Source organism: Raphanus sativus, chromosome 4 (genome assembly GCF_000801105.2).
Source record: "Raphanus sativus cultivar WK10039 chromosome 4, ASM80110v3, whole genome shotgun sequence".
NCBI classification, from domain to species: Eukaryota; Viridiplantae; Streptophyta; class Magnoliopsida; order Brassicales; family Brassicaceae; genus Raphanus; species Raphanus sativus.
In genome coordinates this window covers 11,637,730-11,699,327 of record NC_079514.1, presented here as the reverse complement: position 1 = coordinate 11,699,327, position 61,598 = coordinate 11,637,730, and the positions used below count along the sequence as shown (strand labels likewise).

Below are 61,598 nucleotides of genomic sequence, written 5' to 3'. Positions count from 1 at the left end.
CTCAATCCCTAATTTTTTTTGTTCTTCCCTCTTTTCAAAACCAGATGGTTCAATTGCATCCAATTTTTTCATCCCAACTTTTTTAAAAACGATTCTCTTTCTTAGTCTGCATATTGTTCATCAACAATCACCATTTTCATAATCAATTATCTATCTTGTTCTCTTTTTTTTCTCCATTCATGTTTCTCTCATCTTAAATTAGAATTTAAAAAAAAAAATTCTTCAGATTCTGGGTTCTATCATTCTCATTCCAAATCTATCAACCATAATCATCTTTGGTCAAATCGATCAACCCATCATCCTCTTCAACCAATTTTCTACCATTTTAAACCGAATATTCTCATCAGTGTACAATATTCACGACAATGAAGAACACAGAGTATTACTGCTACAACTAGTATAACTAAAAAGAGTATAACTGATACAACTAGTATAACTACAAAAGAATATAACTGGTACAACTAAAATGTATATAACTGGTACGACTCGAATGCTTATAACTAGTATAACCGATGCAACTCTAACACATATATTTAGTATAAATGGTACATTTAAAATGTGAATAACCAATACAACTTTGCATCTTCAACTTTTTGTTCTCGAGGCCAAATAAATTAAGAGAAACTTTCTGAGTACATACTAATTGAGATATTTGTTGTTTTTTTTCTTATATGGAATATCAAATTGGTTTTTCAATTTATGAAATGTCACAATTATACCAGTAATACTCATCTAATATATAATAAAAAATTATATCAATTGTTTGCATCTCTTGGGTTTAGGGGTTGTACCAATATTTTCACTTTAGAGCTTTGTAAAAATACATTTGATGTTTATTTATCATAATAATATGACTAATATAGTTAACAAACCCCAAAAAGATGTAATTTTTGCATCAGGTACAATTAGGAGATTCGTTTGTTTATTTCATATGTAAAACATGATTTACTAGTTGTGTTAATTATAGTAGCTACATATTATACATAAATGATAACATTTATGCATCTTTAAAATAATACTAAATAAAATAGTAAGTAGTTGTACCAGTTTTTTAGTTATATACCGGCTGTACATAGTTGTATTAGTTTTTTAGTTGTACAAGTTTGTGCATAGTTGTACATTGGCAGTGAAATCGAAAAAAGTAGTTATACCACATAATAAATACAATTACATCAGTTGTACCACTTATTTATGTTTATATGCTTTTGCCCGGTTACAATAAAATCATCAATTTCGTAAAAATACATTTCATGAATGTTTTTCAAAAACCAAATGGACAAATAAGTTAACAAACCTTAAAAGTATAAGGTAGATCATGTAAACTTATGGAGTTGTGTAATATTTTTTGAATTTTTTTTTCAAAAATATAAATAAATTAAGAGAACTTACGAACACATACCAATTAGGATATTTGATTGTTTTTCTCACATGGAATACCAAATTGGTTTTGTCATTTTCTAAAATGTCAAAGTTGTATCAGTTGTACCAGTACTACTCGTCTATATGTTTAGTTGTAGAAGTTAAACCAATATTTTACAGGTTTGTAAAAATATTTTCGATGTTTGTTTATCATAACAATATGGCTACTATAATTAACAACCCTTAAAAGTATAAAGTATATAATGTAAAATTAAGAGTATAATTTAGTAATTTAACAACAATATGAAAATCTTAAAAAATATATATGAAATGTTTGTCATCATCTACCAATTATGATATTTGTTTGTTTATTTGTTATATAAAACATGATATAATAGTTGTGTCTAGTGGTTATATATTATACATAAATTATAATATTTATATATCAATTATATAATTTTTAACATATTTAGTTGTACGAGTTATACTAGTTATACTCAGTCGAATGAGAAAATGAGATAAGAAAATTGTGTGGCTCTGAGTTGTTCACATGGTTGAGATTTTTTTTAAAAAAAAAGATAAATGGTATTCGATGGCCAAGATTAAAACACAGAAATAAGATCTGATGGCTAAGGTTGAACCATCATTAATGGCAAAAACGTCATTTACATAGCCCTTGTCCCATGTAGATTAAAATTGGTGGTGACAGATTTTTTTTCATCCATTTGTCCCATTCTAGATTAAAGTCCGATTTTAGGCAACATTTTGTATTTTTTCTTTTAATGAAAGATACAATATAACTTTTTTAAATTAATAATATATAAATTAATATCTCTATAAATTAATATAATTTCATAATTCCAAATTGAGTTTTGGTTCAATTAGTATCTCGATAAATTAATAATCTCTACAAATTAATAAAAAATTATAGTTTTGGTGTAATCCCAACCTATTAATTTATAGAAGTTTCACCGCAGCAGGAGAATGTTCCAACTGGCTCGATCAGCACACAATAATATTTGATATTCATCTCAGAATTTGCTAGTGGAAAAGGTTGTCTTTCAACTCACGAATATACAAGTAACTAATAGCATAATTAAGAGATAAATGTAAGACCATCATTAACCAGCTCTTAAATAGAGTTCTTAAGTTCGACTAAGAGATAATTTTTAGTTTTTCTTAAATTTTAACTAAAAGAATCTAAAAATCATCTCTTAAATAAGAAATATAAGAAATGTCTCTTATCCGAAAAATATAAAAAAATAAAAATAAAAAGATATCACGTCATGAATTAAGAGCCCCGGATAAGAGACCGGAGTTAATCATGCTCTAACGAACCATCGATACAATCACCTCAAAGCCACCGCACGTTTCATCTCTCAACGTTGGTTTATCCTTCCCCATGGTATTCTCTTAAACTTGTGATGGATTTACTAGATATTTTGCCCATGTTTCCTTAATTAGGTAGCTGGATTTGTTTAACATTAGTAACTAGTAATAAGCTTCTTTTTGTTTGCTTAAATCTACAATTTAAGTGGAAGTCTTTTAGTCAAATCATTTGATTAATAATTTATTAATGGTTTTACACCAAATTTCAATCTATACAAAATATGATTATCATCAAATCCTACTATATATTAAAATAGAAATCATTTAAGTATTTATTTTATGTATCATTCATAGGTAAAACTATAATAAAATTGTTATAGTTTGATTGATTAATAATTTTAATTTTTATTGCTGTTTATAGATATACTGTATACTATGTATAGTTAAAATTGAGAAACAAATTTCAATATTATTGATTAATCATATATATGTATGACAGTGAGTGTTAATGATATATGGAATCTATATTTGTAGTTTGCTTCTTGTTAATCTGTCTTACTAGTCTTTCTTTATTCTTATATTTTATTTTAAAAGTTATTTTATATTTATATAATTGTTTTTTTTGTGGTAATATTTAAGAAGACTATCGATTCATATGAATATTTTTGACAATATGCTATATATATATTTATATAGCAATAAATCTTTCAACAAAAACTATAGATATAAATTTTACATACGATTATAAGTAGTATATATTCATATAATTAATAAATTGTATTAATACCTACACATATTTGTGGTCAATCCACCTAGTAAATAGTGAAATTTAATCAGACGTCTTCAATATGATTTAAGATTAACCAAGTTCGATGTGGTGCAAATAGAACGTATAAAACTACATTTTTATTAAATAAATAAAATAATTATTTATAGAATTTGTATAATAATTTGAATAATTTTTAATCAAAATAATAAGGTAGTGTTAACAAAAAATTTGAAACTCTATAACTGATTTCTACCACTCATAATATAAAGCGTGATTGGTTGACATTTATTTTCTTGCTTTAGCTTTATTTATTTTTAAATCAATAAACTTTACCAACGATGTTGTAATTTTATTTCTAGTAGTTAAAGACTACATCAAATTTCTATAATTTTTTACCAATCGTTTTTAACTTTATTTTTAAAGCTACAACAAAAAAAATTTAAAAAAATTTCTTAAGTATTTTCGGTAAAAAATTTAAAGCTTTCTTTTATATGCTGTAGAATATGTAAAATAAAAAACTATCTATAATATCAAATAAATTAGATAATCATAATTAAAAACATCTTTAAATATTTAATTTAATTTTGGGTGTTTCTAAAATTATTAAAATATTTTAAATAACATAACTATTATTTATATATCACATTTTAAATAACATTAAGCTTTGATAATTTATAAAAAATATTAATATAAATTATTTACTTGATAAAAATTAATTATTTTATATATACGTCATATATTTTATTTTAAAATATCTACGGCTTACAACTTATAGCTAAAAAAAATTTAACTATAACAAAAGTTTCTACAAAAAATCTATAGTAACAATTTTACGGATACAACCAATTTATATACAACTAAACTTTTAGGGGTAAATTTTAAAACCAGAACCAATAATCACCATGGTCATTTTAGTCGATAAATTTTTTTAAAATTGTAACACTCAACTTAGACATTGTCTTAGGAAACACAAAAAAAAAAACGTTCTTTTTGTTTCCTCCCAACCCTAAAACGCTATGTTCTCTGTCTAACGCCGTTGCACCGCCGTTTTGTTGTTTTTGGCCGTGACTCTCTCTCTCTCTCACTGAGACGGTCGCTAATCTCCGTCACACTCATCCCTCTCAAGTAAGCTTCTTCCTCTCTCTCTCACACCAAATACTAATTTCGCATTTCTCCCGTTGTATCTTTCTCGATAGATCCGAATCTCCTTTTAGATCCTTCTTTTGTGTACCCTCAGATTCCTCCACAATGTCTTTCTGCAATCAACTAAGCCGTCTCGTCAACCAACAACGCCCTCTCACCAAACACTCTTTCCGATCTCTCTCCTCGGAAGCGACTCACCACAGGTCCCACCAAGAGACGCACAGTTTCCTCGAGCCGGAGAGCTACATAGGGAGCTGGGAGGCTCCCAAGGACCCCAAAGACGCGGAGAGATTGCTCGCGCGGATCAGGAGAGAGTACGCGAAGAAAGTGAGCCTGTATCGCAGAGACTACGTTCACGAGATCGAGATGCTCAGGGTGGAGAAGCAGCGTAAGGATGAGGCGAGGCTGCTCGCTGAGCGTGCCGCTAATGAGGAGAGACGGCGTTTGAAAGCTGAGGCTGCTAAGGTTAGAGCTGAGGAGCGTAAGGTTTTCGAGGAAGAGTTCAGGAGAACTTTGGTACGATTCGTTTTCTTCTTTCTCTGTGTAGTGGAAACTATGATGGATCTTTGATCAAGTTGGTGCCTGAGATGGTTCTTGAATAAGATAGGGCAAATGGTTTGTATGGTGTGTGAAGAAGAATCAAAGTGTTATTAGCCTCTTGAAAGTTTAAGACTTTTCATAGTTATGCTTCGTAAATAGAAAGGGTATCTTTGACTAAGTAGGTAAGTCTAGTTTGTGAGATGATTCTTGAATAAAATAGGGTAAAACAGTTTGTCTGGATTCACTGTTAAGTAAAAGGGTATTTTTTGCTTTGTTATCAACCAGTTGAAGAGAAATCTTTGAATTAGAGCTGGTGAAGTTATATGGATATGGGATTGGATAAGTGTTGCTTAATCTCAAGTTGAGGTTTTGATGAATCTTATAACCATAGAAAAATCTCTGCATTTTTTAGCTGTTGTTCTGGTATTTAGAGACTTTGACCTCTTTTCTGTTAATCGGACAGAAGATGGATACCTTATTTTTTGAAGGCAGTGAAACTTATTAGTTTAGAGGTAGATGAAACACTGTAGCGCACACACACACTCTTGTCAACTGTGTACTGGGTGATTCATAAAATTCATTTCTGATTCTAGTTTGAGTTCCTTATGTCTCTTAGTCCCAGATTCGAACCAGTAATGGTCTGTTGCTTTTCTTGCAAGTTGTAATCTGATTGACGGGATTCGTGTTTAAAAATTGCAGATGAAAGAAAGAGAGGAAAAGCTGGAGTTCTGGAGAATGACGGGACTGAAAAGGGAAGATAAGAAGAAAGCGAGAAAGAAGCTGTTGCATGAGCAAAGCTCTCTGTGGATCGAGCCAAAGGAACTGGAGAAGAAGATTACGGAAGCCCTGGTTGATTCCACTACTCTCTAAACCCAAATCCCATTTTCTTCTGAATCCTTGTTTGAGAAAACAACCACCTTGGTCATTTTGTTGCAGACATACTCTCTTTACTTCTTAGCACATAAAGAGTGTTGGTGGATGAAGTTTAAAAACTGGTCAATAATAAGAAAACTTTTCTTTTCATTGTTTACCACTTAGTACATGCTTCCTGTGTAAACATTATACCACGAATTTATCCACGCTTGTGGATTTGTGCTTATCGTTGATATTAATGGTAAGCGGGAGAGAGAGGCTGAAGAGTTTCTTGATCCTTCATTTGAGTAATAACCTGAGACTGGGTGGTATGCAGCATATGGTTCCAATTGCTAAATGATTGCCTCTCACCTTTCTCTTGTGGTTTCTTCATTGTCTGTAATTGTTTGTTCAATTATGCTATTTGAGTAATAATAGTACTATTTACCATATGCTTTCATGTTAGGATTACTCAAAAATGTGATTTCTTTTTCCATGCAAGAAAGCATACTGAATGTGTTAATCGACTAGTGCAAGAAAGCACACTCAAAGGTCTATCATGCATGAAAACAATTCAAAATGAACCAAGTCTGGTTATACTCCTGTCCTATGTATAGTTCTACGTTTTTTCTGTAACATTGTGATTAAAGAAATTTGAACAATCTGACGTCGGAAAAGAAGATAGAAACAAAACTGAACTATCATATGAATAAACTATGATGAATGAGCGCAGTTACAAGAAAAAGTCTTTGATGAATGAGTGATAAGCAAAATAAAACATTTGAGGGAAAATATACAGACAAAATGACAGGCTGGCAAATTAGGAGCATGATAGAAGTGGAGCCTATTTAGCATTCAGCCACATGGCTTTGAGTATTCCATTCTTCTCCCAACCACGGTTTCCTTTCATCGTTATAGGCATGGGCATTTTAATCTGGACCCAAAAACCCGACCCGGAATCAATCCGAAAATATCCGACCCGAACTGAAACGAAAATTTACAAGTATTTTTTGGGTTTAAATTTTTTTTACCAGAATAGATTCGGACCCGAAGAAAATCGATCCGAATAAACCCGGACCCGAAAAGAACCAACACGAATAGATCTGATCCGACAAGAACCGATTTATACCCGACTTAAAAATATGTATATCCAAAATTATGATTTTTTTTTGTATTCTGTTTTATATATATTATTTTTTATTTAGTTGAAATATTTTTTGTTAACAATATTTATTATTATTTTGTAATTTTTTAAGAAATATAAAGCTTTAAAATATAAAATTTAGAGTTTAAAAATGTTTTATGTTAATTATTAATAGTTTAATTTAAGTTATTTTGTAAATATTTAGATATATATAACAAATATTAATTAAATTTGAGTGAGTTCGGGTATGTCATGTATTTTTCAGATTCTAAATACCTAAACCCGATCCAGACCCGATTTGGACCTAAAAAATTAAGAATATTTTACAGGTATTAAAATTATAGACCCGAACCGACCAGACCTGATAAGATCCGACCTGAAACTGACCCTAAAAATTACAGTTACTTATATTGATCTAAATTTTCAGAACTCGAAGAATCTGATAGAACCCGACCCGAACCCGACCCGGACCGGTCCGAGGATCCAGATGCCCATGTCTACTTCGTTATATTCCCTCATTTAGTGCCAAATGCTCTTTCTGTATATTTCAAACTTTACTAGTTTTGTTTCTCTTGTTTATAACCGCTCATCCTCTTATTTATTTTTACAATGGGCCTGTTCTTTTGGTGGACACCGAAACCAGCGGCAGCGACTAAAAACTAAAACTACATCACAGCAAAATACGGCCAGCATAGCATTTATGAAGCGACGCCAGCCTGTTTTTCTGGATGCTGCGGTTGATTGCGAGGAGGAAAATGAACGCTGGGTATTTCAGCGACAGCGGTTTTCCCTATTTTGCACTCCCAGCAGTTTACTAGCGTCAATTTTAATTTTCCATACCGTTAAATTTGTTTCCGTCTTCACTGTAATTTTCTGTCGCTGCCGCTGGTTTTGGCGTTCACCAAAAGAACAGGGAAATATATTCAAATTATATATTTAAATTATATTATATTTATAAATGTCGATGCTTTTGACATAATATATTCAAATTATATTATTTTGTCACTATTTCCTCCGTTTCTAATATCGAAAATTTTATTTTGTTTCAAATTATATAACGTTTTTAGTTTTTTTTTATAAAATTTATTAACAATTAATGTTATTTAATCAATGATAATATATATTCTATTTTATTATTAGTTGGAATATAGTTAGATAAATAATTAATAGTATTTTTATTTAGAAAATGTAAGAAATCAATTATTTTCTTAATTTATGTATTTGTGTACAAATATAAAACGACATATATTAAAATATGGTGGGAGTATTAGTTAAGTTCTTGAACATCTTGCCGTCAAAAGAAAAAAGTTCTTGAACATATGTACATTATAAATAAAATCTCCTAGAAATATATAGTCCTCGAAACAAGAAATTACATCATATGTTCATCATCTCTTTGTTTTAGAACTGGATACACTTTATTTGATTATGACAAAAGAGTTAGCGGCAGGTTAACAGAAGAAAAGTTCATGAATAAAGTAAAAAGTAAATGAAATGTAAGTAATGTTGCTCTGGAATTTGCTATCAGTCTAAAAGCATTTTGTATATCTTTTCAAAATTGAGATACCCAAGGAAGACACATCACAGAGATGTTTAGTCTGTGAAGAAGAAACATGAGTAAGATGTTGAATAAAAATACCAGGACTGACTCCTTTTTTTTTTATCAACCAGGACTTGACTCCTCAATGAATAATAGTGTACCACTGACCGCGACTGAACAATGAAAAAGACATAATAAAACCAAAACACTGGAAAGGTCAAATATTTGTTAAAATCATATTTATTCTAGAAAGGAAATAATTACAAGAGAAAAGACCAAACACATACAGTTCTCCAAATAAAACACAAAAAGATTAATTTCAGACGGCCATTTTTGTCTCTTCTTCTTCTTTTTTCTCCCATGTGAGGTGAGAAGAGAGAAGAAAATGTCGCTATCGTATCTCTCTCTGGTGTGTAGAAGATCTGTCGGCGAGAATACGTTACGTTTATTCTTTAAAACTGTTTAGTAGCCAATCAAGCAGGTATTAATTGCAAATTAGTGGATACTAATGATAAAACTAATCTTTTTAAAAATTAAATTTACTTCCTTCTATAGAATTTTATATTTTACCACCTGTCATGTTTCTGTTCTTCTCCATCTTTTCTTCATATCCGCATCAAAAAGGCTGTCATTTTGGCGTTAATCTTTTCCTACCTTATTTGCTTATATATTTTATGGAATTATATTATATAATACTATAAAAATATTAATAATCCCTCTTTTCCACTATATCATTTATACTCTTTGCTCAATCAGAAAAATAAAAGAAAATTCTCTGGTCTCTGTGGTCATAACTCTTCTTCTTCTTCTTGGCTCTCCTTCTCTGTTTCTTTCTCACGATCGAGTGGTTGCATTTGGCGCGTAAAGTTCCTAGCTTTTCCTCTGTTCGTTTTCTGACAGCTTTTTGCTATTACTTAACAAATAAAAGATGCCAGTAAGTACGTTTTCTTATTGTGTTTACTTCTTTTAAGTCACTTGTCCTTTTTTTTGCTAAGAGTCTCTTGTCCTTCTTCCTTGTGACCCTGTCTTGTCCGAGATTGGTTGATTCCGATTGATTCAAATGTTTTTTATTTAGTCAAAGCTTAAAAAAAAGTCTAATCCATCAATTGTTGCCTCCATCAATTCGATGGATCCGATCTGAATTTTGAAATCATGTTATGCTGATTATTTGATGATATACGTTTCTTTTCAAGTGTTGTGTCAGGTGGCACTAGTTTTGCTTCTGGCATTGATCAGTCTGATTCGTAGCCACGGCGCAGGAAACGTATGCGATCTTGGTCGGAGACCGAACTCGAGGCCACACAGCGTCTCGATTCTGGAGTTTGGTGCGGTTGGAGATGGTAAAACGCTGAACACGGTCGCGTTTCAGAATGCTGTCTTCTATCTCAAGTCTTTCGCCGATAAAGGCGGCGCTCAGCTCTACGTTCCTCCCGGACGGTGGCTCACCGGCAGTTTCAATCTCACCAGTCACCTCACTCTCTTCCTCGAGAGAGACGCCGTCATTCTTGCCTCCCAGGTTTGTGTGTTTGTGTGATGGTTTTAGTCGTTGATGGTTTTGAATATCAGAGTCTGTTGTTGCTTCTGTGTATGTAGGATCCATCGCATTGGCAAGTCGTTGATCCGTTACCATCGTACGGACGAGGCATTGATCTACCGGGGAGGAGACACATGAGCTTGATTAACGGATATGAGCTACGTGATGTAGTAGTTACAGGTTTTATACATGATTTGATCCTTTTTTTTATTTCATTTCTTTTTTGTTAACCGCTAGATAAAAAACTCAAACGTTACGTTTCCATGTGTTGTTCGTAGGTGATAACGGTACTATAGATGGTCAAGGCCTGTTTTGGTGGGATAGGTTTAATTCTCATTCTTTAAAGTACAGTCGACCGCATCTCGTCGAGTTTGTCTCTTCAGAAAATGTCATTGTCTCTAATCTTACGTTCTTGAATGCTCCTGCTTATACTATCCATACGGTTTATTGCAGGTAAAGATTGTGTCTGAAAATCCCCCTTTTTCTTATTATTATTATTTTAGAAATGTTGGTAAAATGTTGACTCTGGTCAGTTAATTTGTGCAGTCATGTATACATTCATAGAGTAACAGCTAATACTTCTCCAGAATCTCCTTATACCATAGGCATTGTCCCTGGTTAGTTGTTATGTCTTCTGCCTAGTGAAAATTATATGACTTGGCTTTTATAAATGAAACCTTACTATGTTTTTATTTTTTCTTTTTTCAAGATTCTTCTGATAATGTGTGCATCCAAGACTCTAACATCAACATGGGGTATGACGCAATTTCGCTAAAAAGTGGTTGGGACCAATACGGTATCTCGTACGCAAGAGCTACTGCTAATGTCCAGATACGAGACGTTCACCTCAGAGCAGCTTCTGGTTCCTCTATTTCCTTCGGCAGTGAAATGTCTGGTGGCATATCTGATGTCGTGGTCCGCGGTGCTTACATGCACGACTCGTTGTCCGGGATCGCTTTTAGGACAACAAAAGGAAGAGGCGGTTACATTAAAGAGATTGACGTTTCCAACATCCATATGGTTAACGTTGGGACTGCGTTTCTAGCTAACGGTAGCTTTGGGACTCACCCTGATTCGGGTTTCGATGAAAATGCTTTCCCGCTAGTGAGTCACATAAGGTTACATGGCATTGTTGGAGAGAACATAACCATCGCAGGAGAGCTCTTTGGAACCGAAGAGTCTCCTTTTACTTCGGTTGTGCTGTCGGATATCTCTCTGTCGATGACGAACTCTGGTTCTCCTGATGATGATTCTTGGAGATGCTTGTATGTGGAGGGCTCTTCACAGTCCGTGGTCCCTGAACCCTGCTCCGAGCTGGAGAGTTATGGAAATTCTTATGGCAGAGCTGTGGCTTGATGAAACGGGAACTTAATCGGAGACAAGAAAGAAAGCTCATGGCTCCATGATTCATATTGGTTTTGTTAAGTTAGCAAAAAGGTCAGATTCTTTTTTTGTTTATTCCCAAAAAAAAAAAAACAGTGTGTAGAATATTTGCAGCTTGTGAGATTCATATATCTGTACAGGTTCATTTCTTCATTCATGTGTAACTGATAACATTTTGTGCAGTGGAGATTTATTCACATGACTTAAGAAAAAGATCTTGCATCAACATCAGCTATGCTCTGTTTTCTCTTTCTCTCAAATTCTCTGGTTTTTAGCTAACAAACTCCTAAAGGCATCTCCTATAATAGAGTGAAAAATAGGTTTATTCCAAATATAGAGTAAGTTGTTTTTTTTTGTTCATCACTCTATTTTTTACTCTAAAATAGAGTACCATTGGAGCAAACTCTGTCTCTATTATAGAGTCACTCTATTTTAGAGTAGAAAATATAGTGAACCCTTGGAAATGCTCCAACAACTAGTGAACTATGTTTAATAATGGTTGGTCAAGGTTGTAACTTTGAGAGTATAAATAGTGACCAAAGAACTACAGGAATAATGTATTCTCTAACATTCCTAAAAAAAATCACCATTTACAAAGAATAATTTTTCTTTTTATTTAGATAAAACAACAATTCATTTTTGTTCTTGCAATTTTATTTCTACAATTTTATTCTTTATGTTTTTTTCTATTTGTTTTCTTGATTCCAGAATGGTCACCCGTCGGACTTTTAGTACAAGTTGGAAGATCTTAAGAGAGAGAACAAATAAATTATGTCGGCCTGGTATGAAAGCCTGGCCCAATAGTGAAGAGGTGATTGGGTCAACAACTATTCGCTACCAAACACAAACACCCCTTCACTTCCCACCATCTTCCTCTTTTCGCCACATTTTTCTGCAAATATTAAATTTTCAGCTGTTTCAACTACTATAGTTTTGTTCTTAAATATTATCGAGCGAGTCTATGCCACTATAAAAATTGATAATATAGAGTCCATGATTTTCTTCTATTGTGATTACAAATAATAAAAAATCGAGTTTCTGCATCCATCATCTTGGCAATCTCTAAACCCTAGACTTTCGAACTCAATCAGACAGAACCAAGCACAGTTTATTTACTCGTGTCTTTTTGTTTTTGTTTTAGTGCTTTTTTTTTTGTTAGTTTGGGTTTGTTCGATTTTGTAAAAAACAGCAAAAAAATGTCGGGTTCGGGAGGAGTATCAATCGCAAGGTCAGCGATCCGCGGTGAGAACCGGTTTTACAATCCGCCGGCGATGCGGAGGATGCAGCAGCAGTTGAGGGAGAAGCAGCAACGACAAGAACAAGAAGAAGAAGAAGAAGATAAGGAGCTTTCGTCTGCTTCGATGCCGCCGCCTCGTCTGAGGAAAAGAGCTCAGGCTAGGAGCAAGAATCGGGCGGTGGTTTCCGGGTCGGAAGTATCCGTCGGGTCATCTGAATCTTCCGGGTCGGGTCGGGGTAGGAGCGAGGGGTCAAACTTGGATCGGTTCTTGGACCACACCACTCCCCTTGTTCATCCCCATCCCCTGGTAAGACAAAAAGTTCAACTCTTTTCTGTTAGAGTTAGTTAGAAATGTTAATTGTTGTATAATAATAGAGTTTTGGTCACACCTGGATTTGAATTTAAAACTAACTCTCATTGATGTAATTCGTTTTTACAGAGGAGGAGCAGGTGTGAATCTGAGTGCCGTACATACTTTGTTCTGGAGGATCTGTGGGAGTCTTTTGCGGAATGGAGTGCGTACGGTGCTGGTGTTCCTCTACATATGCATGGGACCGACTCCACCGTCCAGTACTATGTTCCTTACTTATCTGGCATTCAGTTGTATCTACTAGTTGACCCATCTAAGAAAGAAAGGTTAGTTCTTTCTACTGTTTTCTCTTCATTACACGAAATAACTGAACTCTTCTGTTTTTATCTTTAACGCTTCGATTATTGTCTTTTGAAATAGTAATCCAGTTGAAGATAGTGAAGAAATTAGTGAGCTTGATAAGTTACCTAAACATGCTAAGCCTCTAGAGAATGCGGTGGACTTGAGTATCAGCGAACTGAATAGAGTTAGTCTGGGAGATCAATCTGGTACCGGTTCATTGTCAAGTGGAGAGACTGAGATCAGCAGCAACCCTCATGGACGGTTATTGTTTGAGTACTTGGAGTATGAACCTCCTTTTGCCCGTGAACCTCTCGCTAACAAAGTAAAAACTCTCCTTCCTTCCTCCTTAAAGCAAAAAGACAGCTATAGCTTCATTGATTTTAATTTTTTCACATTTTTTAAACAAAAAGTTTTCATAAACATTAGGTATCAGATCTCGCCTCAAGGTTTCCTGAGCTAATGACGTACCGGAGCTGTGATCTTTCTCCCTCAAGTTGGGTCTCTGTCTCATGGTACGTCTCCCTCTTGATTCTTGAGATGGTTTACTTTTGGAATATGTATGGATGGACTTGAAACGGTGACCTTTTAATTTGTTCGGTGTGTAGGTATCCAATATACAGAATACCGGTTGGTCCAACACTACAAAATCTCGATGCATGCTTTTTAACTTTCCACTCTCTCTCAACACCACCTCCTCAAAGTAAGTATAACCTATGCTTTTCATGTGGACAAGATTGTGTTTATTTGTCAAGAACTAGCAGGATCTCTTACTCAGTATTGTGTAAATGTATTGAAAGTAGGTTCAATGGGTTGTAGTGATACTAAGCAATCCGTGAAGGTGGTACCGTTGCCTACTTTTGGACTCGCATCTTATAAGCTTAAAGTATCTGTGTGGAACCAAAACAGAGCTCAAGAGTCCCAAAAGCTCTCGTCTTTGCAACAAGCTGCAGACAAATGGCTTAAGCGTCTGCAAGTTGATCATCCTGACTACATGTTCTTCACCTCCAACGGCCACAAATGAGGTGATAACGAAAAGATGTTTTCTTTGACCATCGACTTGGCTCTGGTTTGATCGACAGACACATTATCTGCTACTCTGTACTTCACATATTATATATAGTCTCCCTTACACTGAAGAGCAAACCAAACTCTTCCATGTTTTTTCAGGCGATTTAAGAGTCTGCTGTTTCATTTCCAGAAGATGGTTTGTGAATTTGTAGCTTGATCTTCCTTCCCAGTGTGCTTTACTGAAACTAGTCTTTTGCTTTTCCCTGAATAAGGATTCTGAGGAGAGCTTAAATAGTCATTTTGTAATGTTGAGATGCTCTACACTTTTTGTGATACATTTTGATTGCTGAACTGAAACACAGCATGCCGTATGTAACGATTTTCAACAGGCTTTAGTAAAGAAAAATTTGTATCTTTGATAAATTTCAGAGTCCTGAATTAGAGGAAAATGTATTTTCATTTCATGAATATGCTTTCGCTACTTACATTGAGACTAGTGTAATCATGATTCCTTGATTCGTTCTTTAGCGAAGGATTAGAACTTGGTGTCAACAAGGTTGACCACGTCAAGTACCCCGCACAAACTCCCTCTTTCTCGCCTTCTTTTAATCTTCCATTCGGAAGTAAAATACTTTTTTTTTTTAAGGGAAGTAAAATACTTGGCGCCAAAATGAACCAGAAATAGATTATCCCGATTAATATAAATCTCAAAATAATAATTACGGGCAAAATTATAAATAATCCTAATTTTAAATTCTCATACTAATCCTAATCTGAACAAGAAAAGCTTCACGCGTTATGATTTTTTTCAGAAATAATAATATAACTTTTGCCCTTAAATTAGCTTTGAACTTAAAACAAGTTATTAAGAACATTCCAAAAATATTAAAAAGTAAGAAAGTAAAAGCAGAACAGAGTGAAAACCCCTAGAAAATATCACACACATATATATATATATATATATATATATAATCCATTATAAAAATATTCAGTTTTATACGAAGTCTCCCTATCAAATATTCGGTTACTAATTCTAAAAAATAAAATAAAAAGGCAATTGTCCTAAATAGATCTTTTCTATTTCTATGTTTTCGTCACAGAAATAGCACACAAATAAGAAAATGACCAAAATATTTCATTTAAGAGGTCAACAAATTTTTATACTCTAAATATATTAAAAAAATGAAAAATAAACATTTTTTATAGTTTCAGATTATATGTTTTCAGATTTAAATTTTTTTATAATTTTTTTACTTTTTGGAAATATTATTTTCGATTTTTTAATTCTTTTTTCAATTTTTTTATAATTCTAAAATACTTTTTGAAACTATTTTCATATTTTATTTTTAAATTTTAGTATATATTTTATAAAATTTTACTAAAATTTTATAAAAAATTATATATATATATATATATATATATATATATATATATATATATATATTCTGTTACTAAAATGTGTTTTGGGGTCCACTTGACGCGTTATTAAATTAGAAATGTTAAATAATAGTTTGAGATAAATATCAGAATTTTGTTGCTTTAAAGGGGGTGAGCATCTTAGGCTAATTTACCGGACTACATCATAAAAACACGCAGCTTTTCCTGCAGCCGTCAATCATCAGAAAAATGGTTGAGAAATGGGGTGGTGACGAAAATGGTGGTCCAGATAGGGATCTACTAAACTCTCCCAATATGTTTTCTGGCAACTTTCCCGAGGGTTTGAGGGTGTTATTGTTTGGTGAAGATCGACAATATCTCCATATATTGGAGAAACATCTCCAAGAGTTTGGCTACGTAGGTAGGTATTTTGATTGACTTTTTTTTTGGAGATTTTAGAACTGATCAAGTGATGATGAAGTTCATAAATAATTTTCAATATGTTTTTGATTAATTTCAGTATTTTTTTAACCTAATTGATGTTATAATCACATAAATCGTGTATTTTTGCAGTGACTACATCCCACGACGAGGAAAGAGCTATGTATCTACTCCGCAACCATTGGGATAAGTTCGACATTGCTATAATGGAAGCACACACTTTAGAGGGGAAAATATTCCGGTTAATCTCGGAAAATGAATCTGAAATAGATATTCCAATTATTAGTAAGCATATAATTTTAAAGTCCGTCTACATTGAATTTTTTGATAAAAAAACATAACAATAAAACACTCTTTTTTGCAGTAACATCCCAAGACGATTCAAGAGAATCTGTGACCAAATGGATGAGGAACGGTGCATGTGACTATCTCATAAAACCGATAAGACCAGAAGATCTACGTTTGATTTACAAATACTTGATAAAGAAGATGAAACTAAGGAGTGTCACGGTTGCCGAAGAGGCAGAAGAGAAAGCAGCAGGTGAGAAGTCATCCTTTGTGGGAGATTCCACCATAAGAAGCCCTAACAGGAGAAAAAGAAACATGTTACAAACCGAGGAGGAGGATCCAGATCATAATCGTGATTCCGCCACCAAGAAAAGGCGAGTGGTGTGGGATGATAATCTTAACGGCAAGTTTTTGGAGGCAGTGAATTACCTTAGCAGAAATGGTCAGTCAGGTACATTAGGGTTCAGAGTTACTCGGGTTTGATTTATTCTATATATATATATATAATTTTTTAAAAATATATATATTTGAACAATGTGAATTCATGCAGATGTTGTACCCAAGAAAATTTTAGAGAGGATGAATGTTAGTGGCCTCACTCGAGAAAACGTAGCCAGCCATCTCCAGGTATCGTTTATTCTTATATTACCACCACAGCAGTGCTTAATTATATTTTCAGAAAGCCAAAAAAATAAAATAACTTATGCAATAATTTACATAAATAAATTGTTGTTATGTATATATGATACCCCAAATTGCATCTTGGATATTAAGATATGGATTCAGACATGAATATAAAGATATCCTAGTGCATGCCCAACTTTAATAATAACTAGATCTTGACCCGCCCAACCGGGCAGGTATTTTATTTTATGTTTTTAGTTTTTTTTTATTTATAAATGATATATTTGTAATATTTAAACATAAATTTAGATTGAAAATTAACATTTGTAGTTATAATAAAAATTAAAAGTTTAAAAAATATTTTGATATAAATTTTAAATTCCTAATTAAAATAATATAGAGATGGGTCATATTTTTTCTAATTCCAAAATCTTAGCATTCTTAATAACAAATAAAATAATTTATAAATACATAAAATATATAAACATATTTGAAATTAAAATAAATTTGTTAAAAAAAAATCTTACGCCATTGTTGTTTATTTCTATAGTTTGATCCGTGGCCGTATAAATATTTGGTTTCACTCAATTTTTTTCTTTGTTCTAATGATAATATATATATATATATATATGTAAATTAATATGTATTACATAATTGTTAGTATAACATTTTAAAACAAAAATTTTATATATTACTTTAAATAATTATATTATATGATTTTAATCGTCTATTATATCACAGTGTATCATATAAAAATCTAATATTTACAACTAATTGGACTTATATTATAAAAGTGTTATACTAACAATTTATAAATAAAATATTTTATATTTTATCTATATGATATATAAATTGATTTTGATGTGTGATTTTTATTTTATTATTTTTATTAATAAATATTGAAAAAAATTAAATGTTAACAAAAAATCTATTAGGAAATTTATTTTGGTTAAGATTTATTCTATTAAAGAAATCTATTATTTAAATTAGGAAAATACACTAAATACTTAAATCTATCATTTAAATAAGGAAAATACAAAATTCTCTACTATTTTTGTTACCAAACAAAATTTAATTTTTAAAGACTCCTATCCCTGTTACCAAACAAAAGCTTAAAGTACTTCTACTTTAATAAGATAGATGTGCTTTCCATAAGTTTTCGAGAATCTCTCCTATACAAACCTTTAATTAGATTTTTTTTTTTTAAATTGTAAACATAAACTATAAATAGCATCGATATCTTCTGTAAACTCTTACCAATCTATAAACTATATATATTAATGTGCATATGTTCCCTAAGAATCTTAAGAATGTATTTTAAATTAAACAACTCGAAACAATTACAGTAGAACCTCTATAAATTAATAATGTTCAAATTTTGAAATTTTATTAATTTATAGAGATATTAATTTACAAAAAAAATTAGATTTTTTCTGTATTAGTATTAGTCGATGACAAAAAAGATTTTTTCTGTTTTGAATATTTTTATTTCTAAAATAAAAAGATATATTTTATTTTACTGTATATACATTATTTAAATTTTTGAAATTTGATTTTCATATTGTTTTATTATCTTATTTGGTGTATATTTTATGTTTCATAGAATTATCATGCAGTTTTCGATATAGTTCTATGAAATAGTATCAGAATATATTGAAATATTAAAAAAATATAGTTATTTTCATTGTGAATATAAACCAACAATATAATATTTAGTTTTTATTTATATAAAAAAATATATAGATAGACTATTAATTTATGATTCTAGTGAGACTTTATATTTACATGAGAGTATTAAAAAAAATTATATTATTATTTTATCGATTTATATCATATTTTACACCGGTCCAAATTGGGACCGACAAAATTTATTAATTTATAGAAATTATTAATCTATCGAGTATTAATTTATAGAGACTCTACTCTATGTAGAAGATAGGCAAAAAAATGAACTCCAAAGAGAAAGTCGATTAAACAACCAGGTTACTGGTCATTCCCAGCAAACCATAGTAATTTGTCTCGAATCGAATTAAGGAGATTTGTAGTCATGTAAACACAAAATTCCTCATATCAAACCTTTCATCTCAGTATCAAGAGACGATAAGTTTTTGTGGATCGTCAGCCATGTTAGTGTGAATTCACATATGACTCCACACTCTGGATTTGGCTATGATACCACTTGTAACATCCATACCGTCCATGACTAATGGATCTCCTATGGCCACTTACTCCAATGTTGGCCTCATTACACGGGATGGGCAACATGTTAATCTTTCGGAGGCTTAAAGATATTTTTTATTGACTATGCAATCACCAAAAATTTCCATTTGTTTTAGTCTCATTCATACGGTATCACAATCACTTTTCGATAGGTCATCCTACACTATTCCAACTCGAGCACAATTAATTTATATTTCTTGATGTGTGATCAAAATGTAAGTATATTTTAGCAATATAGATACACAAATCAATTATATTAAGCCTTTAACCATATACCATAAATCGAGATGTTACAGTTCTATGTGAGACTTTTGTTTGGTTTTGGACTCCACTGGAATTTTGCTGTCACACTCTTTAATTTTTAGTTACCAGAATTTTGCTGTCACCCTCTTTCATATGTACATTGTTTGATAAATTTTCTGGGTTTCTAATTTAAAATCAATTGACAGTAAGTGGAGTAGTCCAAATCCCTTATATATTACTCAAGTCCTATATATATTTACAATGTGGAATCTTCTTTTCAACAACTTTCCTCGAGATAATGGGGCCGAGTGGTTGGATTATAGCTTTAGAAATTTTACTGTAGATATTAGACTTTATAATTTTTTGATGTAGATGTATCTAATGTACAGCTTTGGAAACTAAATAAGATATATGATGAAAAGAAAATATATTCCTACAATAATAATTTTAAAAAGGAAATAGTTTCCTACTACCATATTTTTTGTTTTAGAAAATAAGGTTTCTACAACTATTTTTTATTTATTTTATTGACTTTAACTTTAAAAACTATGTAAAGCACGATTGGTAACTTAAGTGGTTGTAAATAGAAATTAAAGTTAAAGTCACTAGTTACAACCCAACCAATCACCCTCAATGGTGCTTATAACCATTAATCTCACACCATTAATTTCGCATAATCCATCATACCCCTCTTGGGTTGATTGAACCATTGTCCGGACCGGATCAATGGGTCATAGTGTGGACTCTGATACCATGATAAATTTATTGGGCTTCCAACTTAAAACCAATTGGTAGTAATTAGAGTAGCCGAAGTCTCATATATATTTCCAATGTGAGATCTTCTTTCCAACATTGGCTTTCTGGATTTTCAATTTAAAATCAATTGGAAATAAGTGAAATAGTTCAAGTCATTTATATATTTAGATTGAATAGAAATTAATGCAACACATACCAAACTGTTAAAAAAAACAATAAAAAGTAGACCAAAAAAACAATAAAAAGTTAAATCAAACATAAAAACAAAGAGTCTTTATAAACAATATGCATTACCTTGTAGATAGAGTAGACTTGCTATTTGAGTGAGTAAATTATGAAATACTTATTTCTAACTAATTGGGTATTTAAAATATATTATTTTAAAATTTATATTTATTTCTGTATATCATATCAACATTAAACGTTAAATTTGGTATTTGAAATACTTGCTAATATCAAATTTTTCGGATTACCAATTCTGTTTTGATTAATAAAGCTTCAGGTTATGATATGTTCTATACAATCATACAAAATCCATTTAGGTTTTCTACATTTGAATCGAATAGAGAATAAATTTTTCAGTTCGGATTTCGGATTCTAAATTTTATGTCCAGTAGTTAGGCCTGGGACTTATTATCCGAGATTCTGATTCGATCCGCGACTCGGATTCGATCCGCGATTCGGACTCGATCCGCGATTCGGATTCAATCCGAGATTCAGATTCGATCCGAGATTTGGATTCGATTTGAGATCCGATCTGGAACCGCTCTGAAATCCGGATATCCAGAGAGGCCGGATCCGAATCCAGATAGTAAAATGTTGGATATCTTGATTTTTAGTCCAGATATCAGGATCCGTAATTTTTATTGATAATTATTTCAAAAATAGGAATATATATATATATATATATATATATATATATATATAAACTAATTTTATTAGTTATATTTTTATTTTTACACTATTATATATATAAATTTATATAAATTTTGTAATAGTAAACATAATATCATATATAATTTTATTTTTAAATTGTCGTTAATATTTTATATATTTTAATATTATTTTTTATTTATTTTAAGGATCTAAATTTGGATCTGAATATTATTACTTTTGGAAGGATGTCTAATATTTGGATATCAGAGAACTCCAAATTTGGATAAAGATAGTAAAAACATGGTTACAACAAATAAAGATTCGGATCTAGATACTTTAAAATACCTCAAATATCCAATCCGTGCCGGCCGTACCAGTAGTAACTGCCACCATCTTCTATTTCTCTAGCGTTTTCATCAACTTTCCATCTTTGCTTTTTATACTGATAATTACGGGCCGTCTTTATTAGAAGAGTTTTCCCTCTCAAAATGCTGAAATAATTTATTTCCTTAGAATTTTTTTGTTAGTGTGGTATTTTTATCATCTCGAACCAATTAATCTGACTTTTCAGTGGTTCAATCAATTTTGCAGAGCTTGTTGGGTTAGTCTTTTTTCCAAAAAAAAAAGAAAAAGAAATTTGCTCACTTAACTTGGAGGGATAGTAGATGCAAATCAATGACAATGTTGCAAAAATTTACATTTATGGCTAAACAGCCATGGGATGATCAAGAAATGGCTTCGAATTGTTTTATTTATTTTTACCCAATTGGTGGCTTCTTTTGTTGAAACTTTCATTTGTAAATTTAATTAAACTATTAATGTATAATTTATAAATAAAGTATTTATAAAGTATTACAAATAAGAGGTGAAAAGATGTCAAATAAAAATAGTGGTTTTTTGTATACAATATTATACTTGAGAGGCTAATTTGTTTTGTTTTATATTTTAAGTTTTTATATTTTAACTTTTTGTGTCCATTTTTATTTGAAAAGTTTACTTAATTATTTATTTAATTACTTTTAGTAAATACTTCCTCCGTTTCATTATAGATGATATTTTGGAAGAAGTATTTTGTTTCAATATGAAATTTTGAGGTCTCAAAGTTAACTTTAATTTTATTTCAATTTTTTTAGCCAATTAGATTTTATAATTGGTTATCTGATTTTATAATTATATCTTTAAATTGTTTTTGAAAAAGTATAATTTAAAAAAAAATTGGCACTAAAACAAAACATCAAATATTATAAAATTGAAGAATAATAAAAAGTAGTTAAAATGTAGATTTTTTATAGTTAAAGTATACTCAAATCACCAAAAATACTTAACATAATTATTGATTCTCTATCTAAATATTTAAATCAAATCGATTTATAAGTTAAGTTCAGGTATTCTGATAAATGTTATTCAAATTTATATGTAATATATTATTTTTATATATATTTTGAGAAATTTAAAGTACTGTATATAATGAATTTAAATGGGTTATCCGAACCTGAACAAATCCGCAAAGATCTGAATCGAATCCGAACCAAAATTTAGAAATATCCGAATGTAGTTGAAATCTTTGACCACGAAAACCCAAAACCCAAACAAACCTAAATTGAACCCGAATGGGTACCCGTACGTTCACCCTTAATTCACAATATATCTTTTCCCTAAAAACACATCAAACATATAATTTTTCTTTTGACAAATCAAACATATAATTAATAATATTTTATACGTACTATCATATAAATAATCACATATTTTATATTTTCAATAATCACATATATTGAAAACATTTTTTAATAATGGTTATTAGAAATAATTTTAGTAAAAATATTTTTTTGAAATATACGTATATTTTAAATAAATTTTTAATATAAATCAACTTTAAATTATTATTTTGATTTGAAATATGTATATAAATTTTAAATTTTGCTTTATGATTATTTTAGACAAATGATATTTTTAGATAATTAGATTAGCTCATTTCGTAAATTTTAAAGTTGACACAAATAGATAGTTTCTCATAAAATAATAGATTTCCAATTTTTTAATAACATAAATTCATTATTTTCTTAATATAGTGCTATTTATGTTTCCACACAATATAAAATCTTTTTTATACTGTTATTCATGTTTCCAAACAATTTTTTTTTAAAACTGATATTCATATTTTTAAACAAACCTACTTTTTTAAACTGTTATCCGAGTTTTAAAACAAACATCCTTTTAAAATTGTGTAAAGTACCGAATTTGAATACCAAGTGTTTGTTTAATACTGGTTTTGATTCTGCATATGATTGTAATATTGATATGTATAAACTATGATCTTATTATATGACATATATCTGTATCTATCTAATGTTATGGTTTGATTCTGCATTTCTTTATAACTAATCTGATGTGATGAACAGATAGCAGACAATTTAATTCGTTGGTTTGTGAATTATAGTTTTGTAATTTGGTTTTGGTTTGAATTCGATGTTTTGGTTTTCTTCATGTTATCTTGTTCTATTAATTACTAAACCGTAAGTTCAATAAGAGAAGAACGTGTGTGTTAATAAGACTGTGGTTAAATAATGGTTTAGTAATTGAATGGTATAATATAATAATTTATAATTGTGATTGTCGGTTTATTAATATTGTCAAAACGTTGACTTTAATCCAATGGCATATATTGGTAAATTTTGTGTAAAACTAAGGGCTAAGCACTATTTGTTCTTCCCCTTTAATAGTTTAGATTCTAAGAACCGATTCTTAGGACGAGTTCATCTAGTTAGTGAATGCAGTTATATCGGATTAATGGAACTAAACACACCAAAATGACATACTAAGAGAATACTAATAAAAGGAAATAAGTCGAAAATAATCCTTATTGTTTTTTAACATATGTATTTCATTAATAGTTCTTCTAAATTGGGTGTACAGAAATTCCGGATGGGTCTGAAGAAGAAGAATGATCAAAACAAAAGCGACGACAGATCGTTAATAACTCCACAAGAACGAGGAATGTCTAGTGGAGAAAGATCAAACGAGCTCTACAGGGGAAGAAATGTCCAGTTTCCAACACATCATGTTAACAACATTCCTCAACCGTCTTATTTTCAACAGCACAACACAAGCCTTAATCTCATGACGCAACGCGTGTCACCTCCTGGAAATCATTATGATAGACTCTCTGTCGCGTCATCCAGTAGAAATCTAGTGACGACTCACCAAATTCACACTTCTCATCAACAAATCTCAGAGTTCCCATGCAATGATCAGAACATTGAAGAAAGATTGATTTTTAACGAGGACGAGGACGATGGAGTTAGAAACTTGATCACTAACTGGCTCACGCAAAACTTGGAACCTATAAATTTGTTCCCCTTAGAGGAGTCGGTGATAGCGACTACAATGCGTTTCAACGATATTCAGGTGTCGGGCAATCAACAACAGCACGTGCATGCACCATCCATGGTGCACATACCTTTGCTTCCTTCATCTCTCTCACATAATCCCTTTCTTGATAAGGTGAAAACAGCATATATATCTTAGAATTTTCATGATTATCTAATAGACGTTATGCAGATTCATATCTTTAGTGCTCTTTTGTGTGTGTATCATATACAGAAAGAAAATATACAACTGATGGATTTCAATGGACAACAATTATGCCCTGAACAGCAACAGTCTAACCTAGCAAATGAGAATAGGTTTCCTGAAACTAATCCAAGACGGGGATCTCCAAGAAGGGATAAGATGGGTCAAGATCGGGACCAAGCATGAAAACGAGTTACAATTGCTTGTGTTGCTTGCCTTTTTCTAGGGTTTTATATACTTTCTAGGGTTTAGAGTTTTCTTTACATTCTCGTTGATTCGTTTTTTTCTAGGGATTGCTTGTGATGTAAACAACTAGGTTGCTTTATTTACTTTGAATAATAACTTCGATTTTTTTCAGTTGTTACAGTTTTTAACTAACATGTGTCGTTGTAAGCTCATACCTTTTAAATGTACTCAGTACTCACCAACCTCTTTTCTTTTTGATTAAATTTGCCCCTTCCTTTCTTTGCATCCAGATATAAATTAAAGAGAAAACTGTATAAGCAAAGGATAAACGACCAAAACAAACCAAATACGCGATTTTTTTGTGTGACTGATCTTAAAAACACACTCTGTGCGGGATTTTGCCATAAAATGAACAAACAACTCCTAATAAATTATAAAGGCCTGATATATCTCAACCTTTCTTTTTCCTACGCAATCCAAGAACTAACACTCATTCAATCAATGACTCTAAAATTCTGCTACAAATATAACCAAAACAGAAGAGACGTACATATATATTTTGAAAATACCAAACTACGTACTAACAAAAAATAAGGGAAAATGGTACCTATGACATTGTTTGATGCAACGTAAAGAAAAACAAAGGTATCTATTCCACCAATAATAATTAAATTTCCATATTTTCTTTCAGTAAAAAGAGTCTCAAACGTGAACCAAATCTAAATCGACGTAAAGAAGTTTTGACAATAACCCTTCATCGATTATACCATATCAAACATGTCGTGTACACATATGGTCATTGAGTTCCGGCATGTTGCTTTATCCGCTTGCTCATCTCCAAGATTAATCGGACGCTACAGCAACCTACATACTATAATACTAATTAAACCCAAATATAGATTATATGGTCTAAGCAAAGTGGAAAATGATTAATAGTTATTTCAAATGTCCCTGAATATTTTTACAATTTCGTCCATTTAGACCCAAATTTGAAAAGAGAATCAAAGTCTTGAAAAAGAGTAAGTTGGAAAACGAAGTTATTTTCTATATTCAAAAGTAAGGTAGCTAATTACCAACCCGTGCAGTGGTGATTTCATCTTAAAAATCTGCTCACTGAGTTTTGGTTTGTTGCCTTATCCGTGGTGATTTTTTTATCGAAATGTGTTCATGTCCATAATCAGACGCACGCTACAATAAACCCAAATGAGATATTAATAAAATGAAATGGCTTTCTATACCCAACCTTAAAATTGTTCATAAATAACAAATGAAAAATCACAAATGAAGTCACTGAAAATATTTCAGGTTCGTCAACTTCAACTCAAATTGAAATGAGAACTTACCAAACATAAAAAAAAGGCAAAAGAACGCAGAACTGGGATCGAGAAATCCCTTAACCATTTTTAGAAATGGGATAACATTTCTTATACGTTCTTAGCATCAAAAACAAAAGCAAGGTAACTTATTGACGATAGTTTAATGATCAGTAACATGTTGATCAAGGTTACCTATCGATCTATATTGGACCAGTCCTTTTTCTATCATGCGAAATTTACATGAAGACTGAAAATTCCGCAGATTTGTTTCCAATTCGACATGGGACCTTTCGCATACAAAAAACAAAACTAAGCTTTACTAGTAGAAAATCGACTCGAACAAGTGGAGGAAGTGAAAAAGGTTCAAAAGAAAACTGTGTAAAGATTTGAGTTGTCATTGAGGGTTTATATATATACAAATGTTCAAAGGAAGGGATAGGGCTTCAGAAGAAATCCCTGTAAAGATGCTCAAAGAGTTTGAAATTATTCAAAGATTCTCAAGAGATTATTCTACAGATATTTTAGTAATTTATTTGATGGTATTACCACCAAGAAATCTGGCAGCCAAAACAAGATTGACCAGTAAGTACTAATAATGAATGTTAAAGCTGGATTTTCGTACATGAAATCTAATCCATAGCAAGCCCATCAACCACTCTTAAAAATGGTTTGAGTCTATAGAATGCCCCCTAAGAGATAAGTGTAGTGGTTCTAGTCGGTCGGAGCTATAGAAACTAGGATTGCATGCAGTGGCGGAGCCAGCCACACTTTTCATTAGTTCGATCATGTACCAGTTATATAACTGGGTTGGGTCTAGTAATTGATTCGACCATAAACCGGCTATGTAATCGGATTAGATTTCAAAGTTATTGAATGGATAAAGTCATTAAAGCTATCAAAAATCTATAAACCATCCATATAAACATAAAATTAGTTTATATTTATAATGATTTTTGTTTAAAACTTATTTATATTTTAACTTTGTATCACATTTAGAGCATGTTTATAGGTAGTTCTTAACAACATATCTTAGATTAAATAAGATTAAAAAATTAAAGCAAAAGAAGAAAATACAAAGAATGTATCTTAGTTAGGAGAAGCAAGGAAAGGTTCTTAATACACGTGTCGATACAAGAATGAGCAGAGAGAAAATGGAGGGATCATATTGAAAGATCTGGTCACGACGGGGTCCACCGTTAATGATTAAAAAAAATAAGAACCTTCAAGTGGGTTTTGTTGATAAACATGCTCTTATCAACATTATTTTAATTTATATATTAAAATATATATATTAAACCAAATTAGTGAACTAGATTTGACCCAGTCAAACCAAATTGAACTGTGACCCAAAATACTCCAGTTCAGCTTTCGGTCCGGTCTTGAAAAGAGTGGTTCCAACCATATGTTATAACGGTCACATAGCTTACCTTTTGTAAGGTTTCTCGAGAATTTTTCTTTAAAATATAAATAAAGTTTGTCTTCATCAGAATTCATAAGGGCCACATCACCCCCTATCGTAAAGGGAGCTCTGTTTCATACAATTTAAATACTCTTTTTGGGACCATGGCATTAAACACTTCTTTTTGTCAACCGGAACAAAAAAGCGATCCGAATATACATGAATCCAAAAATGCTGATCTAAATAGACTGATCAGATAGGAACCGACTCATACCAACCAAAAATATGAAATCCAAAACTATGACTTTATATATTATATTATATTTTATTTTTAATTTTGTGATTTAATTGTGTTTTTTATTTGTAATCTTCATTGTTATTTTTATAACATTTTTAAGTAATATGAAATTTAAAATGCCGAAATTAAAATGTTTGATTCAATGATTAGTAGTATATTTTGCAAAGTTTTAGATAAAATGATGTATTTCTCTAAATTTTGATAAGGTTCTAATATACTTGAACCGATCCTACCCGCTACATATCCAAAAAATTATAAATATTTAATATATTTTTTAATCATAGATTTTAAAGAAATTAACCCGAACCAGAACCAAAAAGTTTTAAATAACTAACTGGTCTAAATTTCTAGGGCCTGAACTAGAATCCGGAAAAACTAGTCTAAACTCAATCTTAAGAACTAAATGCCCATACAGCTACTTAGCTATGATTTAGCAACAAACAGAAAGGGCTAAAATTAATAACAAAACGTTGCAACATAGTGTAGTCTGTTTGGCCCACAATAGGGGAAAAGGTTGCCAAACATGTCTACCAATTTTTATTTTACAAACCAATTAATCATTGTTATTTTACTCATTACCTTTAAAAAAAAAATACCATTTCATTCATAATTCGTTTTCGTACCTTTACAACAAGTAGAGCAATGAAAAAGAAGATGATGAAATAAGAAACAAGATTTCTTGATAGAGAAAAGAAACTCAAGTGAAGTGAAGGCAATAGACATCAAGTGTTGGGCTACTGGTTCTGAAAGTTTTCAAGCCACAGTGACGTGTTTTTCCACCTCCAAAAAAATATCATTTCCAAATTCAAAGAAAGGAAATTCAAACAAAAGGACGGCTAAGTAACTGAAACACAAGTGAAGCAAGATTTGTTAGGCATCAAAGTATCTGAACCAAAGTTGAAGATATGTCTCAGACTGAGTTGAGAGAAGCTGTGCACGAAGAATACCAGTAGAAGGAACTGCACGATCAAAGACCAAACAGCTTCTCTTTCATTACCCCTTTTACCTCCTTATGTGAAGGTTTGCTAGCTGAATTGTGAAGTTTGGTGTTTCTTTCCTTCTATAAGAAATAATGTAGTTTGAACCTATAAATGACAAGTAGTCTTAACTTTTGCATTATGAGATGGTGAAGAAAGCCAACTGATTATTGCCTCAAAATCTGCTGGAGGGTTAAGCATGTTGTTGCTAAAGAAGAAGGTCCAAAGCTCATGCGAATAAGAACATCTGAAAAATAAGTGATCCCTATCATCAGAGGTACCACAAAGCAAGCAAGTTGAAGCCACATTCATACCTAATGTTGATATCTATCTCTTGTAAGAAGTCTGTTGAAAACAGTAACCTAAGATAAGAACGCATGTTTGGTTCTACGAGCCTTAAACCAAACCACCTTATACCAAGGCACAGGTGGAGGAGCAGAATAGAGAGTCTCTCAAGTTTTCGAGGCCTTAAACTGACCAGGCTCCGAATCCGGATTATTCCTCCACAGAAAGACATCTGAAGTTGCAGGAGTTAAAACATGAGGATTAGTTGGTAAGCAGGCCCGAGTGAATTGAGTAACTCTATGTCGCCCTCTATGTAAGAACCAAGAGTCCCCTAATATCGCATCTGAAACCTTAGAAAAAGTGCTTAAACCCAGAACACGAGAACCGTTGGCGCCTGCGTAGTCAATAAGATTTTTACTAGAATTAATCTGACAATGAACAAAAGGCCGAGCTATTGAACGCAAATTCATAAGCCTATGCCATAGCCAACACTTAGTCTTATCAAAATCTGCTGTCCAAAATATTTTTCCTTCTAAAAGGTGTTCTTTAGTCCATGCAACCCACAAATACCTTGTGGCTGCAAATAGTAACCAGATCAGCTTTAAACGGAAAACGTTGTTATTTGTTAACGACGTATAGTCTGCGCAGACCGGGACCACCGGCGGATTTTGGGGTGCAAACTGACTCTCATGAAACTTTAGCCTCTCTTGCAGAGTCTGGTCCTCCATTGATCTCTGTCTCACTGTTTCAAGAATAGCTTTCTGGTTAATTGCCACGAGCTATACTGTATCTCCCTTTAGGTTGGGTATTCGTATTTTAATGGTCTATGTAGGTTTTACGGCTATTTAATAAGTTCATATATGAAGATCATGTATGTATAAATCTCCCGTCTCACCGAAACAAAGGAGAATATTATAATTTAGAAAACGGATAGATATGTGTTGGAGCCAAGCTGGCCATAATATTTTTATGCATGTGTATTTCGAATTTCCAACGGCGCGATTTCACAATTATTGAAATAATATACTCTGGTTTAACGACAATCACATGTGATATAAAAACTAATACAACGATTAAAAAGATACGAATGGCCGTGAACTTGGCTGATTAATAGGATATCGTTACAGTAATTATTTGACCAGAACTCTATTACTCGTCAAAAAACGACAGGATTAGTTAATTAATGAATAAAATAAATTGTATTTTCAGCGCAAATAAAGCTCGACCGACAAAATAGTGGTAAAGATGAAGTAAATGGAGTGTAAAAACTAAAAAGATAGTGCATAGAAACTAGAAAGTAACAATTATTTTATTTCTGAATAGCGAGTAACTAAAATGTTAAGTAACAAGAAAAATTTAAATGCAAATACAAATTGTCAAGAAAAGAAAAAGGGTTTGACAGATCGAAGAAAGTAAGAGATAATCATTTGATCCAACATATGGTTTCCACGATCAAAGATATCTAATACCTTCAATGACTATTGTAGATCTACCGATCTGCCACATTATTCTGATGTTTCTTCGTAATTTTCCAGCGAACTCCGATGTATTTTTTGTCACACTAAACATAGGAAGATGGCGAAAAGAGCAAACATAATAGAATAAGAACTCATAAACCGATATGAACCAGAACCTGGTGGTGGCGTATGATAGTAAAAGGGGAAATAAGGGACGATCGGGTTCGGCGGAGGCGGCGTAGGATAGTTTCCTGAATACGGCGGAGGGTAGTAGTAACCTTGACCACCGTCACCGTACGGAGGAGGGTATTTACCGCCACCGGACTGTGAAGGAGGTGGGTAATAGTAAGAGCTGCCACCACCACCGCCGGAGCTCGGAGGAGAAGGAGGCGGAGGACATGCGGTGGTGGTTGACGGTGACGGTGGTGGACGAGATGGTGGTGGAGGAGGAGGATATGATTGGACGGGATTGTTGGAGCAAATGGGAGTACGAGAATCAAGGAGGTGATAGAGTTTGGAGTTGGTCATTATCGTTTTGTTTTGGTGTTTATCTTATCGAGTCTTGCGACTCAAGTTTGTGAGTCCTTATCTTATTTTATATCCTGAGTTTTCGGAGTTATCTACTAGAGTTTGTAAGGCTATATAAAGCCATGAGTTTTCTATGAATAAGACGCAGAGGTTTTCAGTTTTAGATACAGAGCATTATACTTTACAAAGTGGTATCAGAGCTCCGTTAAGAAAACCTAAGAAGATGGGAGATGATAAGATGAAACTACCACAGTTCGATGGCCATTGGGATCACTGGAGTGAGGTGATGGAGAACTTCTTCCGAGCCAAGGGGTTGTGGAGTGTAATTGAAACTAGTTATGAGGAACCGACGGACACAACAGTCTTGACAAACGAGCAGAGAGAGGTGCTAGACAACGCCAAGACCAGTGACCACAAGGTGAAGCACTACCTGTATCAATCCATTGATAGGGTAACGTTTGAACAGATCTTGGACAGGAGAACATCCAAGATCATCTGGGATTCAATGAAAAAGAAGTTCGGTGGAAACGACCGTGTGAAGAGGTCGTTGCTTCAAAAGCTCAGAAGAGATTTTGAGTTGCTTGAGATGAAAGATTCTGAGAAGGTGGAAGAGTACTTCACTAGAGTTCTGGCCATAACAAACCAGATGAGAAGTAATGGAGAGGAGATGCCAGACTTAAAAGTGGTGGAGAAAATACTTAGGACGTTAAGTGAGAAGTTTATGTATGTGGTAGTCTCCATAGAAGAGTCTAAGGAGATCGAAAATATCACACTAGAGGAACTGCAGAGTTCGTTGGTAGTACATGAACAGAAGTTCAGAAAACCAGAGAAGGAAGATGATAAGTTGTTGAGTGTGACTCAAGGAAGAGGAACAGGAAGCAGAGGAAGAGGCTTTAATGGAAGAGGTAGGGGAAGAGGACGCGGTAGAGGCTTCACAAATAGAAGCACCGTTGAATGTTACAAGTGTCATAAGCTTGGACACTTCCAATACGAGTGCCCAAAGTGGGAAGAAGAAGCAAACTATGCTGAGGAGAGTGAAGACATGTTGCTAATGGCGTATATTGAAGAAGAAGAGGACGAAGTCACTTCTGATCTGATACTGATGACTCAATCAGAAGCACGAGAATCTACAAAGAAGACAGTATGGTTTATTGACTCAGGATGTTCTAATCATATGAGTGGGAACAGAGAATTATTCTCAACAATGGATGAGAAGTTTAGGCACTCTGTTAAACTCGGAAACAACAAGAAGATGGAGGTAGTTGGAAAAGGAAGTGTGAAGATAGTGCTAAGAAGCACAAACTACACTATTAGCGATGTCTTTCACATTCCGGAACTCAGAAACAATCTACTGAGTTTGGGACAGATGCAAGAGAAGAACATCTCGGTAATCTTTCAGAAGGGCATATGCAAGATCTACCATGATGACAGAGGACTGCTTGTTGAAAGCAAGATGAGTGCAAATCGGCTGTTCACATTGATAGACCAAACCAGTGATGCAGAGAGATCAAAGCAGCACTGTTTTCAGACAGTAGCAGAGGATGTGCCAAAGTTATGGCATGAACGCTACGGTCATCTTAGCCACCGTGGAATGAAGATGTTGCAGAGTAAGAACATGGTACGAGGGCTTCCTGCATTTGATGAACAGAGCTTCACATGCTCTGACTGCTTAGTAGGGAAGCAACCAAGGAACGCTATTCCTAAGAAGAGTATATGGAGAGCTAAAGAAACACTGGAACTGATTCATTCAGATATCTGTGGACCTATAAGTCCCACATCTCCTAGTGGGAAGAGATACATTCTTTGCTTCATCGATGACTACAGTCGAAAGGCATGGGCATATTTTCTAAGTGAGAAGTCAGAAGCATTCACACAATTCAAGATGTTTAAGAGGAAAGTGGAAATCGAAACTGATAAAAACATCAAGTGTCTGCGAACAGATAGAGGAGGAGAGTATACATCACGAGAGTTCTCAGATTTCTGTAAGAAGGAGGGGATCAGAAGACAACTAACTACAGCCTACACGCCACAGCAGAATGGCATTGCAGAGAGAAAGAATCGAACTGTAATGAACATGGTTAGAGCATTACTCTCAGCAAAGAAAGCGCCAAAGTATCTCTGGTCAGAAGCTGCAAATTGGACATTCTATGTTCTAAACCGGTGCCCAACAAGTGCTGTAAAGAATATTACTCCTCAAGAAGCTTGGAATGGAGTCAAGCCTAGTGTTGAACACTTCCGTGTGTGGGGAAGCATTGGACATGTTCATGTGCCAGATGTAAAACGGAGCAAGCTTGATGACAAAAGCATAGAGTGTGTGCTAGTTGGTCTATCTGAAGAGTCAAAAGCGTATAGACTATACAATCCAGTATCGAAGAAGATGATAGTGAGCAGGGATGTGGTATTTCAAGAAAACAAGGGATGGAACTGGGAAGAAGAGAAGGATCATCAAGCAGAGTCTGTTCTTACCTGGAACGATGATAATGAAAGTTGGGAAGAAAGTGAAGAAGAAGGTAGCGATAATGAGACTCCAGTGGCTGCGCCAGAACCAAACATCGAACCAGAACCACCTGTAGAAGAAGCAGCAGAGCCTCACAACGATCCAGTTGTACAAACTAGGGAGGGACGAAACACAAGACGTCCACGTTACTTGAATGATTATGTCACTGAAGGTGCATACATGGATGATGATGATGAAACTCACATGGCAAACATGGTAGAGTTTAACTCCACAGATCCGTCAACATTTGAAGAAGCAGAGAAAAGTCAGAAGTGGAGAGAAGCTATGGATGTAGAGATGAACTCAATTGAGAGAAATCAAACTTGGAAACTGGTGAACCTACCAAACGAAGCTAAGTGCATTGGTGTGAAGTGGTTATATAAAACCAAACTTAATGAGAATGGAGAAGTGAGCAAGTACAAGGCACGTTTGGTGGCGAAAGGATATTCACAAGAACATGGCATAGACTACACGGAGGTATATGCACCAGTTGCTAGGATGGATACCATCAGAACTATTCTTGCAACAGCTGCACACAGATCTTGGGAGGTGCATCAGTTAGACGTAAAGTCTGCTTTTCTTTATGGAGTTCTCTCAGAAGAAGTATTTGTGCAGCAGCCAAAAGGGTACGAAGTTATGGGGCAGGAGAACAAGGTATACAAGCTTCATAAGGCATTGTATGGATTAAAACAAGCGCCAAGGGCTTGGTTTAGTCGTATTGAAGAGTATTTTGTCAAGGATGGATTTACGAAGTCACAAAATGAAGAAACTCTGTTTCTGAAGACAGAGGAAGGCAATACATTGATTGTGAGTGTGTATGTCGATGACCTTATCTACACAGGGAGCAGTCTTAAGATGATGGACGAGTTCAAGAAATCAATGAAAAGAGAATTTGATATGACTGAGCTAGGGAAGATGAGATACTTCTTGGGTTTCGAAGTTCTGCAAACATCAAGTGGCATTCACATTTGTCAATCAAAGTATGCACTTGAGATACTGAGACGGTTTGAGTTGGAGAATTGCAATTCAGTGAGGAATCCAATGGTTCCAGGAAGTAAGATTGATATAGATGATGAAGGAGAACGAGTTGATGAGACGTTCTACAAACAAATCATTGGAAGTCTTATATATATCACCAATACCAGACCTGACCTGCAATTCTCAGTGAGTCTTCTAAGCCGTTTCATGTCAAAACCCACACAACTTCATGTTCAGGCTGCAAAGAGAGTATTAAGATACTTAAAAGGGACTCTGGACTACGGAATCTGGTACAAGAGAGGAGGAAGAGGAGAGCTACAGATATACACTGATAGTGATTTTGCAGGTGATGTTGAGAGTCGAAAGAGCACTTCAGGATATGTGTTTCTTATAGACAACGCAGCAGTTGCTTGGCTTTCTAAGAAACAGCCAATTGTGACTCTCTCAACGACAGAAGCGGAATATGTTGCTGCATCAGTCTGTGCGTGTCAAGCAGTTTGGTTCAAGAGGGTTTTGAAGGAGTTAGGACATCGTGTGGAAGAAGGTACTATCATTTGGTGTGACAACACTTCGACAATCAAACTATCTAAGAACCCAGTGTTTCATGGAAGGTGTAAACACATTGGAGTACGTTTTCACTTCCTGCGAGAACTGGTTAACAATGGAGAGATACGTTTGGAGCATTGCGATTCACAGGAGCAAGTAGCAGACATCTTTACAAAGCCATTGCGACGAGAAGTGTTTGAGGACTTAAGAGACAAGCTTGGAATTTGCTCTGTTACAAGTAAGCTAAGTCTTGTGAACCAAGCTTAGTTTAGGGAGGGTTTGTTGGAGCAAATGGGAGTACGAGAATCAAGGAGGTGATAGAGTTTGGAGTTGGTCATTATCGTTTTGTTTTGGTGTTTATCTTATCGAGTCTTGCGACTCAAGTTTGTGAGTCCTTATCTTATTTTATATCCTGAGTTTTCGGAGTTATCTACTAGAGTTTGTAAGGCTATATAAAGCCATGAGTTTTCTATGAATAAGACGCAGAGGTTTTCAGTTTTAGATACAGAGCATTATACTTTACAGGGATTACAAGGATTGTCGCAGGAAGAACACATTGTACAAGAAACAATCTCGTCCGATGTCACTGTCGAAGTCACTGACAGCAGCAGAACAACAAGTAGAGACAAACCGTATAACTGGTTTGCTTCCATTGTCAGAGATTTGGATTCAGAAACTCGACTTTCAAATACAGAAATCTACAGAGGTAAGAAGATGAGAGAGTGAGAAAGAAAGAAGCACATTCAAGAAGAGGAGTGTTCTTCTTTTTATCGAGTATTTTTAAAATATATATTTTTTGTTACAGCAGAAAAAAGGTGCTTTGAGAAATAAAGAAATGAATAGTGAAAACTGAAGAAAGATGACGCCGACACGTTAACATTTTAACTTGAAGGTCTTGAAATAAATCACCGAAAATACGCGGATGTCGGGGATAAATGCGTCATTTTCATCTTATGAATAGTGAAAAGTGAAAACTACGTTAGTACGCCTGGTCCCGGTTCTTTTGTGAGCCATCTCGTGGCGGCTGCGTCGACGAGCAACGGAGCAAGTAGGTTTGGTGAAATTAATAGAGGTGGCGATCACTATAGTGGGGCTTGACTTTTTTAAGCTTTCACACTTGGGCGTATTTCATTGGGTTTTTGGTTTATGATGTGGTAGCTTTCACAAGAGTAGACGTGAAGATGAGTAGACGGGAGTCCAGAGTGGGAATATTTTTTCTCATTCAACAAACCTTTTGAAATAATTGAATAATTTCGGTGAGTAGCTTGAAATTCAAAAGTGTGTAGAATTTGAAGCCTTTTCTTTTGGTGTGTATGTTGTAGAATCTAACCCTCTACAAATATAAAAAAGATTAAGGGGGGTGTATTGAATTAAGTGTTTTAAGAGATTTGAGGTGTTCTAAATATTGTTTACAATTGAATAACAGTTGATTTGATATAGCCTATAGGTTTTACAAATTGTTAATTGAATAACATAGGATTTCAAGTGAGTTTTAATGATCTTGCATAAATCTCATATTGAATAACACTTTATTTGAAAAGAGTTTTTAAAATCAATGATTCAATAACATTAGATTTTAACTAAATCCCATGACGCAAATGTTTTGTTGTAGATTATCAGTTTTCTTGTAATATTGTATCAGAAGGTTAGGTCCCACTCCAGTTTCTATAAATAGTGAACATAATTCACAAAAAAACTATAACTATACCCCATGATCGGATATTACAATGTTGCGCAACATAAAGTTTGGTGGACAGGTGTTATATGGGAAAAATATATCTAGCATTGCGATAGAAACTCATTTTATCTGCCTTATCATAGTAATTTTAAGTAAAATCATAACTGAAGTGACTGACTGAGTTGATTTTTGTAGACTTTCGATTACACCATGTAGGCATGTACATTGATTTATCTATTAAATACCTTGTTTCTTACTTTTCAATATTTCACATTGTTTTTTCTCACTTATATAAAATCATTTAATACGCATTCAACTTTTATACATTTACAATAATTTTATTTTTTAAAGGATTCAACATTCTATTAATCTACTTTTATTTTATATTAACATGTATTTTAATTTTGGGAAATTATTGTTGTTGATATGAGCCACATTTTTTAAGTTTCAACTTGTTGAAAGATTTAGTACAGATAATCCATGTAATATTTACAACTTTTTCAACAATATTAATGGAACTATTCAACAGTTTTTAAAATTATTCAATATCTTTATTATCAATGCGATCTTATATGGAAGAACTTGCTTAATGTCTACAAGCTAATAGAAATTGAGTATAATGGGAATTTCAAATTTGTATACATATGTTCAATGAATCGGGATTTAAAAACTTTATTTTTTTGTGAACCGACCGAATTCTATTGCAGATATGTTGATTTGAGAGGTATCCATTTGTTTTGGTTAGGTTGTGAGCCATGGAGATAGATGGTGTTGATGAGGTAACTATTTTGTGGGATTACCACACATGTCCTATTCCAAAAATTATGATTACAACCTCTTGAAATCCAAATTTCAGAAGCTCTTCGAATGTATAATCCCTAGGTTTGTTCTTTTAACTTTTTCTTTTTGGTCAAAAGGTTTGTTCTTTTAACTAAAATGATTGTGTGTAGAAACAAAGTGATATGCTTGAATTTTTATATAGTGAATTTTGGTATCTAAAATTCACATTTATGAATCATTTGAATATAAGATTTCTTTGCAGATGTCATAACGCTTCAAGAGACGCAAAGATAAGTTAGTTGATCCTGAGTTGAAATTAAAAATATCATAACACTCCAAGAGACGCAAAGATAAGTTAGTTGCTCTTGAGTTGAAGTTAAAATGCCATATACTAGATCATGCATTCTGTAGCACAAATTTTGTTGAAGACAAGCTTCAACATCACTAAAAACAATCAAATACAAAATGAAGTCATCAATAAAGAATTTAGGATAATTACTAAAACTATTAGTGTTAAGAGGAAGTAAATTCCTAACTCAATATGTAATTCACATGTGGAAAGTGGCGACAATTGGTTGTCCATGTCCAATATATTGGTGGATCCAACATATTGCTTGGTGAGTCGACACCTATTTTGGCGATAACTAGTTGTCCATGTCCAAATACAAATGAGCATTTTTTTGGTGATACCTATATATCCATAGGGTTTATAAATAGACATAAATTATATGACTATTAGATCAATGATTTGTACTATATGAACATGGGTCCACTCAATAATCACAAAAAACTAGAATTTCTAAAATTTTGTCATTTGTTCTTTCACAAAACAAAAAGTGCTTTCGTCAAATGGAGTTTTCTGTCAAAATCTCAAAATCGTTTTTTTCACAAAAATTACAAAATTTCTGTCTAACTTCAAAATCAAATTTTCTATCAAAATCATAAAATCAATTTTTTGTTGAAAATCACAAAATTGAGGCTTCTAGCGAAATCACAAAGTCGAGTTTTCTCACTAAAATAGTAAAATCTAGTTTATCTTTAAAATGAGTTTTCTACCAAAATCGTAAAATCGAGTTTTTTCCCTATATAGAGTTTCTCGCCTAACCAATAATACAAGTTTTTTTTAAAAATCGTAACTTACCTTATATAAACATAAACAATTTTGTTCAATCTGTCATTACATGTCATCATATAACATAAACATAAGATTGTAATAGATTAAAAATTACAATCTCTTTTAATCTATTCACTCTACAGATTACCACGTAGTTACACTTATATCAACAGTTCAACACTATCAACTGGACTTTTTTATATTTACACTTTCACCATCGTGTGACAAAAATCTTCAAAATCTTCATTATTATTTCACAATATTATCAACAGAAGCTAACAACAAACCAAACCAAATACTATAAACAACACCAAAAAAAAATATTTATCCTAATTAACTCCCTTAACACACTCCATAAGCTAATACACAACCTCAAAAGTCAAAACTCACTATAACCAAACAAAACACTAAACTTTACAACCAAAATATCTTTTTGGGTTATACTCAGTCTCATATGCTATCCACTTGCTGTATTTCTCTAAAACCTGAGAGATCCCAGAGAATGAAAAACATACTAGGATATTTCGTGATTTTCGTCACAGAACTATTACCAAAGTTAGCTGAAAGCAAATTAAAGTTACCGTTTACATGATTTACCAAAAAGCGTTGGTATAATTGATATTTGTGTGAAGCACATCATGATCTGATTTACCACATGTCTTTTTAGATATTATTCGAAAAGTCATTTACCACATGTCTTTTTTACAGTCACTTTTATTAAAAAACATGACATAACTACTAAAAATGATGATATGTTTTATGGCTAAATATGACATGGATAATTATATTAATTATTGATTTATATTTTTAAAAGACCTTTTAGAATATAAAAATAGTACTTACATTATATTTAATATTTATTTTTATTTTTGATACTTTTAGAATATGATAATAACTTATGCTTTTTGTCAGTAATAATAACTCATATATCACCATTTAAATAAATATATTCAAATATAATATTATAAATTTCCAATATTTTAAATTTTTATTTTTATAATTATGAAACTTTTAGTAAAATTTTCATTAATAAAATTGCAGCATTTTATTATGTTTAATTGGTGAAAGTTGAATCAGAAACTTACTTAGTATTTTTAAAAGCTTTTCAAAAATTTCAGGGTTGGAATGTTTCAAAAATATTTCTCATAAGATTTGTACCGAGAGTTGTGTTGAAGTTGATCGGGTAATCCGCAAGGGAAATAATAAGAAACTAGATTTTGACCCGCCCTTGAAAGGGCGGGTTTTTTTTTTGTTGTTTTTTCAGTATAAAGATTAACTATTATTCGTTTTAATTATATAAACCGTAACATGATCAAGTTTTAATTATGCGGGTTTGTAATAGTGTGTACAGTATGGCAAAATTTAAAATACGTCATACAACCGTTTTGTGTTTGTAATAAGTTAAACAAAGTTTTATCCGAAATTCTTACTTGGGCTATTATATAATTTTAAAGATTTATAATTATATAAAATATTGCTAAAAAGTGCGGGTTGTTTTCACTTATTAACCAAAAAATAATTTACAAATTACTATTATTTTTGTTTCAAATCATAACAATTGAGTTCTTATATTTTTATTATTTGTTTTTTCTCTTCAAAATAAAAATAAATAGAACAAATATTTGGTCAAGAGTGATTTGAATGAATTTATAATTTTTCTATTAAAGAACATATAATTTAAAAGTTTTTTGAAAATAATTTTGAGTTTTAAGAAGCGTTTTCATATTCGACCTAGATCTGCTGAACTGGTAGACCCGTACCATGTATATAATCTAGTTCGGATTTAATGAAAAAATCGTTAATTAAAAATCCGATAGAACCCGTTAAAACCCAAAAATTCACTATTAACCTGTGATCTAATACCAATGATCAAATAAAACATAAAATATCTTATAGTATTTTGATTTTTTTATTAAATTAATCATATACTTTTTAATACTACATAAACTTGTGGTCTTTAAACTTTGATGATATTTTTATTATGTCATCCAAATAAAAAGATAATATAAAAACTTATTAATATGACAATATTAGTTTATTTTTGTTATTAATAACCTATTATAAGTTTGTATTTTTCTATTTTTTATTTTAGATTTAAAATTAATTTTATGATACATAGATTTAAGAAAATAACATTATAATGTCATTATGTTTTTTTATTAATTTAGTTTTAGAATATATATGTCTAATATCTGAATATAAAATATTTATATTAAATAATAGTAGCATATTTTATAAATATGTGTAAGCCCATTATTTATTGATCCATTTAAATATAGAAATTTCTGCATGCCCAAAATTAAAAGACTCAACTGCCATTAATGAATTTTATCATCCTTTGTAAAATTAAAGATATTTTTGAAAAATTTAAAACATTCATTAAAAGCATAATTTGGAAATGATTCTGATTTAATGGTATTGATTGAGTTACACATTTACACTTGGATATGGCCCATATGGCAAATTATATATGAAATAATTTTTTCAAATAATATTTTTTAAGTTTTTGTTACAAAATAGCCTTCAAAAAATAAAATGACTAAAATAGTTTTTTTTTGAAAATTTTAATTTTAATTTTTTATTTTTTGAAATTTGATTTGAAAACACTCCATAAGCTAATACACAACCTCAAGACCCACTTTAACCAAACAAAACACCTTTACAATCAAAAGATTTTTTCAGGTTATACTCGGTCTCATATGCTATCCACTTGATGCATTTCTCCAAAATCTGAGAGATCCCAGAGATCATCACTTTGACAAGTCAAACCACCTTGAAACTCCCAACCAAGCAACTCATCACCAATCCCAAATCCAACTTCCGAAGAATCACATAGACCAACCCACCAGTCTTTATCACCATTTTCATTTGAATTCGAACTTAAAATACTCTCCTCTCTTTCCTTTTCAGTATTCATGTCTTGATCAACCTGTAGGCTACCAAGCTTTCCCTGTTCTTCATCAAACAAATCCACACAACAACTACTAGTGTCCCCACTCTCACACACCTTGTTCTGATCAGAGTCATCATCATTCACTCTAGTCACAGTCTCTTCACTAGTACATTCCCAGACGAAAGTACTCATGAGCCGCTCTATCTCACCATCCAACCACTCATATGCTCCCAAAGACTTTCCTTCGTAGTTCCCGCTGTTCCCTCCCTCGTTGATATCACTCTCTAGCTCATTCGGTTGTGGGAGACATTGTGAGGCCGTCACCATTTGCTTGTGTTTCTTCATGGACGACCTACTAGTTCTTCCTTTCTTCTTCTTGGTCTTGTTCGTGTTCTTGGCTCCCAAGAAAGAAGAAGGAGGTTTATTCAGGATTAAATCGTCGACCTTAAGACTGTGCTCATCTCCGGTGACGGCAGTGAAGGCGTAGATTTTGCGGCTTAGATGTGAATTCCAATAGTTTTTAATTTCGTTGTCTGTTCTTCCTGGTAGATGTGTTGCAATATGCGACCATCTACACAAATCGAAAAGTTAAGCACAAAGAAGACACGTGCGAATGAAACACTATAATTTTAGACAAACCAATTAAATAATTATTCTCTCGGATTTTCATAAATTCAATACCAACAACTTATATAGATAATAACTTTTCATTAACTGATATATATATATATATATATATATAAAAGGTTGGACCGTTCCAACAATGACTAACCATTGCCAGTGGTAAGAGAGTCAGTAACAATCATGGCCGTCACATGAGACAAGATTAACTTTTTTTTTGTAACACGAGACAAGATTAACTAGAGCAACCAATATAGTTAGACTCTAAAGCAGCGTAATGCCAATGCCTCTTAAGACAAAAATTCAAATTGGTCATATATATATATATATATATATATATATATTATTATATATATGTGTATGTTTTTAGTGGATGGATTTACTTAGAGATTTGACCAAAAAAAAGGATTTACTTAGATTTTTTTATAGATAGGTGGACCGCTCCAAGAGTGGTCTACCGCTGCATTGTTATGATGGTCACAAGATCAGGACAGTAAATTTAATTATCTTGATCACTCAGTTTTTCCCATTTCTCTTTATGAACAGATGAATCGGAACTTGTCAGACCATTTCTATTTGTTTATAAATTGAGACAATACATGAGACAGTGGCAAAATTGTTATAATACACGAAATTCTTAATTACGTATAAGTTGTGCAATATGTAAATCCGTGAACGATGTGACGTGCATTAAAATTGGTTTATTACCTGTTGCCGAGAAGGGAATGCAACTTGACAATGGTTTCTTCTTCCTCGGCTGTAATATTTCCTCTTTTCAAGTCCCTTCTCAAATAGTTTATCCACCTTAGTCTACAGCTTTTTCCACATCTCAACAGTCCTTCACATTTTGTAATTGTTATTTAGACCATGCTAAACTAAAAACAGTTTGTTGTTTCATTTTCTATGTATCGACAACGGACTTCCATTTATAGTATATTTACCAAGTTATAATGCAAGAAACCAGCAAACTGAAAAAAAAACGTCAAGGTAACTAGCTTGTATACCAATTTGAAAACTTTTGTGTTTTAAGAATGTTAACATTTAAACAACTGCTTAACTGCGGTATGTATATATGGATCATGATTACAAGAAGAAAAACTGCATATTAGAAGATAAGCATACCAGCTTTCTTAGGCAGAGACCGCCAAGAACCTTCACCATTGGTTTGGATATAGTTAGTGAGGATCTCATCTTCCTCCGCAGTCCATCTCCCTCTCTTGAGTCCTATCTTCTCACAACAAGGAGCCCTTCCCATCTCTTCTCTCGGAAAAGAGAAAAGAGAAAACACTTTTTGGACCTTGAGTGAGAGAAGGTGAGTGAGTGAATGGGAGAAACCTCCAGGTGATTAATATAGAGAGTAGACAAAAGGGAAAGAGAGAGTTAAGGTTTGACAACGACTTAGGATCGGTGAAGGAATGAACCACGTTGCGGTGGAATTAAAAGTTATGTAATGTGTACACTCAAAATTATCGCACCACGTACCTCTCCTTCCAACCTTTAGTCCCTCTTTCTACCCTTTTCCGTGCTTACAAGATATTTATTACCATGTACACCTTTATACCTACATACGTACTTACATACAAATGTACATGTAATGTAGCTGTATGCATATACCTACTTGTATAAACATTTAATGAATGTGTCTTGAAGCGCTAATGACAAATCTCCTCAAGAGGTCTTACTTCATTTTTGTAAGTTCAATACTTTTCAAGAGTATAATAAATTAGTCTGGTATTTGATTGATGCGGAAAGTACAAATACATGGCCGTGTGTATGTATACAGATTCAAATCAGAAATTGGTAGGACAAACAACATTAGTGCAATACCGCATGCCATCTGAACAAGAGTCAATGGAACGAACACGTCTAATGGCTAGTAAAGTCGGCGACAATGGTTATGTTAATATGAAGACGTCTATGTGGAAGATCTTCGACCATATTCATAAATGGGGATGTATTGATTTGTGGTAGGCCATAATTGTTTCTTGGTTTAATTGTTGAATAATGGTTACATAATGGATCTGTTAATTCCTGTACCATCCAGAAAGTAGGTGGATTCCAACGACTTTCTTGAGCTTTTGGTCCATATGTACTGCTTACACTTTTTCAGATTGGTGTTAATCGTACGTGTTGCTATATTTGCCCGATCTTTTTCTTCTTCCATTAGTTCTTTCTTTAGCAGGTCAACTTACAGACTTTTGGAAACAAACGATAATACATATGATTCTTCCATGACACAGAAAAAAAAGAGATATCAGTGGCAAACTTAATAAATCATGTATTATAAGTTATATGTATATAGTTTTTTTTTTACTAAGAGCATGCATATAGTTTAATCAAATAGTTCATTTGAATTGTGCTTTCATTGTAGTTATCCCATATTCATTTTTTGTCAACTCATCAATGGTTACTTTATTAAAAAAAAACTCAGTACATAACTGTGTGAAGAACAAAACTAATGACGCATCTTGAGTAAAATAAAATTCTATATGGCCGTAGTTTACTAAAAAAAAGATGAATGTAGAAAGAGTGTGGGAAAGGATGACACTATATACGAGCCAGTCACGTAGACATCACGAGTCTCTTTAGTTACAACGAGAAAAAGCTTTGCCATTTAAGGCACTGCTCTAAATTCTTTTTGTCCTCTGTCTCTCACTTTTAGTTCCTATTTCTCTCTCCCCTCTCTCCCTTCACCTCTACATTGTAAGATTAATAAAACAGACCAATCTACTAAATGTTCACCGATTTTCATTTCATTAAAATAATTTTTGATAAAAAACTATATTTACTATTTTACTGGATTATATGCATGTGATATACTTTTTTCTAAGTTCTACAACTTACATCTCATCATTTATTTTGCAGATGACTAAAACAACAATTCTTCTGAATAGTGAATATTATTACATAATTTTCATGAGCATAAATCCTATGAAAAAAAATTCAGACCACTGGGATATCATGGTATAGAGTATGCAGAGGTATTCAAATATTATATATATATATATATATATATATATATATATATTGTTTAATGTTTTTAAGTATATTGATTGGAATTATTGTATATAAATTTAATTTGGGTCCATGTGTAAGGGTCCGTTGGCATAAATAAGATGTGTAAAGAGAGAGGTCATTGTAATAGCCATGCAGATCCATAAGGATCCTGCGATCCTCTCACCAACTTACATAAATCCGAGCTTTGACATAAATACGCTTTGTCTTGCATATGAGCACTTGAGCAATCAATAACCCTACCTATTTAATTCATCGACATGTCCTTCATGTAACCATATATCAGGAAATCGACCAATTCATACATCAATATAGGGTCGCGGTCCCGATCAGTACATATACCAGATATATGTGCTAAATCATACATCAACACAAGTTTTATACAAATTTCATATATCAATCAATAATTTTAAGTCAATTCATATATTGACCGTGTCTCCGTTAGCCAAATGCTAACTGATGTTTACGTGGACTTGACGGTGTTTACGTGGATTTGATGGTGCTTACGTGGATTTTATATTTTAAATAATTAATAAAAAATCAGTTTTCAATAAAGCATGCTCTCGACCAATGTGCCAAACTAGATTATTTGCTACGTTATCTATTAATATATTTATATTTAATATGATCTATTCATATATATTCTACTTATATTCTAGTTCCACCATTGTTGTTGTGTTTTTTAAACAATTATAAAATTATAAAAATCAAAAAGCATTTTCTAAATTTAAAAAGAAAATATGAAATAAAGTCGAAAAACGATATGGAAAAATTATTATAAAATATTTGAATTTAAAAACAGATAATTTTAAATTATTAAAAAAAAACTTTTTTTTTTGTTATTTATTTAAACATTAATTTATATTTATATAATTATATTTATTTAAATAAATAATCATATATTTCTAGTTATGGGATCTCTTTCTATTTATCTAGAATTAGTTCCAAAAATATATAAAATATAAGTAATTGTGTTTATTTAAAATAATTATTGTTATTGTGTTTTTAAATAAAAATCAAAATAAAAAAATAAAAATCAAAATGCATTTTGAAATTTATAAATAAAATATGAAACTTCTTTTTCAAAGTTGAAAAAGTTCGAAAAATTATTATAAGAAGTTTGAATTCGAAAACATATAGTTTGAAACTATTTTAAATATTTTTATTTTATTTATTTTTTGGTAATTTTAAATAATTATTTAAATAAATATAGTTATATTAATATAAATAATCATTTAAATAAATAATAAAAAAATATATATTTAAATATTTCCAATTGATATGTTATCAATTTCAAAAATTATAATATTTATTTCAAAATTGTTTTCAATTGTTTTTCATATTTCTTTTTAAATTTCAAAAATGCTTTTAATTTTTAAAATTGTGATTTTGATTTTTTAGAAACATTAACAATAATTAAGGTAATTAAACACAATTAATTCAAATTTATTTATTTTGTGAAACTAGAATATAAGTAAAAATATATGAATAGATCATATTAACATAAATAAGAGTAATAGATAACATAATCAATAATCTAGTTTGGCATAATGGTTGAGCGCATGCTTCATTACCGTCTGAACCAAGGTTCGGTTTCCCCCACTTTCAGATTAAAATTGTTTTTCTATTAATTATTTAAAATATAAAATTCACGTAAACACCGTCAAATCCACGCAAGTATATGTTAGTATTTGACTAATGGAGGCACGATCAATATATGAATTAACCTAAAATTATTAGTTGATGTATAAAGTTTGAATAAAACTTGTATTGATGTATGATTTAGCACAAGTGTATGGTATATGTATTGATCCGGACTGCGACCCTCTGCAGTGTTGATGTATGAATTTGGGATTGGACAACACAGACTTTTGTCCTTTTTAATAAGAAAGTTGAAACTATATATTATAAAAAGTACTCTTCGATTAGATAGTCAAATAAGCAACATATATAAGATAATAGCTAAACACTAAGACGGCTCTTAAAGAAGCAAGGCAATGGTGAACAACACGGTCCCAAGCAACGGTTCAGACCTTGACTTCATTCTCCCACTTCCGTTTTCTTCTTCATCTTGGATGTGCTCAAGTACGTTGAAAATGCCTGCATATAAATTTTAACTCAACATAATAACAAGAAACAATAGAACTAGTCTAGACTAGATCAAGAAACGGTCTCTAGATTCAAAACCTCGTTCAGGTCCGTAGCTGCAGCCGGACTTGAGGGTTTCACGGATGTTGTAAACGGTAGCTCTGTTGAAGAATCTGAAGTGGTGAACAATCTCATCAATGCAATTCAAAGCCCAAATGTGTTTCGGAGAAGCATGGTCCCTCGCAGAACTCCTCCGTCCTTGCCACCGGAATGTCAAGGTCTCCGTTTAACGTTAGCCTCCATGCATCCTCGCACTCTCTGTAAATCTGAATTTCATTTTTGGGAGTTTTGAGTGAAAATGTTATAATCAATTGAAATATTCAAAGGGGAGCTGTAAATAGCTGTTAGCTAATTTTTCAGTCAATCAAAACTGATTCAGTCTTCTAAAATTCGGTTTATGCGGCTTAATTCCCTATAGAACATCTGATTGACGTATAGTGATATTTTGAACATTCCTTAAAAGTATTCTCAATCAAGATAAACTGAACCAATGCTACACAAACCAGCTTGGAATAACTTAGTTAAAAATCAAAATGTGTTTTTAAATTTAGATTTAAGGTCGCAGATTCTTGTATCGCAAGTAAAAGATAATACGTGTTTCTCATTTAAGCACTCCAAAGCTCTCGCAACTATCTCCGGTGGATTGTTCCCTCCTACTCCACCGCCACCTAATCCTCCTCCTCCAAAACCTGTCCCTCCGCCACCGCCTAGTCCTCCTCCTCCAAAACCTGTCCCTCCGCCGCTACTGCCTCCCAATCCTCCTCCACCAAAACCCGTCCCTCCACCGCCAAATCTAGTGCCACTACCTCCCACACCTGTGCCACCACTACCTATCCCTCCACCTCCCACACCAGTTCCACCGCCGCCAAATCCTGTCCCGCCACCGCCTATCCCTCCGCCTCCCACACCTGTGCCACCACCGCCAAACCCTGGCCCGCCACCTCCACCTCCACCTCCACCTCCACCTCCTTCCGAATCGTCTTCGTCACCGTAAGTGATCCCTACAAAATTTAGATAAAGAGTAATGAAAGCTTAAGGCGGAAGTAACATATGTGAGTGTGTAAAATGAACAACAACAAAAAGAAAAATGAACAACAAACCTGGAAATGTAGTCAAGAGGAAGAAAAAAACGACAAGGGTAACCGATATCCGGATGTTTCTGATGAGTGACAACGCCATTTTTAGAGCAAGAACATACTAGTATAAATCATTTTATATAGTTTCATACATCTATGTAGGTGTCTATCGAGAATTTGAAGACTTGTTGTGCAAGTAAGTAGAGTAGTCTAGTATAGAGAGGGTCAAAAATACAGAGGAGAATTCTGTGCAGTTGAGTACAAGTCACCAACCTCCTCTTTATGCGTTTTTACTTGCTCTAGTTTTGAACCAATTATTGACTGACAAGAAAATAAACCATATTGAAAAGAAAAAAAAAATCAAACCTAAAAAGTAATGTCAAGACGAGACACGAAATAAGTTGTTTGCTAAGAAGGATCTCGAAACCTATTATTCAAACCAAACCTAAAACTCTGATACGAACGAAAATACTTTTTATAATTCCCATCCACCACACCAACAGTTTTTTTTTTGGTTTAAAAAGAGAAGGCATTTGAGAATGCCTCTAATGTTCAATCAAATAATAATTGGAGGAAACAGAGGAGGGTAGTGAATGACCAATATTCGAACCCAAGGCTTTGGGGTTTCGAACTTTAAGTGACCTACCACAAAGCTGTGGTCACATCGGTCGCCACTACCTCACACCAACATGATCATAGCATGTGATATTAATCTGCAAAGGTATTGCTAATTCACGCATACAACACCATATAGAGAGAGAAGAAAAACAAAGAAATACTGTATATATCAAATTATCATGTGTCTTCATTTTTTTCTTAGTTTCAACTCTTTACAAGGGCCCCTATATCTTTCTTATTTTGGGAGCCACAAGTTACAGTAACATTGACAATTGATGACGAAAAAAGTAGAAGAAATAAAACACACAAATCCAAGAAGCGACCCTTTGGTGCTTCTCTGTGGATTCAACCATTTCTTGAGTAATTTCTCAAGAGAATAACCTATCTCTCTATATATAATGTAACATATAAATAAGAGGAAACACTCCACTTCGTTAAAAGGGTTTCCTTATTTTTTGCTTCTTTTTTGTATGCCTCTTTTAAAGTTGCGGTTGAACCAAAATAATATGTTTAAGATCACCGATATGCGCAGTTGATTAAAGCGATCAATGGAAAAAGGCCGTCACTGGATCTCTATGGCATAGTGGAGGATATCTTATCAATGGCGAAAGACTTTGAGATCGCTGTGTTTATTTGGATTTCCCGTTTAAAAAACGCTGAGGCGGATGTATTAGCGAAGAACGCTTTAAATGTGTTTGAACAAGAGGTGGTTGGTGAGTTTATTCCCCCACCGGTTTAATTAAATGAATGGAAGAAGTTATTTCGTGACAAAAAAAAAAAAAGATCACCGATATGCAGTTTATGTTCACCCATTGGGATCCTCCTCCTTCCATACTCATCTACTACACCAAGATGCTTGCAAGCATCAACATCAACTTGAACAGTTCGTTTTGCCCCTGCCGTGACATGAACCTTCTCAAACGCTATCAATTGTTTGTTCACATCCAATCCTTTTATCCTGTTTTTCGGCGGCTCGGCAAAGACGAACACCGTGTGGGTTCCATCGAATTCACCTGTGTTTGATACTTCAACATGGAGAGACATTTTTGGAAACGTTCCACAGTTGGCATGAGACACTTTGATGGAATCAGATGACGAGTTGAAAATGGCAGAGTTGAATTTTTTGGATGAAACTGATAGTTGGGCTAATGGACTTTGGGCCAAACTGTGAGTGAAGGTAGTGTAACTTAAACCGAAACCAAATGGAAACACCACTGGACCTTTGTAGAATCTGTAGGTCCTTCCTGGGTAATTTCCATATGCTCTCATAGCCATTATCGTCATTGGCACTTTTGCTACGTAATCTTGTGGATACCATGTCATAGGTAGTTTTCCTCCTATCAAAAGATACACCGTACATGAATTATTTAATATTAGCTGGCATATTATGAAATTTTAGTTCAGATATGTGATAAAACTAAATTTTACTTTGATATATAAAAATATAAATAATAATTATATGTAACTTGATAAGGACGTACCAGGGTTAACAGCACCAAAGATTATATTGGCGATAGCAGCTCCACCAGCTTGACCCGGATACCCGGCCCAGATGATGGCAGCAACACGTGGATTGTTCTTAGCAAAGGTAACATCGATGGGGCCACCACTCATAAGCACAAGAATGACTGGACCTTTAGAAGCTTGAGCTACTCGTGTAACAAGCTCTTGTTGGTAACCTGGTAACAGCAACCCGGTTCGATCTCGTGTCTCGGCCTCTATCGACTGGTCCAATCCCATCACAAGTACCGTCGCATCTGCTTCACGTGCAGCCGCCTCTGCCGCACCAAATCCTTGGTTCCCTCGGCAAGCAACGCCTGCACAACCATCTTGGTGAAGTGTTCTGGCATATCTTGCGATTCCTTGTAACGGTGTCGTATAGGTACAAGCTTTCCCTGTCGAAATAAAAATGTACTCAAATTTTGTTTTGTTATTGATAAATAATATATATGTCGAATTATTTTTATTGGACTATCTTATCTACCTGCATAGTTTCCGATCATGGTCTCAGTGACGTCGGAGTTGGGTCCAATCACGGCAATGGTGCGGTGACGCCTAGGGGAGAGTGGAAGAGAACGACCAGAGTTTTTGAGAAGCACAATTCCTTGATGGGCCGCTTGAAGGGCTAAATGTCTATGGGCTAGAGTACAAACATCTCTAGGTCCAAGATTAGCATAAGGTCCAAGATTACCATCAAACATACCAAGCCTCATCTGAACCGTTATAGTATTAGCAAGCGCTAAATTGACATCATTCTCCGTCAACAATCCTTTCTTCACAGCTCCTTCAGTGAAAATTGCCAAAAACGGCCCGCAGTCCAAATCCAAACCTGCAAAACAACAGGATATATTTTTGTCATCAAAGTGATCAACAATCCTTGTTGATTCAAACATCAACGGTGGAAAACAACTCACCAGCTTTGATGGAAGCAGCAGCTGCTTCCTCCGGAGTTGTGGTATAGTGTTGCTGGTTGAAGAAAACATCGACAGAATCACAATCTGATACAATGTACCTGCATGCGTTATTATTAAGCCAATGTGTGAGGGATGGGTATTAAATTTGAACCGTTGATGTTGATGACTTTTAATCTTACCCGTTGAGACGCCATTGACCACGAATGGTGTTCTTTAATAGATTTTCATCAGCACAAGTTGGCTTTCCATTGACTTGGTTGTATGAGCACATGACACTCGCGACCTTTCCCTCGTAAACACAAGATTTAAATGGCACATTGTATGTATCCTCTAAATCTTGTTTGCTGACCTAAATGAAGCAAAAACGACTAAATAATTAAATATTAGCTATATCTATTATGTTTTGAATTATTATTATTAAGTTAGAGAAACGAATCTTTTATTTTATCTTGCTATGATGTGATAAAATTTAAAGTATATATTTGGAAGAACAAGAAAAAAAGCAAGGAGGCTGGTCCTAGTTGGTCCACATGACCAATAAGGATAAGATTCTCCACCATTTATAAACACAAGACTACGCATATGCCACATCACTCGAAGTCACATTGCCTAATGGCTTAACTGGTATATAATGTTAGGCAAGTGCTTTGTTTGTGTCTGACTGTGACACGCATGTACATAGATATACATGTTTAGCCATTCGAATATTCGATGATAAAATTCAATCCAGACGGATGAAAAAGTTTTTTGAAAGGTTACGAAGTGACGAATATTCTACGGAACTATAAATAACTAACGACTAACGATTGCAATATATCTAGATATAAGCTATTTTCTATGGTCTAACGAATCTGATCACGAAACAAGATAAAAGATGATAAGCTTTGCAAGAAAACGTATCCAGTCACATCCAATTCGTTTCGTTGAGCTATAGGTAATTGAAAACGATATAAAGTAGCCACCTATCTTTGGAAAGTAAACTTATATTCGCAGAAAATTCAATATATATTTTTTGCTCGTTCGTTATTTCGTTTTCATTTATATTTTAAAAGAAAATACTGAAGTTTTAGTAAATAACAAACCATTAATTAAGTAGTAATAAAAATAGAGACTCATTCACTAAATGTGCTGTTAAAAAAATGTGTAGGGTTTTACCTTGGCGTTGAAGTGGAAACGGTCGACGCCATTCCAGTTATCAAGATCATAAGCAGTGTAATGTTTGCAACATGCGGCAACTTTGAGGCGGTTACCGGCGCCGTTACCCTGAAGTCCCCTGACGTAGCTGGCTGCGTATTTTCCGGCGACGACAGGATCCTCTCCGGGAGTTTCCTGGCCTCGGCCCCACCGTGGATCCCTCAGTATATTTACATTTGGGCTCCAATACGTCAAACCGGCTACGCCTCCATTGTACATAGCTCTTGCCTCATCAGACACAACCTTTTAATTGATTTAAACCATGCCAAGTCTAATTAATATATTTTCCACAACACACGTTTGAATTATATTGAAAGAAATATATATTCTCCGTATATAGACCATCTGTTAACAAAAGCATCTTTTTCCTTCGCTGGTTGTAGCTAGCTTGCCCATAATTATTAAATATCACAGATAGTTAGCATACATACTACGCATCATTTTTTTCGTTTAAAGCTCTTTCTCAAAAACAAAAGACACATTTTTCGTTTAATTAAAGAATACTACGTATAGTGTTATATATATATATATGCAATCTTTAACGAAATAAAATTTCTCGTTTAATACATGAAATATATTTGTTGGTTTAGAGTTTTGTATTATATCCTACCTGTCTAACATTCGATAGACTCATTTCATTGTCATATAAAAACAACATGTGAAAGTATAAACATCAAAGAAATTAACATAAAACATATATAATATATTGATCATCCGCTAATCAAACTCTTGTGTACTGGCCGCTATGATGTTGATGTCGTTCTTTCACGTAAGGGAATCACACAATTTAGAATTCTTATTTTCCAAAAATGTATATTCTTTAATCAGCAAATATTTTCTTTCATTATTTTATTTTTTGTAAGAAAAAATATTTCTTTATTCTCACCCGTCCGATCTCTTCCCATAGAGACTGGTTGAAAGAAGCTGCTGTGGTGATGACCTGAGGGAAGCTGGTAGCACCGGGGAAAGCACCACCAAACTTAGCTCCGGGACCGACGTCGGAGACGCCATGAAGAGCCTCGGACCACCACTCATAGCCTCCAATACCAAGGCGTGGCACAGCAGCGGCATTGTTGACGAGGAGGCGGATCTTCTCCTGCAACGTGAGACGTCCGATTAAGTCTTGAACCCTCACGTGGATCGGTACATTGACCCGACAGAACCGGAGCGTCCGGGTTAACCCGTTTGCTGGGTTGCATGCAAACAATGGTCGAAGTGATTCTGATGAGTGAACCAAACATAAGAGGAATACAAGTATAACTACGACTTTTTTGCCGAATAATAATGATCTCTTATTACAAGACATCTTATATATGTGTTTTTATGTGTTTATATGTATAATATGTGATGTTTGTGTTTCTTTTTGTTGACATGGGAAAGAAGTGAATGAGTATATATAGGGAAGTTCTTTAGCGAATCCGGTGACAAAGGATAGGAGACTCTTGTTATGAAAAAATAAGAAGATATAGATAAAACAATCAAGTTGAACATGTTACGTAGAGGAGATATATATCTCAGACTTTTTGGGTAAAATCATTTACCAAAAAAAAAAATTATTAGTGTCTTTTTCCTGCTCTGTTTTTTTCTTAAATGTAAGTATTTTTTCCTTTATAATCAGCATAATTTATACGTTTTCTACGGTGACCACATACTATAGTCTATGACAATACCAATGTTGGTAGAAGTGTTACTCAGCATCTCATTTTTCATCGTAACTTAGAGATATCTCATAAAAGTAACGATTTTTAATGGAGTTCCGATTATTTAAAACTTTGGTAGTCAGAAGAACATGTACGATGCAAATAGAAATCCATGGCTAAAGTTATGTGAATGAACTTTTGACTACTTCACATGAAGGATTTTATTTTATTTTTAGTTTTCCTTATCAATTTGAACATTCTATAGCAACAATTATAAATACTTAGTTAAAAAGTTATAAATATAGTCATGTACCCATGCTTGGACCCGTCTGCCGCCGCCGTCAGCCTGTTCGCTACTGCGACAGCCACAACATATCGTCAATGCAATAGAAGTCTCAACTAATATTTTCACATTTTTATCAAATTTGCGACATATTGATATCTTCCAAGCTTTTACATTCATTTTCTTATTGCAAAAAGTTTTAGAAGGGAAACCTATAATCTCTGTGAACCAAACACAAAAAAAAACCTTTTTTGTTGATTAATTTGAGGTATCCTTTTTTTTGAACACTTAATTTGAGGTATCCTATATCTATGAAAGGTCCCAAACTAATCTATAAATGGAGGGTGCAGTCCATGGAATGTCTCAAGACAAAAACATGTTTATTAATCCATTCTTCGTACCTGGTGATACTTGAACAACCTAAAGTAACATATTTGCTTTTATGACACAAACCTTTATCACGTAATAATACATGATTACATGATTTGCTGCATTGGTATGGGAACAAAAGCCACTTGAACAAAGTTACAAGAAAATGACAATGGAAGCAAAAAATAGTTATATCAGAACAATATATTTAGGAACGTTTCAACATTTAGTTATATGCGTGAAAAAGATATGTTCACTAAAAAAACATGACAATGAAAAATTTTAATTGAAACGTAAGACCTAAAAAAGGCTGAGAGACAGAGAGAGAAGGTTGTCACGGGAAGACTCTCCACCAAATAATAATATCATGCATCATCCAGTCACACTTCTCTTTCGGGATTGTTATTGATTATTGGTCTATTTACTTCAGTTTCCTTGAACATGTTTAGACATTCGTCAATAATTAAAACATTGACCCATCAACTTAAACAAACGTAACTTTGTTTTCTTGGAATATATTAACATGTGGTCTAATACGCCAAATATGCAATGCTGTTTTTTATTTCTTTTTTTTATACAGTACTGCTGTAATTAACACAATATACAAACTACTATATAACTTATAATTGTTTATGATTACTAAAATCTCAATTATTTGGTTTTAATTAATTAATAATTTATTCGGTGAAGAAGAGATATCTTATTTGATTGACAAGAATATGAGCGTTAACGATAATTGATAGTTCATTTGCTAGTTAACTCATATGAGTGTAAGAGAATCATGATTTATATAACTTTTATAATTATCACTGATCTAGTTTGTTAGCATCTAATAATTTTTTAAATGACTAGCATGTCAAGTAACCCATTCACTATAAGGTTTTAAAAATCTAAAACATAATACCATCTGAACTTATCAAATAGAACTCAAAGAGCTCTCAATAAAAATCAAATTTAGAAGTTTACACTAAATGCATAATTTTTACCATTAGACCACAACCATGCATTTAGTTTTATACATTTGTATTCTTAACCTACTGTGAAAAATTTGATACTCAGCTTTGGTATTTATATAATGCCGTTTCATTATATTATACTATGTCTATCTAACATATATATATATATATATATATATATATATATGTGATGTTTTTGTCTTGTAAACGTTTAACGTACACAAAAGCGTTTAAACTAGTAATATATGTTTTTTTATAATCGTGGGAATTCGGCGATCGAGGTCAACCGACTAATCCCACGAAATCCGTAACAGCCACATATTTTTACTATTTAAAGCAGTTCGTGTGGTCAGCGGAGATCGAACTCAGGTAAAAAACTAGTAATATGTTGTAAGTGTTATATATTATATAGATGCTTTTAGGTATGTTTAAATTGGATAGACTACTCAGTAAATTCACTCGAGTTTTTGGATGCAAACAACAAAAGACTATTTAATTAGCGCAATAGAGTTGTAAATTTTGTTATAGTGTTCTATCTACAGTTAGTTTGTGAAAATTCTTTGCCCAAGAAATGTGATCATCCTCTGAGCAGCATGCCGTTACAGAAAAACATAAAATTCATCCCACAAAAAAACAATATTGTTGTAAAAAGTATTAATATTGTACGTACATTTTTTATCCACAAACAATCAAATATGGTTCTAAAAATTAAATATGGTTCTAATAATAATTTTGCGTCAATGTGTATATATAAGTTGGTTATTGGGTGATGTGAGGGGCCGTATTTATATACTTTATTATATTTTGGAGAAAACTGATACTTGATAAAATAATTATTCGTTGTGTCTGTTTTCGTTAACTTCCTTCCTAATTGATTAAGACCTTTATTTTCCACGCCAGCACTTCCAATCCACGTCAATTCGTGTTAATCCATCCAAACAAATCATTTTATTGCAGAAAACAGTATTGAAAACATATCCAGATATCCTCCATTTCATCTACATAATTCTGGTGTTGATAAGTGTAACTCGTGCGTACTTTGTAAGTTTAGAAACAAAGCTTTGAAAGTTCTTACTATCAAGTCAAAATTATGTTGAATAGATCCGACCAACCATTAAAATACATGGCCGCGCATATATAGAATCATATAATATGTTTGAAGAGAGCATCTAATCTTTCTCAAATCCGAGAATTCCATCGGTTATTACTTTATTGATTGATGCATGTTACATGATATGTAAGGATTTGTGGATAATATATACAACTCATCATCTTTATCAATAAAACAAACAATTGCATTAATGATGAATAGGTAATATCTATAGACAAACTTATACAAGTTGAGAAAAGATATATTTGAAAATCACAAAATAACAGAAAAGGAAAAAAAGGATAGTTTTAGGATAAAAAGGTTTGTGGTTTGCTTGGAGGCATTGCCAACTAACAATATCTGTCTCTATGAATCCCTCCTATTCATATACTCGTATGCATGCACATGTACATATACATACAAATTCACATATATATTATAGTTATTATATACAATTAATGTGTTGATTAAATTGGCAACGTAACGTGACTTTGATGCAAGAATGCGTCTTCTTGTTTCCAACCTTCCAATGATATTAGACAGCTCTATCTCTATCTAAACTACTGATTCCTTTTTCGGTTTGTCTTGCACTCTATCCACACAACTCAACTCATCTCATCTAATCTTAATCATATTCTATAGAATTTTAGAATTTTCTAATGAACTCTTAGAAAAGTTAAATTTTCAATATTGTAATTTGTAGTTATAGTTTAAAAACACGACAGTACTGATTAGTGTGGACTTTAATCTCGAGAAGGTAGTAGTATACTTAGTTGAATTTTAGAATTTTCTCACTATTTTCGATATTATTTAGTAAGTTGAAAACTATAATTTAAAACTAGAAAAAAAATTTGAAAAACAGAAGAGATAAGGCCAAGGCTGGGCCCGAGACGAGCCTAATTTGATAACAAATCTAGATTTTGATCCAATCCATAAGACCTCAAAAAAATTGTCGTATGGGTAAACAGTAGTTACAGGGTCATGGCATCACAGACACGAATCCAAACTATGTGATGGTTTTTTTCTTTCACACGATACGTCACATTTCTGAAATAATTGCTATTCTATATGGTATTTATAAGTTATCAAGAACGGTACCCAGACCAACATAAATTAAGAAAAAACTAAATTAATATAATGAAGTTTTAAAACCATCTAGAAGGTTTTCTGTCAAATTGATGTAAATTTCACAAGTTAATATTCTCTAACGGTTATACTTATGTCAATAACAGAAATAACTTCCTATAAAATATATAAAAATTCAGTTTCAGAAAAAATATATATATATATAAATTATGAAAAATTAGTTTGGTGGCTAAAAAAAAAAAAATTTGTTGGATCACCTAATAGAATTCAAGTTCTGTTATATGAGAAAGTTGCTTTAACGTAGTTCAAATCTTACCCTAGAAAATGTGTCTTCAACCCCATAAATTTTTATTCATTCAGAAAAAAATATGACTACGAAATTTATAATATAAATAAATTATAAAATATAATAACACAGTGAAAAAATGACTTGAGATATAAATTATTTACAAAATAAAAACTAGTTCTTGACTGTGCTTCTCATTTTAATTTAGAGAAAGCTTTTTCATAGAATTGACTGTTCTCTTGTACTAAACAAACTAATCTAGTCTGGAGAGAGTGGTTTGGAGCAAGCTGCTGGTTTTTTAAGGGAGTGTTACGGTTTATTTTCATCACATGGCTAGCTATCAAAAATAGACTATCAACTATATATCGTATGAATCAATGGGGCCATCCTCAGAGTTGTCTCTATTTACCGGATAAGACGAGAAATTACTTATTTTTTGTTTGTCTCTACATGTTTACGCTCTGGATTAGAGTGGTTGGGAACCTGTTCTGCCAAGAACCTGATCCATACTTGGATATTACTACGTTGTGCCTCTTAATGGGCTCCTCCGATAGGCTGACGTTCATTCTCTTGTGGTTTGCTGCAGGTTACCATCTACTATATTCGCGAGAGCAGAATGACAGGAAGCACATCAACACTTTAAGGTCAACTAAAGCCAGTTGATCACATTGGTCAACTGGTGGATAAGATTGTTAGGAACCGTATCTCTTCCAGTGATTACATTTTAAAGCCGAGGCTAGGTCTGATGACAAGACGATTTGAAACACATACCACTTAATATTTTGGTTCTGGTTTTATTCTTTAAACTATTTAGTTCTTGTACATATATATCAGAGGAAGATGTATACAAAGCCACTAGTCCTTGATATTGAGCCAGAGAACCCTTACCTAAAGGCAGAGGTAGAGAATAAAGTATAAGAACAATATTTATACAATAAAAATTAAAGAATAACACACCCTTGAACTGTAGCAAAACTGCCACCATAGGCAAGCAAAAATCACAGTAACACAAACTTAATTTGAATCATTCATATAATAATATTGGATATTTAGAATTTCATTCGAATAATAGTGGCTTGTGTTTTATTGGAGAGAAGATCCCACATCGAATATATGATGGGGACATAAGTAATATATAAGGGACTTGGATCACACCACTAATTGCCAATTGGTTTTAAGTGGAAGCCCAAGAAACTTAACATGGTATCAGAGCCGGCCCAATACTCTGACCCTTTAATCCGGCCCGGACAGTGGCCCGATCAACCCATTAGCTGATGGCCCAGAGAAGGCTCAGTTCTTCGAGATATCTAGAAAAGAACATTATCTCGGAGGGGTATGATGGATCTGCGAGATTAATGGTTATACGCACCATTATCTCGAGGGAGGGTATTGGAGAGAAGATCCCACATCGAATATATGATGGGGACATAAGTAATATATAAGGGACTTGGATCACACCACTAATTGCCAATTGGTTTTAAGTGGAAGCCCAAGAAACTTAACATGTTTAGATTCAAACAGGAGTTTAACGACGAAGATGGAGGAGCTACAGAGGTGACGACGTTGAGTCTCCTGATGAAGAAGCTTCTGGTGAATGTGTTTGCCGCTTGATGAGAGGAAGATATGTGTGTTTCATGAAGCCTTTGTAGTCCGACATATGTCAAACCGCCATCATTTAGGTCATGTTCATTTCTGCATCCAGACGTTGCATCTGGATTCTGGTATTCAGACGTTGTTCGTTTGGACACTATTTTATCAACATCTAGATGCAACATTTATAATATCTAGAATATCAAGATTTTTGAAATGCTAAAATTTTTGAAGTTACATTTTGCATCTCAAAATCTAAAAGATCTAAATATTCTTTAAAAAATATAAAATTAATTAAATTATTTATTATAGTTATAATATAATATTTTAACAAGAAAATTGAAATTTTTTGCCCAAAAAACATGTTTTTACCAAAATTGGAAAATGCGTTTTTTGCCAAAACCAGAAATATGTATTTTTTTTTGCCAAAACCTGAAATTGTGTTTTTTTCCGTCTGGAAACGTGTTTGTCTTCTAAAACCCGAAAATATATTTTCCCTCCAAAATCTAAAAATGTTTTTCCAAAATATCAAAATATGGAAGTTTTCTCTATCAACCCTCACAATATGTTTTTCCGCAAAAACAAGAAAACGTATTTTCCAACGAAATTAGAAAACATGATTTCCTATAAATATCCAAAAATGTGTTTTTCTTCCAAAATCTAAAACATGTTTTTTCTCCAAAATCAGAAGAAAGTGTTTTCCCGTGAAAGTTGGAAAACATGTTTTTCCGTCAAAATCCAAAAATGTGTGTTTTCCGTCAAAACCTAAAAATACGTTTTCCTAAACCTCAAAAATACATCTTTTCGCCAAAACCAGATAATAGATTTTTCTAATAGGGAAAATGCATTTTTCCGCAAAAATTTAAAAACGCGTTTTCCCGCAAAAATCGGAAAAATGTGTGTTCCGTCAAAACCCAAAATATGCATTTCTCGCTAAACCCCGAATTTTTTTTTTTCCGCCACAAATTAAAAACATGTTTTCCCTCCAAAACCCGAAAACATGTTTTCCTTCCAAAACTCAAAAATGTGTTTTCCCTCCAAAATCTTTTAAAATTTTTTTTATTACAATCCAAAAACGTATTTTTCCCTCAAAACTTAAAAATACGTTTTTCCTTCAAAGCTCAAAATGTGTATTTTCCGCCAAAAAAAAACACATTTTCTTCCAAAACTCAAGAATGTGTTTTTCTACGCAAAATCCGAAATGTGTTTTCCCATCAAAACCCAAAATGTGTTCTAAAAGAGAAAACACGTTTGCCGCCAAAACACAAAAACTGTTTTCCTGCACATAATCCAAAAATGTGTTTTCCGTCAAAATCTAAAAACGTGTCTTTCCTTCAAAGACGGAAAAAAGTGTTTCTCCGTCAAAATTAAAAAATATATTTTCCTGCAAAA

General features: G+C 32.9%; 8 protein-coding genes across 14 annotated transcripts; 4 read left to right on the top strand and 4 right to left on the bottom strand.

The window, feature by feature from the left end:
* Positions 1 to 4,421: 4,421 nt before the first annotated feature.
* On the top strand, positions 4,422 to 6,163 carry LOC108848854 (vicilin-like seed storage protein At2g18540). Its single transcript, XM_018622306.2, has 3 exons — positions 4,422 to 4,582; positions 4,695 to 5,116; positions 5,840 to 6,163. Exons 2-3 carry the CDS (start codon positions 4,706 to 4,708, stop codon positions 6,008 to 6,010), a joined length of 582 nt encoding a protein of 193 aa, XP_018477808.1. The 5' UTR covers positions 4,422 to 4,582; positions 4,695 to 4,705; the 3' UTR covers positions 6,011 to 6,163.
* A 3,252-nt stretch (positions 6,164 to 9,415) lies between these two features.
* LOC108848497 (probable polygalacturonase) lies at positions 9,416 to 11,819 on the top strand. 4 transcript variants are annotated; one of them, XM_018621882.2, is made up of 6 exons: positions 9,416 to 9,610; positions 9,881 to 10,192; positions 10,270 to 10,390; positions 10,489 to 10,663; positions 10,757 to 10,827; positions 10,920 to 11,819. In XM_018621882.2, the coding sequence occupies exons 1-6, from the start codon at positions 9,605 to 9,607 to the stop codon at positions 11,564 to 11,566; spliced, it is 1,332 nt and encodes a 443-aa protein (XP_018477384.1). In that variant the 5' UTR covers positions 9,416 to 9,604; the 3' UTR covers positions 11,567 to 11,819. The 4 variants fall into 4 exon arrangements, with proteins under 4 accessions (XP_018477384.1, XP_018477382.1, XP_018477383.1 ...); XM_018621880.2 differs by having other exon boundaries at positions 9,416 to 9,614; positions 9,870 to 10,192; XM_018621881.2 differs by having other exon boundaries at positions 9,417 to 9,610; positions 9,870 to 10,192.
* Positions 11,820 to 12,452: 633 nt separating this feature from the next.
* On the top strand, positions 12,453 to 14,913 carry LOC108848824 (uncharacterized). 3 transcript variants are annotated; one of them, XM_018622270.2, is made up of 7 exons: positions 12,453 to 13,137; positions 13,270 to 13,466; positions 13,561 to 13,804; positions 13,909 to 13,994; positions 14,088 to 14,182; positions 14,280 to 14,504; positions 14,650 to 14,913. In XM_018622270.2, exons 1-6 carry the CDS (start codon positions 12,790 to 12,792, stop codon positions 14,501 to 14,503), a joined length of 1,194 nt encoding a protein of 397 aa, XP_018477772.1. In that variant the 5' UTR covers positions 12,453 to 12,789; the 3' UTR covers position 14,504; positions 14,650 to 14,913. The 3 variants fall into 3 exon arrangements, with proteins under 3 accessions (XP_018477772.1, XP_018477771.1, XP_018477774.1); XM_018622269.2 differs by having other exon boundaries at positions 14,280 to 14,913; XM_018622272.2 differs by having other exon boundaries at positions 12,455 to 13,137; positions 14,283 to 14,913.
* A 1,128-nt stretch (positions 14,914 to 16,041) lies between these two features.
* Positions 16,042 to 25,309, top strand: LOC108849304 (two-component response regulator ARR14-like). 2 transcript variants are annotated; one of them, XM_018622853.2, is made up of 6 exons: positions 16,042 to 16,288; positions 16,441 to 16,593; positions 16,673 to 17,038; positions 17,147 to 17,223; positions 24,232 to 24,819; positions 24,919 to 25,309. In XM_018622853.2, exons 1-6 carry the CDS (start codon positions 16,117 to 16,119, stop codon positions 25,072 to 25,074), a joined length of 1,512 nt encoding a protein of 503 aa, XP_018478355.2. In that variant the 5' UTR covers positions 16,042 to 16,116; the 3' UTR covers positions 25,075 to 25,309. The 2 variants fall into 2 exon arrangements, with proteins under 2 accessions (XP_018478355.2, XP_056863049.1); XM_057007069.1 differs by having other exon boundaries at positions 16,673 to 17,047; positions 24,919 to 25,306.
* A 4,619-nt stretch (positions 25,310 to 29,928) lies between these two features.
* LOC108849305 (uncharacterized) lies at positions 29,929 to 31,352 on the bottom strand. The gene is made up of 2 exons (XM_018622854.2): positions 30,819 to 31,352; positions 29,929 to 30,091 (listed from the first exon to the last, which is right to left on the bottom strand). The coding sequence occupies exon 1, from the start codon at positions 31,332 to 31,334 to the stop codon at positions 30,906 to 30,908; it is 429 nt and encodes a 142-aa protein (XP_018478356.2). The 5' UTR covers positions 31,335 to 31,352; the 3' UTR covers positions 29,929 to 30,091; positions 30,819 to 30,905.
* A 10,031-nt stretch (positions 31,353 to 41,383) lies between these two features.
* On the bottom strand, positions 41,384 to 43,874 carry LOC108839278 (transcription factor MYB111). Its single transcript, XM_057007681.1, has 3 exons — positions 43,564 to 43,874; positions 43,150 to 43,279; positions 41,384 to 42,391 (listed from the first exon to the last, which is right to left on the bottom strand). The coding sequence occupies exons 1-3, from the start codon at positions 43,694 to 43,696 to the stop codon at positions 41,623 to 41,625; spliced, it is 1,032 nt and encodes a 343-aa protein (XP_056863661.1). The 5' UTR covers positions 43,697 to 43,874; the 3' UTR covers positions 41,384 to 41,622.
* Positions 43,875 to 47,365: 3,491 nt separating this feature from the next.
* LOC108852339 (protein argonaute 18) lies at positions 47,366 to 49,375 on the bottom strand. The gene is given in 5 exon segments (XM_018625834.2): positions 47,366 to 47,556; positions 47,644 to 47,755; positions 47,757 to 47,870; positions 48,199 to 48,605; positions 48,705 to 49,375. Coding segments are annotated over 5 exon segments (831 nt in total). The 5' UTR covers positions 48,784 to 49,375; the 3' UTR covers positions 47,366 to 47,437.
* An 88-nt stretch (positions 49,376 to 49,463) lies between these two features.
* On the bottom strand, positions 49,464 to 54,352 carry LOC108855115 (beta-D-xylosidase 1). The gene is made up of 7 exons (XM_057008504.1): positions 53,793 to 54,352; positions 52,868 to 53,149; positions 51,892 to 52,061; positions 51,713 to 51,810; positions 51,283 to 51,627; positions 50,780 to 51,193; positions 49,464 to 50,635 (listed from the first exon to the last, which is right to left on the bottom strand). Exons 1-7 carry the CDS (start codon positions 54,210 to 54,212, stop codon positions 50,034 to 50,036), a joined length of 2,331 nt encoding a protein of 776 aa, XP_056864484.1. The 5' UTR covers positions 54,213 to 54,352; the 3' UTR covers positions 49,464 to 50,033.
* Between the last annotated feature and the right edge of the window lie 7,246 nt (positions 54,353 to 61,598).

Coding starts and splice junctions, on each gene's coding strand:
- LOC108839278 (XM_057007681.1), bottom strand. CDS start 43,696: ATGGGAAGGGCTCCTTGTTGTGAGAAGATAGGACTCAAGAGAGGGAGA. Junction 43,280..43,563: donor GTCTCTGCCTAAGAAAGCTG/GTATGCTTATCT, acceptor CAAAATGTGAAG/GACTGTTGAGATGTGGAAAA. Junction 42,392..43,149: donor CATTCCCTTCTCGGCAACAG/GTAATAAACCAA, acceptor CGATTTGTGTAG/ATGGTCGCATATTGCAACAC.
- LOC108849304 (XM_057007069.1), top strand. CDS start 16,117: ATGGTTGAGAAATGGGGTGGTGACGAAAATGGTGGTCCAGATAGGGAT. Junction 16,289..16,440: donor CCAAGAGTTTGGCTACGTAG/GTAGGTATTTTG, acceptor GTATTTTTGCAG/TGACTACATCCCACGACGAG. Junction 16,594..16,672: donor AATAGATATTCCAATTATTA/GTAAGCATATAA, acceptor TCTTTTTTGCAG/TAACATCCCAAGACGATTCA.
- LOC108855115 (XM_057008504.1), bottom strand. CDS start 54,212: ATGTCTTGTAATAAGAGATCATTATTATTCGGCAAAAAAGTCGTAGTT. Junction 51,194..51,282: donor CATGATCGGAAACTATGCAG/GTAGATAAGATA, acceptor TTATTTCGACAG/GGAAAGCTTGTACCTATACG. Junction 50,636..50,779: donor CTTTGGTGCTGTTAACCCTG/GTACGTCCTTAT, acceptor ATCTTTTGATAG/GAGGAAAACTACCTATGACA.
- LOC108849305 (XM_018622854.2), bottom strand. CDS start 31,334: ATGACCAACTCCAAACTCTATCACCTCCTTGATTCTCGTACTCCCATT.
- LOC108848854 (XM_018622306.2), top strand. CDS start 4,706: ATGTCTTTCTGCAATCAACTAAGCCGTCTCGTCAACCAACAACGCCCT. Junction 5,117..5,839: donor AAGAGTTCAGGAGAACTTTG/GTACGATTCGTT, acceptor TAAAAATTGCAG/ATGAAAGAAAGAGAGGAAAA.
- LOC108848824 (XM_018622270.2), top strand. CDS start 12,790: ATGTCGGGTTCGGGAGGAGTATCAATCGCAAGGTCAGCGATCCGCGGT. Junction 13,138..13,269: donor TTGTTCATCCCCATCCCCTG/GTAAGACAAAAA, acceptor TCGTTTTTACAG/AGGAGGAGCAGGTGTGAATC. Junction 13,805..13,908: donor GTGAACCTCTCGCTAACAAA/GTAAAAACTCTC, acceptor CATAAACATTAG/GTATCAGATCTCGCCTCAAG.
- LOC108848497 (XM_018621879.2), top strand. CDS start 9,848: ATGATATACGTTTCTTTTCAAGTGTTGTGTCAGGTGGCACTAGTTTTG. Junction 10,193..10,269: donor CCGTCATTCTTGCCTCCCAG/GTTTGTGTGTTT, acceptor CTGTGTATGTAG/GATCCATCGCATTGGCAAGT. Junction 10,828..10,919: donor TACCATAGGCATTGTCCCTG/GTTAGTTGTTAT, acceptor TCTTTTTTCAAG/ATTCTTCTGATAATGTGTGC.